Source organism: Coloeus monedula (assembly GCF_965178545.1).
Source record: "Coloeus monedula genome assembly, chromosome: 19".
Taxonomy (NCBI): Eukaryota; Metazoa; Chordata; class Aves; order Passeriformes; family Corvidae; genus Coloeus; species Coloeus monedula.
This window is the reverse complement of record NC_138799.1, coordinates 1,848,363-1,918,052: the sequence shown is the minus strand read 5'-3', so window position 1 is coordinate 1,918,052 and position 69,690 is coordinate 1,848,363. Positions and strand designations below refer to the sequence as shown.

The 69,690-nt window shown below is 52.2% G+C and overlaps 2 protein-coding genes across 6 annotated transcripts in view; one reads left to right on the top strand and one right to left on the bottom strand.

Moving 5' to 3' along the window:
• MAP2K4 (mitogen-activated protein kinase kinase 4) overlaps positions 1–17,958 on the top strand; it is a 75,007-nt gene extending 57,049 nt beyond the window's left edge. The window contains exons 5-11 of the mRNA XM_082294315.1: positions 5,104–5,223; positions 5,964–6,015; positions 6,417–6,544; positions 13,542–13,619; positions 14,565–14,713; positions 15,233–15,278; positions 16,054–17,958. Coding sequence (XP_082150441.1) covers positions 5,104–5,223; positions 5,964–6,015; positions 6,417–6,544; positions 13,542–13,619; positions 14,565–14,713; positions 15,233–15,278; positions 16,054–16,167 — 687 coding nt within the window. The 3' untranslated portion in view covers positions 16,168–17,958. The remainder of the gene's footprint in view (positions 1–5,103; positions 5,224–5,963; positions 6,016–6,416; positions 6,545–13,541; positions 13,620–14,564; positions 14,714–15,232; positions 15,279–16,053) is intronic.
• A 4,836-nt stretch (positions 17,959–22,794) lies between these two features.
• Positions 22,795–59,113, bottom strand: MYOCD (myocardin). Of its 5 annotated transcripts, XM_082294374.1 has the most exons (13): positions 58,809–59,113; positions 49,760–49,825; positions 45,999–46,054; positions 41,451–41,526; positions 39,050–39,211; positions 34,455–34,630; positions 33,026–33,151; positions 32,247–32,509; positions 31,767–31,920; positions 29,721–30,662; positions 27,072–27,185; positions 26,122–26,179; positions 22,795–25,466 (listed from the first exon to the last, which is right to left on the bottom strand). In XM_082294374.1, the coding sequence occupies exons 1-13, from the start codon at positions 58,861–58,863 to the stop codon at positions 24,898–24,900; spliced, it is 2,817 nt and encodes a 938-aa protein (XP_082150500.1). In that variant the 5' UTR covers positions 58,864–59,113; the 3' UTR covers positions 22,795–24,897. The 5 variants fall into 5 exon arrangements, with proteins under 5 accessions (XP_082150500.1, XP_082150496.1, XP_082150497.1 ...); XM_082294370.1 differs by lacking the exon at positions 27,072–27,185; XM_082294371.1 differs by lacking the exon at positions 27,072–27,185 and having other exon boundaries at positions 26,122–26,176.
• Positions 59,114–69,690: the final 10,577 nt, after the last annotated feature.

Sequence of the window (69,690 nt, the reverse complement as noted above, 5' to 3'; positions counted from 1 at the left end):
AGGTGAAGGGCTTCCATGTGAGCCTCTTTACAGGAGTTTTAATACACTGAATAGGCAGCTTGTGCAGTCAGAGGGTTGGCAGGATCCGAGCAGCTCCAGGAGAAGCAGCAGGGCAGCTGGCACGAGGGGAAGGCAGGCAGCCTTCCACAACAGTGAGCGTTTGATGTGGAGAGGCAGAGCTAAGCTCTGGGATCCTGACAGTTTGGGAATGCTAAACCAAATTGGATAAAATTATGCAAGGTCTTACTTTGTAGCCAAACAAGTGTCCCAGCTTGCAGTCAGGGGAGTAGCTGTGAACACAAGTTCCTGCGGCAGCCTCTGTGAATGCCAGAAGTTTGATTTGGAAAGGCAGAAAAAACCACATGAATATTTCTCCCTGCAGCTGTATTTTGTCTTGCTTGTTCCACATTTTGTGATAGGGGAAGTCTTCTCTGGGTCCTGCTTGTCCCTCAGCAGGCAGCACCTGAACCCATATCGTTTGCTGCCTGTTCTTCAGTCAGAAGGGACATTGCTGTTACTGTATGTGTGTGCATGTGATGGGACATGTGACAGTGCAAAAACCTCACGTTGATTACCAGGTACAGGACTTTGAGCTCATTGGCACCCACTAGATGAGATTAAATTGCCTGTTCAATGAAACAGGAACAAAGCTGAAAAAGTAAAAGACAGTGTTTCAGTCTATGCATGGAATCAGGGCCTTCAGAACACCATGCCCAGCACATGGTTGGCTTTTTGGGCTGCAAGCACATGTTACAAGCTCATGGCCAGTTTGTCATCCACCTGTGTCTCCCAGCCCTTCTCCTCAGGGCTGTTCTCAATCCCATCATCATTTATACTGCTGAGTGCCTGACCCAAGTGCAGGGTCTTACACTTGTTGAACTTTATGGGGAGTTCCCACTGGCCCCAAGAGACCAGCTGGTTTTCCTATTCTGCACCTAGGAGAGCCCAGAGTCCTGCTGGTGCACACAGAGCTGTCCCATCAGCTATCAGAGATCTGATTGAAGAGGATCTGGCTACATGTGCTCATGTGTTTCCTCTCAAAGCTGTACTTACTGGATGGGGAAAGAAAAAAAGATGATTGACAGGGGTTCTGCAAACATTTCACTTGAGTCTCTCCTTGTGAGAAAAGAGGAGCTGTGGGCTGAGCCCACAGGGCTGCACTGGGACCCCCAAGAGTTTGGCCCTCAGCATAGCTGTTTTAAGAGGTTTTTAGGTCTGAGAAAAAAAAATGCTCTCTTCTTGCATGTCTGCTACAAGCTTTAGAGCTGCTCTGGTTTGAAACAGTACCTGTAAGGCTGGGAATGTTTGGGTAGTCACCCATGACCACACTAGTGGCTCTTCAAAGTATCTGTTCCAGTTGTTTTTCTTTTTAAGACGGGAAGAGGAAAGAAGCCTTATCTGACTTGGAATCTCAGGAGTGACTCTACACAGTGCAAGTGTAGCTGAGCCAAGTTTAAACCAACAAGTTCAATACTTGATAAAATTATTCAATGAAAAATTCATTGCAAGTTGCAGAACATGCCTAGGAAGCTGGGTGAATCAGCCCGTGGGGAACTTCTGCTGGCAGGACAGAAGAGCTGGGATGGATGTGTTGGTAGCACAGTGCTGGGATGGTGTGAATTGCTGACATAGCCTTGCTCAGTTGTTTGATCTCTTTGCTGTTGATGCACCTCACCCTGTTTCTATGGAAATCCTTGACTATGTTGCCATCCCTCAGCGCATCTGTCCCTGTGGTCAGTCCCTGCTCTGTAGGAAAAGTGTCCTGTGTGCCATGTAAGGATATATGGTGGTGACATTTGTCAGTCTCTCTCACTAGTGTAGCTGGAGCTTGCTGGCTGCCCCTGCAGTGAGCAGATGTGGTAAACCTTCAGCATTTGCATCATAGAGTGATGGGTGTTGGAAGGGACCTCTGAGGTTACCTTTTCCAGCGCCCATGATCAGCTGGGGCCACTTGACCAGGATTGTGTCCAAATAGCTTTGGAATATCTCCAGGGATAGAGTCTCCACAGCCTCCTGGGGCAACCTGTGCCAGTGACTAATCCCCCTCACAAAAAATGTTTCCTCATGTTCTGAGGGCACCTCCTGTGTGTCAGGTTGTGCCATGGCCGTGCTGCTCGGCACCACTGCGAGAGCCTGGCTCCATCCCCTGTGCAGCTTCCCCTCAGGTTGATGAGATTCCCCTCAACCTCTTCTTCAGGCTGAACAGTCCTGGCTTTATCAGCCTTTCTCATGGGAAAGATGCTCCTGTTCCTCAGTCAGCTTAATGGCCCTTTGCTGGAGTCCCTCTTGTACTGGGGAGCCCAGCACTGGTCACAACACTCCAGGAGTGGCCTCACCATTGCTGGATCGAGGGGAAGGATCACCTCCCTCCACCTGCTGGTGATGCTTTGCCTCATGCTGTGATCCTTCAGCCCAGCATTGTTGGCTCATGTTCAGCTTAGTGTCCACCTGGACCCACAGGTCCTTTCCTGGCCAGCTGCACTCCAGATGGATGACATCTTTGTGACACCTGCTCCCTTGTCGATGGGAATTCTCTGCATTGAGAAGCTGAAGCACCTCCATTGCTTGTGAAGCAGCTTTTGTGTCTGTCCTGGGCAGAGATATTTTGAATTAAATGCACAGGGTGTTCCTGGACATTTTTTGGAATGTCTACAAGATGTGCATTAGCATCTGGTAATCTGATACCCAATAAGGACTGAAATACAATCATTGGAAGAATATCTCTAACAGGAAGAGAAAATTAAAGTGCTTCTTTTGTCGTTTTATGGTCGGAAATCAACCTGACCTAAGAGCAAAATTTAAAGTGAAGCTTTCATTAGGGTGGTTTTGTCCTCACAGTTCACAATGGAGTAGGACTGGCCCATGCACATCAGCACTTCTTGGGATTTGGTCAGGAAGGGGGGCTGAGTGCCCATTGCCCAGCCAGTCTTCCTTTTTCTTCCGGTTAAAATTCACCAGTTTGCCGAGGGGTAAGGCTCTCCAACTCCCAGGAAGAGTTAGCCTGTAGAGTTTTGGATCTTGCCACCAGCCTTAAGGAAGCTGCATAGTGGAAAATGCCTGTTACCTTTTTCCACTGATCTTGCTGACATGAATTCCTGTAAGTCAGGTAGGTTTTTACATTACCAGATCAATAAATACCCCCATTCAGGAGTTCTGTGTGGCACTTACTTCAGGAGACAAGTAAACCAAGTCTTTCCTTGGGTGCTTTGGATCATAAAGGGGGCTTTTTTATGCTTAAAAATTACCACTGGACAGCAATTTGTTGTATTTACTTGAGGTTTCAGTCCCACACCCATCCCACCCCATGATGTAGAGTACACGTGAAGCCTCTGTCACGATAATGGCTCTGCTCAAGTTTGTTCACTCAGTTTGTTTTGCTGTCCAGCTGTTGTAACCTGGGCAGTGGAAGCCACTCACAATACTGGTGCAGTGGACATAAATACAAGGCTGCAGGTGGTCAGTGGTATTCTGGCTCTCTAGAACCAGTCTAGTTCCCCCCAGTCTCAGTAGACTAGCCCAGGAATGTAGCCCTGTCCCAATTTTTTTATAAAGCTGATCAAAACAGAAGCAGTTTTTGAATGATCCTGTGGCCAGTAGAACCAGTCCATGAGAGAGAGGCTGTTCTCACTGCAGACAGCTCATAAAGCTCTGGTGGGCTTCCAGTCTCACTTGGTTTATGCACATCACTGGCACTAGAGCCACGTTGCTTGCTCTGAGCCACTCTCCATTGTATGGAAGTGCTTCATCTGCACGTTGCCTTTGTTGCTAGTGCAGAAAAGAGAAATTTTATACATGCATTGCCCAATTTAATTTCTGCAGTTAAATCTGAACAGTTCCTTAGCCAGCTTCCTCCATAGCCAACTACAGTCTCTAGCAGCCCAGGTTCACCTTTTTCCAGGTCATGCCCTCGTCCTGCTGTGCTGCTCTGGCCTCTTTCACTGTGATGTCTCCATGTCTGTCACAGCACTTACTCTATCTGCTGCTTTTTTTTTGGTGAAATGAGAGTTTTCTGGACTCAGGCTTGTAGCAGCCCTTGAGTGGATGACATCAGCCCCTGCTTTGCCTTGAGCTGATGTGAAAAGCTTGGTGCCAAATGAGCAGCAGAAACTGGAGCTGCCCATGGCTGTAAACCAAAGTCTTCTTCCCCAGCCAGACATCCCACTGGCAGCTCAGCCCTTCCTAGGAAAGCAACTCCCCTCTTCTGGGAAGGGGGAGGCTGTCCTTTGGAGTCAGCATCCCTCCTTTGACAGGAGGTAGTGCTGGATTTGCTGTCGCCAGAGCAGCAGCACCTGTGACACTGGTGGTACACAGGGTCCTTCCTGCAGTTCACTGTCAGTGTTGTGCAGAGGGCCTTGCACGTGTGTGAGCAGCCCAAGGCCAAGTTGGGAGGCACTGCTGCCTCTGCCCACACCAGCATGTGGTGTTTGGCAACACCTTTACTGAGCACCTCTGTTCCCCCTAACCCAAACTTCTGGGCTGGAGCAACTTGGCAGGTGCAGCTCATTGGTTTGTGTTTCACAGAAGGTCAATCTGAGTGGCAGAAAAGCCTTTTCTGGCCTTAAAACACGTGGCTCTACAAGCTTTTCCACCAGCTAAATTTAACTGGAGAATTGCTCCTGGCTCTCCTGAGCATGAGAGAATGAGGAGATTGTTTCACACCAAAGTCATTTGGCTGTGCAGGATGGAGCTGGGGCCTTCGCCACTCCTCCAGCAAAATTCCTAGGGTTCTTATTTCCATGTGTTAACGTAGAGTTGGGTTGGTTTGTGTTTTCTTTGGTCAGGAAAAATCTGCCTTCAATAGGGTAACGACTTGGGGAAGTTTCTCCTCTATTTGTTGCTTTTACCACAGGAGTGTGCAGTTTGTCCCAACCAGCATGTCATCCCATGCCTTGAGCCAGATGTGAGCAGGGCAGGTAGATGCCTCTGCTGTGAACGGAGTTGGGAGCAAATTGCTAAAACTAATCAAGCTGAATTCCAGCCTTTCCATCGAATGCATGTTGCTGTTAATGTATTTCATTGGATTCAGCAGGTCTCTGTATGCTCTCTGGATTTGTATTTCTCATTTTTATCTCAACAGTAACACAGATTCTTTTCTCTTTCCAGGGTGACTGTTGGATCTGTATGGAGCTCATGTCTACCTCGTTTGATAAGTTTTACAAATATGTATATAGTGTATTAGATGATGTTATTCCAGAAGAAATCTTAGGCAAAATCACTTTAGCTGTGAGTATTTCATTAAACCTTTTTGTTGAAGATAATTGAAAAGTTCTGATCACCCTCCATGTGAAAAGCTGGTTGGTCTGTGGAGTAGAACTGCTGCTGCTGTTTGCACCACACTGGGAATGGTTCTCCAGGATGCTCATGACTTTTCCACAGTGTGTTGCATGGTGTGAAAGGAGGTCCTGGGGTCAGTAATCAGTTCATAAACAGACCCCAGGACCAGCATCCTGATCTGTCTGCTTGAATGTGGGCACCAGCAGCACAGGCACCAGCCCAGACCAGAGAGGCTTCTGGCAGTCTTGTGCAAAGGCTCCCAAAAGCACTGGAGAACCTGGCTGATGTTTTCTTGATTTAACCTGCAAGTTCTGGCCTAATGAAAAGTCAGGTAATTGAAATGGTTGTGACCTGCTGAAAAAAATACAGCATAGGGCTTGAAATAAATTATTGCTCAGGATAATTAACAACAGAGATTGTTCAGGCTTCACCCCTTGCTTCCCTCTCTCAGAGTGGGATCTTTCCAGGTCACAGGGCATGTGTGTTCACTGAAGTCCATGCTCTCTCTTATATCACCTTCTGTTTGCAGAAAAAGATCAGAGAAAATTGCTTTTATTACGTGGCACATTACAGCATTGATATCTCAATGTATTAAATGCTTTTCCCCCCTGTTCTTGGAGTTCCAAAAATTTAATAGTCACAGGACTCTTACGACATCTGCTTATTTTTCATCTATTTTTCTTTCCTAGACTGTGAAAGCACTAAACCACTTAAAAGAAAACTTGAAAATCATTCACAGAGGTGAGTTCTTCGTGTCTTTTTATTTTAAGTTCATGTCTTTTCTTCTTTTCTGTTAAAATAATCGCAAGCATTGTTAGTGGCCTTTAAAGTGTAAATAGCACCTGCACCGCCGCGGGTCTGAGTGCAGGTTTTGAACTAGAGCCTGTTCTGTTGCCCCTCCAGCCTGTGCTTTTTCCATGTAAGTGTGATTCTCGGGTTGCTTGGGCATCTGCTTCTGCCTTTGGGCACGTGGCATCTCCAGGGCTGGCTCCATCCCCTCGTGCTCCCACGGGATCCTGGGTGCCAGCGCCAAGGGTGACGGCGATGGCGCGGCACTGCCGGCCTCGATCCTCTGCAGCTGCTCTGCTTGAAACCGAAACCTCCAGCCGTGACTTACTGCTTTAAATTTCTTTCCCCTGCAGACATCAAACCTTCCAATATTCTTCTGGACAGAAATGGAAATATTAAACTCTGTGACTTTGGCATTAGCGGACAGCTCGTGGACTCCATTGCCAAAACGCGGGATGCAGGGTGCCGGCCGTACATGGCGGTGAGTGGGATGAGCCCCAGGCTCTGTGGGATCTCACCCCCCCCATCCTCAGCCTGTTTCCTGTGGGATGAACACCCCTCTCCTGGATGAAACTGAGCTCTGGATTGAGTGCTGCTGTGGCAGTGTCATCCAGGCTATGGCAAAGTGACCAAATTCCTGGGTTTTTGCTGGGTTCCTGTGCTGCTGCCAGGGCTGTGGTGCTGGAGTGGAGAGGAGCTCTGTGCCTTCCAGCAGTTCCAAAACACCAGCACCCGGGGGAGCAGGGCTGTCAGAGTGCGGGTTTGTCTTGGTCTGCAATAAATCCATTTGCTCTGGTAAGATTATGTCACAGGAGTTATTGCAGAGCAGAATTATAGTGATTTTTGTAAACCACTTTAATTCCAAAGTGTGCCAGAACTTCATTCCAGGAGAATGTGATTCTGGAGAGCAGCAGTAGCAGAGCAGCTGTGTGGAAATTGCTGGGGCTGAGTTGTGGCTCCTGGGAGTCTGTCCTGCTTGTTTGCTGCCCTCCCCCTCCCGGAGAGAAAAGCTGTAGTGGTGATTTTGGAAGCTGTCTGAGGGTTTTAAACACTTCAGTGCTTCTTCAGGGTGCTTTGAAAATGCATCTCTGCTCTCACATGAGCCAGGGGTACCTTGTGCAGGGAGCTGTATGCCTGCTGCTGTTCATATAACTTCAATTTTAGTGCCTGTATTTAATTTTTGTTGCATATTTGTGGCCCTTTATGCTGAAAAATACTGTTTTCTGAATTCTTTTTATCTACCACCATGTAGAAAAAAGGAAAATACCTCTCTTTTAAGGTAGGGTTCCCATCTGGCCCAAGCCATGGCTCTCAGATGGTTTTTATCTGACTGTGGTGTCCAAGGCAAAACCTGTCTGCCCTGACTCTGATCTTTCTTTGAGCTGTGGGTAGGTGGTCAGCTCTGCTCAGGCTGTTGGTATAGTTACGCTATGACAGTTCCTGACAGGTCTGTAAATAGCTGCAGTGCTTCCTTTCCCCTGGGACGTGGGTGGGCGAGTGCTTCCTTTGGTTTTCCTTCTTCCTGTCTGTCTGTCCATGTGCACTCTGTGATTTGTGCAGCTCCATCAGCAGCTCCAGACTTGGGTGGACTTTTAAGTGAGCAGAAGTGTTGCAGTTCAGTTGGTGTTTTTCAGAGCCTTGGCATGGCACAGGGTTTGTGGGGCAGCCAGCAGCTGGCAAGCGATGTGGGAGATGACTGCCCTCTTCCCTGCTGCCCTCCAGCCTCAGTGACTCCTTTCCAAGTACATGAGCGTTTCCATGTACTGGGAAGCCTGGGAAATGGGGAGATGTCCCCAGTGTGCAGGCACATCTGCCAGCTGTTTCTCCAAGCCAGCAGAGGATGTGCCTGAAGGGATGCTGTGATCAAAGCTGGATATACCTGGGAAGGAGTCAGGCCGCCACACTCCTCTCAAAAGGAAAACAGTATTTTTTTTAAGTGTAAAATAGGCCAAGAGTAGTAGCTCTGTTCAGCCAGGGAGGCTCTGCTAAGGGCTGCTGGATGCTTCTCCCTGATGATAGTGTCTTGTTTTGCAAGGCCCACCAACCCCATGGCACTTGCCCCCTGAAGGAACCTGGTCCCCACATAGCTGTTGGTAAGAATGACACTGGATGTCAGCCAGTCTGGCTGCGAGTGGTCTGAGGAGGCAGCAGAAGCCATGTCCAGCTGCCAAGCAAGTGCTGTGTGCTTGAACCAAAATTGTTGGAGCTGTCACAGTGAGCGGCGCCTCAGCCTTGGCGCTGCAGCACTGGGAGTTTGTTTTGCTTTTGGCTTTCAGTTCCCCTGCAATTGTTACAGTGAGCAAAGGCCTACGTGTTGGTACCTCGTGTTCTCTGAAGGAAAGAAAGGCAGGACCAAGTTCCCAGGCAGCCGCTGACCCCTGGAGCAGCCTGGGCTGTTCTGAGCCCTCCTCACCCGTGCCCTGTGCTGGGGGTTTGCTCCAGGTGGGGTTCCACAGCCTTCACCCAGCAAGGAGCTGAGGTTGCTCCTGGCCAGCCCTGCACCCTCCCTGTGTCCTGCTCCCTGTAGTCCCTGCCTTGCCTCTGGCTAGAAGTGGGCTCTGTGTGCCAGGCTGGAGCTGGTGGCCTTTGTGACATGACTGCTTTTGCATTCTCAATGCTGCGGTGAACCCAGAGAGGAAGGGTGAGACTGAAAGTGCTTGGTTTAGGCAGGGGCAGAGGAGGGGACCCAGCCAGCATGAGGATGGATGTCCTGCCCTGCCCTGCTCCTTCGAGACCTCCAGGAGTAGAGTGTGATGGTGTCACTGTCATCCTTGGTCACTCAGATCCTTTTCCCAGGTCAGCTTGGAGCCTCTGGCTGCAAAACTGTGGCTTCTCACTTCTCCCTGGTGAAGGTGGACAGTCACTGCTGGCATCGGTATCAGGGCCAGCTGGATGTCCTTGTGTTCAGATGTTCAGGCAGAGATCAGGCCATGTAAGGAAAAGGAAAATTTCCCAAGGCAGGTGACAATGGCAGCTCTGACCCCTCTTTCCCAGCCGTGGAGGGGAAGGCTGTAGGGATGCAGGAGTTCTCTGAATCCTCTTCCCAAGCAGAGCCACTACAAAAAAGAGCCTGTTTGAGCTTTGCATTCCTGTCCCAATGCCCAGGTTTTAACCAGGCTCAGTCAGTCAGTTTTCTGCACTGTGGGTTTGAATTCATCCTCTTGGATGCTCCTGAATATTACTGTGTGTTGGACTTTTTATTTTTTCCGCTTGCCTCTGAAACTTGGCACCCAGCCATAGTTTTTTATGACTGAGAAAACAGATTTGGGAGGAGACTGAGAGACATGTGGCACCATCCCTCTGCAAGCAGGGCAGACTGAATGCAGGCTTTGCTGCCTGTGATGAAGCAAATGCTGGGGAGATGCCTGAGCTGTGAGTGCAGCCATCCCCACTCGTGTGCCACTGCTGCCACCCACATGATTTCAGCTTGGAATGTGACCTCTGCTTACTCATTCACTGGCAAAAATCGTCCCTGAGGTTTGCCCTGCGTGGGACTTCTCCTGTTCAGACTTGGCCCCTGAGATCACACGGTGTGGAGCCTGTGCCTGGCAGCCCTGCTGCAGTGCTGAGCCTGGGCTGGAGCCTCAGTGTTCCCACCCTTGTCCTGCCAGGGACACGGCAGGATGGGATTTTCCTCCTTGGCCCTTCAGATGCTTGGCTGCACAGGCAGCTTATAGCAACCTGTGGCAGGAGCCACCTGTGTAAGCCGACTGCTTGCCCAAAGTGTTGCAGGCAGGACATGAGTTCTGTGGAAGAGAGTATTAAAAGCAAGGGAAAAAACCATAATTTTGGCTACTGGGATTTAAGGGGAAGTGCCTGAAAGTCAGGTCTGGGAGATAGCTGCTTTCAGGAGACACTGGGTGTTCAGCTGGAAACAGCTCCTGGCTGCTGCAGATTTGCCGTGCTCAGGGCTTGACTGGCTGTGCTGGGGTGGCCCAGGGTAGCCCCTGCTGCCCTGATAAGCTCCCAGAAGGCTGATTGGAAGCCAGAATGTGACCATCAGGGTGGTGAAGATGCTAAGAGGGATGTGTGTTAAGCTCTAGGGTACTGGATGCTGGCCTTTCAAAATAACACCAGACAAGGAAGATCTCCAAAGTCCTGCATCAAAGATGCCTCTTCAGGTGCTGGAGAATCTGCCACAGTGCCCATAAAGTTGTCCTGGTCATTCATTATGCTCCTAATACCTCCATTTAATATGAGTAACTCTTGTGTTAATGGCTGGCTGTGGGCTATGGTTTCTTCTCCATTTGCAGAGTTAAGGAGCCCTGTTTTTGTCAGAGCCCTTTGCCCCAGCAGGTACTTTCTGCCTCGGATGTAGTCACCTCTTGAGCTTTTCTTTGAGGAGATTAGGGGCTGAGCACCTTATTCCCTTAAGGCAGATCAGCTTGTGTTTTATGGCTGGGCTATAAGCCCTCATTTTTTCAACATCCTTTTGCAAATGTAGACCCTGGAATTGTGCAAACTCCCTGTGTTGGTCTCACCTGTGGTTTACGTCACAAGAGCAGCTGTTCCCACCATGTTGCTCCAGCTACACACTGGTGCTCCCCTGGGATTTCCTGCTCTCCTGTCCTAGGATCCTCTGTCCCTCTTGAGTGTTCCCTGTTCCTTGTCTGCTCCTGTGAGTCAGCAGCCAGCCAGAACCCAGCTTACCAAACTCTCCAGACACACTGGTTTTCCAGGAGCCCTTATGTGTCACACTAGCAGTAGTTTTTATAAAACTCTGCATTTAGCAATGCTAATTTTATATTTTGATGGATATTAGTAGCCATAAGCTAAGGCCACCTTTGAGGCTCCACTGTAAATCCTTCCCACTCAACACACAGCAGTTCCACTCTGAACCCTGTCAGGTGAAGCATTTACTGATGGAAATTATTTGTGCTTGAGTTGGTTGGGGTCCAGACCATGCCCTGCACTAGGCCAGCTTTATTATGGCCACATTTGCCTTTTCTAACAAGACAAATCAGGTTGTTGAGAATATGCTGTACCAAGCCCAATGGGACCTGGTTGCCTTCAATAACGTTGCTGTCAATCTTTCTGTGACTAGCAAGTGTGCTCTGTCCACCAGCCCATCACTTTCCTGCTGTTGGGATCAAGGAATTCAGGTGTGGTTAGGAAAGCCAGCTGGGAGGGGATGGCAGCCCCATGCGAACAGAAAGCAGTGTCTCCACCTGGAAAATGCTGCTGGAGAAGTTTTTAAATGAAAGGTTCTCTCGGAGTAAATATGTAAAGGAAATAGGAGGGGAGGAAAGGCCATTCTCTGGAAATATGATCTCTGCTGATAATCTCTGGGCAGTCATGGGCTTCATGGCTGGCCTGGGCAAGGGGGAGGGACAGGAAATTAAAGAACAGAGGGGATTTTGAAAGGAACATCTGAATTCAACATCCAAGCAGAGATGAATATTTTGGCTGAAGTATTTTTTGATACACTACTCTGCTCTCCTGTGTAGGTGCAGAAGTGATGCACGCAGAACCAGTGTCTCTGCTGCTGTCCTGGCGGTGCAGAGGGGCTGGGCAGCTCTTCACTCATCACATCGCGTGTCCTTTGCTCTGCTGTGTCACTCCCTGGCCAAGGAGCTGGGTCATTTCCCTGGGACCAGGGCAGGCTGTGGCATAGGATGCTGCGTGACCCCTGCAGTGACTGTCACTGCCATATGGACCCAGAGGGAACACAGTGTTCACAGCTTTGTCCTTGGTCACCTGGAGAGGAGGGTATGACCTTAGAAGAGATTTTACCCAGCACAGTGTGACTGTGGTGCCTCAGTTGCTTGTGTGAATGACTCACATCTGTGCTCCTAAACCCAGGCTTTAGCAATGAGCTCAGCTTCTGTGAGTCCTGTGTGCTCAGGAGGAGATCCCAAAGCTTAATAAGCTTCACTGCACATAAGAAGCAAGATCCACATGAAATTAGGTGCTTCACCTCTAGCAGCCCCTTGGCAGCCTGTACCTGTCTCTGATGCATCCATATCCTGTCCCTTCACCCCATGAGCACATCCAGAGATGGCTCTCCACCTCAGCCATTTTCTTTCCTGCTTGCACTTGGCATCAGAAGGACACCTGGCCCGAGCCAGGCTTTGTCTGCAGCCCTCGTCCAGGTCCCCAGAGTGTGACATGGTGACTCTTCCTTCCTTGGTGTTAATTGCTCCCATGTGATCTACATGGAAAATTCTCAGCATTCTTCCTGCTCTGTATTTAGATGGGATTTATTTTGGTCTGTCCTGCTTTCCCTTTAACTGTGCCACCATGGTCTAGGGCCAAATCCCCGGTGCTCTGTTCGGTCACAGGAGCAGGGTGCCCCTCATGGGTGCCTGAGACACCAGCTCTGTCTCACCAGTGCTGCCCATCCCACCAGTCCCTTTGAGCAGTTTGGCCCTGCCCAGAGCAGCTGCTCCCTGTGCAGTCCCCTCCTTCATCTGCAGCCTGGCAGCTGCTCTGCTGTGGCACATCCCTGTGCATTTGTGGTGTGGGGGTCACAGCATCCTCGTAATTTGATGTGTCCAGAGCTGGTCCATCCCTGGCGGCAGCTTCCAGACATCATGATGTGTCCCCAGTAGAGTTCAGGGCTGGGTCAGCTGCTGCTGCACTTTTCTGCTGCATCTGCCATGAAATTGTATTAAAATGTGTCTTACAAAGCAACCAGGGCTTTCAGGATATTGCCTGTACCCCTTAATTTAGAATTTATTGCTCAGGTATCTTTATTATTGTTGTAGTCAAAACTGAATGAGACCCTGTTTCTTTTGACACGTTAATTATTATATTTTTAACTGAAGAAGGAAGACTGAGGTTTCTCATAAAGATGACATGCAAGGCATAAAGATGTTTTTTGCTGGTTCATCTCTGGATAACTTGCTCTTAGGTGTGAATCACCCATGTCTGGCTCAATATTGCTTTCTATGAAAGGCATTTTGGATGTCTTAAAGCCTTGTAACATCATAGTTGCCTTCAAGGGATGACCAAAACCTTGTTAAGAGGAGATTTTCTTAAAGCACATTGTTTTTAATAGTTTCTTAGGTTTGGCAACCAGCACTGGATGGGGAGAAGAGTTCTGGTAGATGCTGCTAAGCCTCACTCCCCAGCGTGGTGGATGAGATGTTGATTCCAGTTCTTATGATCCCTTGGGAACAACTTGGCTGTGAAAACAGAGAAAGTGAGACTTTGTGCTAAAGAGATCCCAAAGTTAAACAAAACTGAATAAATAAGACAGTCACAATTTTTCAAGGTATTTGTGCAAGAAGAAGAAAAACCCGAAGCATTGGACTGTGATAAGTTGCCATTTCTGATCCCTTTTACACCATACCTCCATAAAAATCAGTGCTTTAAGTGATTCCTCGAGATGTTTCTCTGCTGGGGTTGGATGGCTGCCCTGGCCACAAGTTTGCCTCCGGAGCTGTGCCAGGCTCAGAGTTCTTTCTAGGTTTGCAGATGCTTCTTGTTGCTTCCTGCATGGCACAGAGCTTGACTGATCCTTCTTCCTGTTTCAGCCGGAAAGGATAGATCCCAGCGCGTCCAGGCAAGGCTACGACGTGCGCTCAGATGTCTGGAGCTTGGGGATTACGCTGGTGAGTGAGGGGCTCTGCAGCCTGGCTGCCCTGTGCAGCGTGGGGGGTGTCACACGTGGGCAGCGCAGCCCAGCTCCTGTGGGTGTTGTGATTGAAATGAGCACTTCAGCCTCAGGAACAATCTGAATGCTCTCCTGGTAGATGGCTCTCCTGAGCCCCTGCAGCTGTGTTTTGCAGAGAGCAAGATGGGAGCAGGGAAGAGGTGTTGGATTGTAAATGGATTTTGTGTTCAAAATCTGAGATGAGGAGAGGTGCTGAGCGTGGTGGTGCAGAGCACCCAGCCTGTGTGAATAAGCCTCTGACAGCCCTGGCAGCTGCTGTGCTTTGGCTGCACAGAGACTTTGGTTAATCCTGGATTCTGGGATTCTGATTCCTCACTGGCTTAACCACAGCACTGCTACCTGCACACACTGATACAGTGAGAAGCTCTTACTTTCTTCAGGTTGTGAAGCAGAAGAGAAAGCACAAGCAATTAAGTATGAACCAGTAGCTTCTGTTTTCACCACTGATGTTTAAAAAACCTCATTTTAATTATCCTGTGAAGAGCAGGGAGTTGGATTTGGGAATCCTTATGGGTCCTCTCCAACTTGAGATATCCTATGATTGTATTATTCTCATTATCCATTTTCTCTAGTGGTTGTTAGGATGCTTGGGAAGGGACTGGAGGATTTTATTCTCCTACACTGGTTTGTTTTGTAGCCAGTGGAGGAACAGACATGGCCAGCACAAAAGCATGGCCTGGTCAGGGTAAATCTGCCATGTTCCTCACAGAGGCAGCAGAATTTACTGCTGGGTAAATTCTGCTTAGAATCATATAGGAAATAGGATGAAGGATCTCATCTCAGTCTTCCTTCTGGGGGGTTCAAGGTTGTTGCAGGCATTTTCTTGCCCTGACTGAACTTACCTGGTGTAAACCTGCCTGGTGCTGTTGCTGTCTCTCTGCAGTACGAGCTGGCCACGGGGCGATTCCCCTACCCCAAGTGGAACAGTGTATTTGACCAGTTGACACAGGTAGTGAAAGGAGACCCACCACAGCTGAGTAACTCAGAGGAACGGGAGTTTTCCCCAAGTTTCATCAACTTCGTCAACTTGTGGTAAGTGTGTGCTGCTGAAAGCATTTGGAGTTGGCTCGTTTCCTTGGCTGGTGTTTGGCAAGGGTCATGTGTCCAGCACTTCCTGGCTTCTTTTCATGTTCCTGCACCAGCATATGGGTGAAGACCTCTCACATTTTAGTGGTTTGGAGGTGATAGGGGATTTGTCTGGGTTGGGACTGAAGGGCAGACCTTGGAAACTGCTCTTCAGGAAAGGAATTAGGAGAAAACCTCTGAGAGGCTGTGCTAGAGGGAGGCATGGTAAGGAGGGAAGTTTCCATGGCAGGACGTTTGTGTCAGACACAGCCCCAGCCCCTGCCTGCACAGCTGGGATGGCTGAGAGGGAGGAGGGAGGGAGGGAAGTTGCTCCTGTGGTCACTCACAGTGCAAGGATGGGTTTTCCAGAAAACCAGAGGTGGTGAGTCCCACTGCGACAGCATCATGTCCTGTAAAAGTTTGTTTGATGTCTGTAATGTTTTCCCTGATCCCATGTTCTCCTAATTATCTTTATGCTTTCTTCAGCCTTACAAAGGACGAGTCCAAAAGGCCAAAGTACAAAGAGCTTCTGGTGAGTTCTCAGTGCTGCATCTGTCAGTGCCTCCAGCACACAGCTCACACAGGGCTGGGCTCAGGCAGAAGTGAGATCTGAAGGAGCTGAGCCCTGGATTTGGGCAGCAGAAGGGCCTGTCTGTGGTGGGGGTCTAAAGGAGAGAGGGCAGCAATGCTTTTGGCCTGGATCAGTCACATGTGGCAACTGTGCACCTTCAGGGAGCTCTGGGCACCTGGAAGGCACCTCTTCAGAGGCCCTGGTTCCACAATCAGCCCTGGGGTTTCACATCTCCTGATGTGAAAGGGGTTTGCCTGATGTCCTGGTCCAGAACCTCCCTGATGAGATCAGCTGCTCTGATCTTGCCAAGTGCTGCTTGCTGTGGGCAGAGCATAGGGTCAGGGCTCAGGAGAGCAGGGCTTGGGTTTGACCTCTGCAAGCCACTCCCTGTGACTCCTGTCACTCTCCCCACTGTGACAAAGCTGATGATGAAACCTCTCTTGAAAGTATTTCAGTAAATATCAATGCTACAGAGGAGCTGCTGGTCCTGCACCCTCACTACCTCCTGCCTGTCAGCTCCTGACCCTCTGGAGTCCTGTCCCACCTCCATTAACCTCCCACGTTACAGACATGGATTCCCAATGTGGAAAAGCCATGGCCCAGGCCATGTCCTGGTATCCTACAGCCACCACAAAGCCGTGTTCTTGCCCCAGACAACTTTGCCTGCTCAGTTTTTATCTGAGGAGCACATGCCAGGAGGGTGACCGTAACTTTGTTGTTTTTTATCTGATTCCAGAAACATCCCTTCATCCTGATGTATGAGGAACGCACAGTGGATGTTGCATGCTATGTTTGTAAAATCCTGGATCAAATGCCAGCAACTCCCAGCTCTCCAATGTACGTGGATTGATACTGCTGCTACATCAAACTCTAGAAAAAGGGCTGAGAGAAAACAAGCTGTAAAGAATTTTCATCACATATTGCAGTGTTTTTAATGCTCGCCCAGACACCATGTGCAATAATATTGGTGTTATTTCCATCCTGTCTGTATACTGTTGTCACATATAAAGTGCATCCCTGTAATACCTGATCACACAGTGTTAGTGTTGGTCACAGAGAGACCTCATCTTGCTCTTTTGTGGACATACTCATGAAATGTGGAAATAAGTACATTTATTTGTTGACCGTGATTGGATAGCACCTAAAATTCATTTCTAGACTCAAAACTTGGAGACTCCTCAGCAGCTACTGGAAAGATTTTTCTCTCAAACTCTTCCAATTGTTGTTTCAAGTAATAATAAAAAGCAAACAAACAAAAGTTAGGCGTTGTCTGTCTGAACATTAAGAGACTTTGCCTGGAGGGAGAAGAACTTGCTTAACCAACAAGATGCTTTGCCTTCTGGAGCTGGAAAGGCAAAGGAGAATTTTATTCTTCACAAAGTGCAATAGATTTACTGCTATGAAATTCTGTTGCTTTACAGTCGCAGTGTACTTTCTGGGGACAGTGTGCTCAGCTGAACTTCCTGTTAAAGAGAGATCATGTTAAATATAGTGAATATGTCTTTACCAAAAATATGTTGCGTTGAAAGAGGCTAACATTAAACTATTGAGATGGGACATAATGTATTCTTCCTCCTTTTACCAAGCCAGCCACTCTTCACTCTTAACTAGGTGTCCTGTAAATTGTTACCTGGTAAGATAAGACCTTTGACCTGAAGAATTATTAAACTACTTGATTGAATTTAATCTGCTTGTTGACCTGGTTTATAGTGCACAGTGCTCACCACCCACTGGCTTTGCTTTGCCTTCACCCAGTGCCATCCACAGAGGCTGCAGCTGCTTGAACGGGCCACCAGCTGATGGCTGTGAGTGCTGGCCAGTGTTTCTTGTGTTCCTGCTGTCCCCAGCCCTGGTGCTTGTGCCTTTGGCCCAGCCCAGCCCTCCCAGCCCCATGTCCCTCACAACTCCAAACCTCAGCTCTTCCTTCTCGCCAGTGCAGGCAGGATGGAGGGGTGGCCCTGGCTGCCACGGGGCTCTGTGCCCGTCACACCCTGCTGAGCTTGCTGGAGACAGTTCGCCACCACGGGGAGATTGAACCTCTTCTGTGACCTCCACAGCTCTTGGTGCTACACCCAGAGCAAACCTCTCTGAGACTGTTGGGTGCAGAAGGAGATGAGGTGGAGATGAAGGAGCATCTAACTCCTCTCAGCTGGCCCAGCAGGGCCAGGCAAGCTGTCATCTTCTGGTCCATTCTTAAGTGAAACAGCACATCAAGCTTTTCTGGCTGTTCAGTTGACATATTTTTCAAAGATTAATTTTTCCTGAAAACTTTTTTCCCCCCAAATACTGCAGTTTTCAGGTGTTTAGTAGCACACCAGGGATAAAATGGAGGCTGCAGGGTCTCTGCTTTCCATTTTGAGCTGTCTGATTTAGGTGCTTGGTAGGACTTCATCAGTTTTAGAGCAACCTCCCATCAGAGCTCGGCCGCAAGCCCGGACCCAGGACGCAGAGGGAACGGAAACACCGTGGTGCTGGCAGGATCCCAAGGAGGGGCTCCCCACGTCCAACCAAAGCCACCCCGTGCCAACAGCCCAAGCTGAGCGCTGAAGACCAAGCAGCACATCCCAGCAGGGAAGGAGAGCCGGGGCCGTGCCCCAGACACGGCTGGTGCCTATCGGCCGCAAAGGCGACGCGTCCCGCTGGCTGCCAGAGCTGCTCCTGCTGGCACTGAGGCTGGTGTGAGCCTCTGGGATCCCTTGGTCCTGCCCTTCCTGGATCATGTTCCTCTTGGGCTGCGCCTCTGGGATCCCTTGGTCCTGCCCTTCCTGGATCATGTTCCTCTTGGGCTGCGCCTCAGGCAAGGCAGTCAGCAAAGTCTTCCCCAAACAGACAAGGCAGAGGTTTCTGCAGGAACTGCTCCTTCCCGACAGCTCTGGTGCATCCTGCGTAAGGATCAGTTAGACCCAGCATGTCTAAAACAGTCTTTCTGTCCCCATCCCCAGAGCCTCTCTCAGGTAAATCCCTGTGGAGCTGTGACTCCTCTCTCCAGCCTTCAGCCCCCAGAATGAGACTGCAAGTGCTCCAGGCTCAAGGGGTGCTGGCTGTGGGGGCTGAAGAGACCCACACCCAGGAAGGGCAGCCACGTGTGGGGCTTTGTCCCTCCCTTTGGGTATTAAAGTCTGACTCCCTTCTCCCCGGTAACAGGGAGCCCAAAAACCTTTCAGAGGGCCAGCACTGAGATGGATCCTCCCCAAAACCAGACGTGACTGCCTTGCTCTGCCCTGTTGGGGTGGCTGGGTCTGTGCTCTGGTGCTGACCCATCTCTAGCCCAGGACCAGTTTGCTGGGAATGGAAATGCAAAGATTTGGACTGCCAGTGACAGGAGTGAGGTGCTGTTGCCTGAGTGGCTGTACAGGACAGGTTTAGCCTATTCAACATAGATTATTATAAATTATTAAGGGTGCACCATTTATTGCAATGTATCTTTATTAAAAAAAAAAAAGAAAAAAAAGGTGTATAGTGTTCAGAAGCTGTGAAAATAGTGTAAGAACTGTACATTGTGAATTCTGGTTATTATTTTTTTTTCTTGTACCATAGAAAAAAATGTATAAAAATATCAAAAAGCTGATGTTGCAGGGATGTTGCCTTATTGTCTGTAAAATGAAGCTCAGGAACATAACTGCTTCAAAGAGCTTCCGAATATTTTATCCGGTATCCTGGTTTGACTTCCTCCTCTGTTTAAGCTATTATACATGGATCAGAGTGTTTATGTAACAGTTCTATCCTTTTGCCTGCAGGTCAGTTGTAATAAAACTAAGATGCGACTGTGACCTTGTTATTTTCATTTTGTAAGGTCAGACATGAATGGGAAGGTTCACTGAGAGCTGTGGAATACCTGCCTTCCAGGCCTGTCCTCCAGGTGGAAGAGGAAAACAACCTTCAAATCTGCTTGTGCCAAGTGAGAGACGTGTAGGGAGCCCTGGATTTATTTTCTCTCTCTGGAAGATTGCTGGGCCCTCGGTGTGTTCGGGTGCCTCTCAGGCAAGCGCTCTTTGCAGCACGGGGAGGTTCTGGTGGCTCAGGACACCTTGTCCCTGTGAGGAGGGCAGATGGCCATGCCCACATGCCAGGGGAAGGGCAGCTGCTGCTCCCAGCTGTGATGGCTGCTTTAGTTTTGCAAGAGCAGTCAAGGTCTGCAGGACCCACATGATCTGAGAGTCCTGGCTAAGTCCTACTGCCCGGTGCTGGGATGTGTCTCTTCTGCCTGGAAGCTGTGGAGGGCTTGGAATCTGTCCTGTCAAGGGGGCAGAACTGGGCCCCAGCAGCCCCACTGGGAAAAAAAGAGTGTTGGGGGAGAGCCTGTCCTGCTCCAGTGGGCTGGATGGGACGGTCCAAGAGTGCCCAGCCCAGAGAGGGGAGAGCAGAGCATCCTGCAGGGATCCTTGGTCATGGCATAGCTCAGGATCTGGAATAGTTGGGAATGGATGGATCACCTGACACCAGCTCTTGCAGGGTCTCATCACTTGGAGGGTGACAGTTGTGTCGAGAGAAGGGAAGGCAGGGAAGACAAACGGAGCTGAAGAAGGCCTTGCTGTGTAGAGATGCACAGTGTGAAAGGTTCACACAGCTCAAGTCTGTCAGTTTGCCTAAATTCTGTGTTCCCACCACACCAAGCCTTTTTCTGGAGCTCTTTGTTGCCACCACAACACTTTCAAGATTTTTGGGTCACCTGCTATCCTCACTCTTCAGTCAGAATCCAAGATCCCTCATTTGGTGAAGGAAGAAGACAAAATCTGAGCACACACCAGGGAGGGTCCTTCCTGACTGGGCAGCCACCAGAGAACACAGCTCCTCACCTCACAGCCCTGTGTTCTGTGAACTAGGAATGCTCTGGGATTCTGTTCCTTTGGCACTGCCACCTGCCTTTGCATCCTGGGGTTTGCCCTGAGGAAGCTGGCACAGCTGAAGGAGCTCACAGGTGCTGGTGGCTGTATGTGAGTCCATCCCTGCACGGGATGGTCCCATGCTCTGCAGGAGGGAGCGGATCCCTCTCAGCTCTGTTCCCCTGTGACTGGGGCATACTGGAGGGAATGTTATCTGTGGACATTTCAGTCCCTCTCAACTGCTCCTTGTTGAACTCATGCTTCATTCCCTCTCTGGGGTGTTTTCCTGCCTGCAGGCATTTCACTGCCTTCACTGAGGATCCCTCTGTGTCACTGCTGAGGCAGCACAGAAAAACTCCGACCTTATCCCCTGGCCTTCATCCCAGCCCTGTCTGTCCTTTGGGGGCCAGGCAAGTATAAATGAAGGGCTCAGACCTGTGTTCCGGGGGGTTCCCTCTTGTGCTGGCACTGCTGAGGTGCCTCCAGCCTTGGGGACAGTTCTGGGCCCCTCAAGAAAGGCACTGAGGGGCTGGAGCGTGTCCAGGGAAGGGAATGGAGCTGGGGAAGGGGCTGGAGCCCCAGGAGCTGCTGAGGGAGCTGGGAAAGGGGCTCAGGCTGGAGCAAAGGAGGCTCAGGGGGGACCTTGTGGCTCTGCACAAGTCCCTGACAGGAGGGGGCAGCCGGGGGGGTCGGGCTCTGCTGGCAGGGAACAGGGACAGGAGGAGAGGGAACGGCCTCAGGCTGGGCCAGGGCAGGCTCAGGGTGGACAGCAGCAGGAATTTCCCCATGGAAAGGGTGCTCAGACATTGGCAGGGGCTGCCCAGGGAGGTTTGGAGTGCCCATCCCTGGAGGTGGCACTCAGGGCTCTGGGCTGGGGACAAGGTGGGGATCTGGCACAGCTGGGACTGGATGGCCTGGGAGGGCTTTTCCAGCCTCAGTGATTCCATGATTCTGTTAACACATAGGTGCTGCTTTTTAAAGTAACTCCATTTCCCCTTTGAATCCCGATACAAATCACACGTGGCCATTGCTTTGAGCGTGGTAAGGGCCCAGGGAAAGATGGAGTGGCCGCTCTAAGGAACAAGAAAAGGAAACAGCTGTTGTATTTTTGCTTTGTGTTTACAGCTGTGCAAGTGCTTGGAGAACGAGGTGAAGCACAAACTCCCTCTCCTGGAGACACACAGCACCGTTCTTTTGGAAATAGAAGAGCAGGACAGGCTGTGGCTGCTCCGGGGGGCATCTGCCAGACAGCCTTTGTCTTGGCATAACTCCCGTGCCACCCATCAGGAGAACGTGGTGTGTGCAAACAGCAAAGCCCTGCTCAACCGAGCGGGAGAGCTGGGTGCAGGGGTGTCACCCTGCGCGTGTAGCTGTGCCAACAGCCCCAAAAGCACACACAGGCTCCAGAAGGCCAGAGGGGTTTGGTGTGTGTAGGAAGGCAGCTACTCACGCTGAGATTTGCTGGCTTGCAGGACTGTGTGTGGTGAAGCCTGTGGTATCTGTGGGGGTGTCCATGCTGTGCCTGCGGGTGCAGAACAAGAGCTACACTAAAATCCACCAGAGAAGATGCTCTGAGTGACCCAGCACCTCGTTAGACACCACACACCTGCTCTGGCTCTGTGGCCATTGTGTCCAGTTGTCCTGGCCAGAGCACTCCTCTCTCTGAGGCAGAGCACCCTGCCCTTGACTCAGCCTCCCCAGGTGCTCTGCTCCAAACCTTGGCACCTGACAGGCTCCTTCCTGCCCTTCAGAGCTGTGGCTCCCTGTTCCATTCACTCTGCTCTTCGCCTGTCACAGCAGGGACACTCAGCCTCCCCAGCTGCTCTGCTGCGGGGGCACAGGCAGGCTCTCCTCAGCAGGCAGACAGGGCGGGGGAGTGCTCCAGTCCACTGATATTCCTGAAATAATCCTAGGCTGAGCCTTGTCTCCCCATTCTCTGAGTGACCACGACCTGGCCCAGCCCAGGCAGTTATCACAGCACGCCTGGCTTCAGGGTGTGGGCCAATGTCCAATTTAATGTCCAATTAAAAGGTGTTCATAGGAACTGGTTATTTGTTCATTGTTTCAGATTCACTTGAGCAATGTCTCAGGACCATTTCACCTTTAGCCCACCTGGGCAGTCCCTCCTCGCATGCAGGTGGGTAAATACCCAGGGAACCTTTTCTAATCCAAGGAAAGATGTGATGGATCTGGAAACAGACACCAAGGGCTGCTCTGGAGAAGGATGCAAGGTCCCCCGGGGTGAGGGCCCAGCCTGCTCTGCCTGTGGGCAGTGGGAGGTTTGGCTGTGGCAGAGCTCTGCCGGTACCCAGCACCCTGCAGCCACCAGCCCAGTGCTGACAAAAATACCAAGGGGCTTGGGCAAGGGCTCAGCTCTGCCTTTTGAGGGGGACCTGACCCAAGGAGTGGGGCCTGCAGGAAAACAAAGCAAAACCAGAGTCAACAGAAGAAAAAAGACGGGAGACTCTGGCTGGTGTGTTCAGAAATCTTCCAGGAGAAACTGCTGCCATGAATGAAATTCTTCTGGCTTTGAAGGACTGTAACTGTCCCAGAGTGTGGAGCTGGTACCAGGTGGTGGCAGATGGGATAGCTGTGGCTGTCCCACAGTGAAATCAAACAGCAAACCATGAGCAGACAGAGTGGCAAGACAAGGGTTTTAATAATGTAGGTGTTGCTGGTAACATAGGTAAGGAAATGTGCTTGCTTACAGGTTTGAAGCTGACAGCATCCCTTTAAACAAGGAAATACATTTGCTGAGAGGAGAAAGTTACCTGGAAAGCTCTGTACAAGGCCGCAGTGGAGCAGCTAACACTACTCTGGTTCAAGTGCTCTGAATATTCTCCACGGACTGGCTTCAAAAAAATCTCTCACTTAGAAAAAGAAATTCTTTTTAAAAAATGCAACCTGTGATTGTCTATCCTAGCAGTGCCCTGTGACATTTGTACAATAGAAAAGTGGTGCTTTAAATAGTGACTTGAAAGCTACTGCCACGTGCTTTATACAGCATGCAACAACACCAGGGACTGGGGACACCGCCCGGGCTGCAGAGCTGCCTCCAACAGCTCCAGCATCCCTGGGGAAGCGCCACGGGAGCCACGGCCAGGCTGGACCTCCTCCCAGCAGCTTCATCTCCGTGTGCTGTCCTTCCAGTAACACAAATATTAAATACACTCAGTCTGTAAATAGTTTAACAATCTTTGTCAGCAACAATATTTACTTTGGCAAAACCAGAGTTGCAATGAACAGACGTGTCCATCACACAGTCTGCAGCAAGTTCTTTGGTGGAAGCCAAGAAGTGAAGCAAAGGCTCCTTCTTGCTAGAGCCTGAGGAAGAATATTGCACAGAGACTCATAGGAGAAATGCTGGTGATTCCAAACGGGAGCATCACTGCGGGAGAGCTTCCTTCTCTGCCGGCATCGGGAGAACGGGCTCCTCCAGGCTCGGTGATTCACAGCTGTTCTCCGGTAGCCTTGCTCTGGGCTGAGGGAGCAGTGACGCTGCAGTAAACTGGGGGAGGAGGGGATGACGGCTGGGGATTGAGGAGGGGTGGGCAAAAGGGTGGAGGGGAGGATGGCAGAGGAGTGGAGGCAGCACCAGCAGGCGCTCACACGAACCCGCAGCCACACCAGGGCCCGCTGAGCTCTGCCCCAGAGCGCTCGCTGAGTGTCCCTGCCGGGCTCCCTCCGCTCCCGGATCGTGCGAGGGGGTGGAGATCATCCTCACCTGGCTGTGCAGAGAACAGCCCCTCCAAAGCCTGGCTGGTTCTTTCATACGACTTGCTCCTACCTTGGCCGAAACACATCACTCATCTCTTTGTGTGCGCCGTGCTAGCGGGGACACGGCTGCTCCACTGGGATGCCACATCCCCGCCATTCCTGCACCTGCATCCTGAACATCTGCCTCCAATGTCCAGAGCTCTCTGCTCCAAGGTCACTTGCTGCAGCCTGATCCTGTTCAGAATGCAGCCAGGACGGCTCCTGGGCTTTCAGCCCCTCAGGACATGCCAAGGTGCCACCACGAACACGGTGATCTCCAACTCTGATCCACCTGGAGCAGAGCTGTGCACGGATGGGGCAATGCAGCTTTGGGCAGGAGGGAAGCAAGAGCCGGGCTGTGCAGAGAAGGGTGCTTGCTACCTGGCTGGGCACAGCTCCCTGCTCCTCACCCTGGCATGGGCATGGCCAAGGTGAGCACAACAGGTTTGCCTGAAAGACTGGATGAGGAGAGGAGAGGAGAGGAGAGGAGAGGAGAGGAGAGGAGAGGAGAGGAGAGGAGAGGAGAGGAGAGGAGAGGAGAGGAGAGGAGAGGAGAGGAGAGGAGAGGAGAGGAGAGGAGAGGAGAGGAGAGGAGAGGAGAACAGTGGGCTCCCCTCTCCATGATTTCCTGTTGCCACCCAGGTGAGGTCACCTCACCACACAGTCTTGTCATGAGCTGCTCCAGTTCTCACGAGAGTGACTGCTAAAACCAGGGCGGGGGGGAAGACTAAAGAAAGAAAAGTGAAGTTCTTGTCAATCCAAGGATGTGTTGTTTCAGGCACTGGTGTCCTCTGTGGGGTTGTGTCAATGGAGGAAAACCAAAGTACCAGAGTCGTTGTGCTGTCATTTTCAGTGACTGGAAATGCAAACAAGTTTATATGCTGGGAAAATGACTCCAGTTTCCCCTGGATGAGGCACGTTAGCCCTGCATGTTCTCTCGCACGACAGGAACACTGTGCCGCCTGCTGCAGGCTCACAGCATCCTGCCCCAGTGCATCCCTTCACCACTGCTGCAGGTGCAGGTCCATGCTGGTGTTCAGGTTGAGGTCGGCAACATCCAGGAAATCGATGTTGAAGATGCTGGGGCCGGCAGGGGTGAGCGAGCTGAAGCCGGTGGCAGAGCTGGGGGGCGTGAGGTCCAGCCACTCCATTGTTTCCCACGGAGACTCAGTGAAACTCATTTGTAAACCGGAGCCTTCGGCAGGGGAAGGGGAGAGCTGCGTTTCCATGGGCGAGAGGGGAGTCTGTAAAATCTCCTGGGAGTTGAGCAGTTCATCTGCGGCTTTGCCGGAGAACCCCTCCATCATCCCTTCGAAGTGGGGCTCCTCTGTCCCCATCTTCAGCAGGGCCATCTCGCTGACCCTGCCCAGGGGGCTGTGGGCGTTGAGCAGCACCTCGAGGTGGGCGTCGCTGCTGCCCGGGCAGTGCTCGAAGGGCAGCGGCGCCGAGGACCCCGGCTCGAACGGGGCGGAGCCCTTGGGGACGGAGGCACCGGAGTTCCCTGTAGACACCATTATCTGAGGTACTTTCTGGAGGCAGGACCGATCTTCCTTGGCATTGGCTGGAATTTCTGTCAACAAATGAGAGGGATTTGAGGTGCTCTGACAGTGCCCGCCGCTGCTGGGCACAGGGGCACCACCGCAGCCCTCCAGCTGACCTCTTGGGCATCCCCAGGGAGACTTGCTCCCCACTCAATCCCACTGGCACTGCTTGCCCACCCTCCTTGCGGGAAGCCTCGCTCATTCCTGCTTTCTGACCTTGATCCCCTGCGTTTGGCCACAGTCCCTAGGGCACAGGCACTGGCAGCTGTCCCCAGGGGGCTGGGAAAGGGCACAGGCAGCACTTTGCACAGGGGAGGGCACCAGAAGTGCTCTGTGTGGGAGATGGCACTGGCAGCACTGGGAAGGGGGGGGACACCGGGGGCTCTGTGTGGGGAGGGGGCTGGCAGTGCTGTGCACAGGGCTGCTGCCCTGCTGTCCCTTCTCTCTGCACAGGTGACAGCCGAGCCCAGACCACCCCACTGGGTTGGCACATGCAGGAGGAGGCTCCAGGAGGGCCAATATGCTTTTGGGTTCAATCTCAGTGGCTGCTGGCACAGGGAGGACAGGTGAAAGCTGTACTCGACTCAGGCAGCTCTGCTGGGGTGCACAGAATGCACTGAGCCCCACAGACCGAGGCTGGCCTGGAGGGGAAGCCCCGGAGGGGAACAGGGAAGCAGAGCGTACCTCCACTCTCAATCAGCACGTCCAGGAGCTCGTCCATCTGCTGACTTCGTGTCATCTGCTGCAGCAAACGACAAAGAGGAGAGTAGAGGCCATTAGGAGGAGAGTCCCTCCAGCCACAAGCCAGGTAGATGGCTCTAGACCCTAAAAAAGATGGCTCTAGACCCCACAAATGGCTTCCTCCCATGCAGAAGAGAGGCCATACCAACATGGGGCTGGCAGCAGCATTCAGGGCACCGCAGGGTGTGGCTCAATCACGGTGGATCCAGGGAGCAAAGCACCCTTCCCTGCTGCCAACCTTCTGCTCAGTGGCCACTACAGCCTGCCCTGTCCCTGGGCCCTCAGGACACAGCAACATTCTGGCCCCAGCACCTCACGCTGGCATGTGCCTGCCTGCCCTCCCTGCTCCCTGCACTGCCCATCTCCCTCCTCTCCCTGACTGGAACCTGGAGGATCTCCTGAACACACCCAAAAGCCCATTTTCACTCTGCCAGCAGCATCACTCCACTTTCCTAAAGGCACCACCACTCCCAGCACTGAGGCTGCTCCCAGACTCTGGTGGGAAGGAAGAGGGCCAGTCTTCCCCGGGGGCACAGCGCTGCAGGTACGGCTCAGGGGGGCAGATGGCACAGAGCAGGATGAGGTTTCCTGGTGACCTGGGAATGCTCAAGGGTCTGTCTCTCCCAGAGCATCAAGAACCCAAAGAGAGTACACTGGCAGCCTGGGGGACTCGGGGGGTGTCAGGACCCCTGGGTGCCCAGCAGGGTGTCCGACTGCTTTGAGGCAGCTGGTCAGCAACTAACCCTTCAAAAAAGCCCATTCCTCATGGAAACAGACCTGTCCTACCCAGAGACCACGGAACAGGCTGGAACTCCTGCAGCTGAGTCCCACTAACCTCAAAAAGACATCATGGGCAGCCCTAGCCCTGTAGGAAACAAAAACCATGCAGTTACCTGCTTCACTGCATCCTCATAGGCTGGAGGCTGCTTTACCTCTGACAGGGCTGGGCTTGACTTACAAAAACTTGGGGATGAAATAGAAAACTTTTGGCCTGACTGCGCAGCCATCTGCATGGGGAGATACAGGGAAATGGAGTCAATGCACGGCGGGAGGCCCGGCGCTCTCACCCCTGCTGGGGTTGGTGTGGTGCCAGGGAAAATCACGATTTTGTGGGTCAAACAAAAACAAAATGCCTGGGCTGTGAGCAGGATAGAGGCAGGTAAACCAGCTCCCTGACCTGGCTCTGAGATGCAGGGCCAGGCTGGCCTCTGGTCACTGCCAGGGCACAGACAGGGTGTCACAGAATGTCCTGGTGCTCAGTCAGCTGTGGAGGCACAGGACAAAGGGAAGACAGAGATGCTGCTGGTGGTCAGCTGTGCTTGGCCAGCGATGAGGCACTTCCCCAGCCACCCCCCAGGCCCTCCCCATCACCACCTGACTGGGGGCATCTCACAGAGCTCAAGCCAGGGAAGATCACGCAAAAGAGGGAAACCTCTGCCTGTGCCAAACACCTGTGTATCTTTGCCAGCTTTTTGCCAGGCTCCCCTTCCAGGATGGACCACATTTGAAGCACAGTGCCTGCTAGCTGCTGTGCCCATCACCTCTAAGGTCCTTGTGTGTCCTTCCCCACTGCCTGGCCATGGCTTTGTCCCACAAAAACCAGCACCAGGGGATTCACCCTCCAGGTGGGCTGGATCCAGGAGTGGATCCAGGGCAGCAGTGAGGTCACTCTGCCTGGCAATGCACATCCCAGCCACCATTCTGTGGAGGGCAGCTGAAAGGAACACTACCCCTGGCTCATGGGAAACAGCACTGCAGTGCTGGGCAGACAGGAGGAGTTCTTGCTGAAGAAGGACCCTCACTCCTGGGAGTCCCTTGCAGGCAGCAGAGGAATGTCCAGGATGGGTGGTGGTGGAGTTGGGATGAGCTGCAGGACACAATGGAACCATCCCCTCTGTACACCCCCAGCCCTTGGGCAGCGAGGGAGGAGCTGGAGATGCCCCTGCAGAGCCCCTGCTCCCTCCTGACCCTCACTGACCACTGCCCAGCTGCCCAGAGCAGCCCTGCTGCCTCTCTTGGCTATCACCTCACAGCACTGTGTCCCACTGCCCACTGCCCCCACAGCTCTGCTGTGGTGCCCAGTTCACCTCCACAGCCCCAGTCACTCCCTGCATCCCCTGCTCGCTGCTCCCCATTGCCCAGCTCACCCATACCAGTGTTCCCATCACCCTCCTCACCCCTACAGCAGCCCCACTGCCTGCCTCACCCCAACCCCACTGTCCTCCATGCCCCTTCCACTGGCAGCTCTGTCTCTGCCCTCCCCACCCTAAATTGCTGCCCTTTCCCACCTCACTGGCCATGCTGTTTGCCAGATGCCCACAGCACCTACCTCACTGTCCTCTGGACACAGCACTGAGCCCCACTCTGTGCCACTGTGCAGGGCTGCACCCCAGGGCCTGCTCGGGGCTGCCGTGGGTGGGTTGGGAGCAGCCCTGCTCTGGCGTGGGCTGCCCTGCACACCCAGGCTGCCCCTGCCACACCCCCGTGTGCCCACCCTGCACCCCTGGCATGGCACCGACCACTGAAAGGTGCTGCTGCTCCCTGGGGAGCCCTGGGAGGGCCCTGCACGGACTGGGGCTGCCATCAGCAGAACCCTGTGCTGTTTTGTGCTGGCAGCCTGTCCCCCTCCCCAGGCGTTCATACCTGTCCAGGGGGCTGAGTGAGGAGTGGTGGCTGCTGAGGACAACTCTCTGCTGTGCTGGTGGCCAGCTGGGGAGGCACAAGCTCTCTCTGACTGCAGACCTCAACTGCCAGCCCTGCTCCAGCTTCCTGAGAAAAGGCTTCCCCGGGGCAACTGCTCTCCTCCAGCTCAGTGGTGAAAATCCCTCACACACTGCTGGGAGCCACAATGGCTTGGCAAGATGTTGGGAAGCCCTGCAGCCCTGCAGCGGGGTCTCCCAGGGGTGTAGGAACTGTTCCAGGGCTCTCCCAGGAGCTGAGAGATCCATGCTGGTGCCTCCCTGCTGTGTATAGAGCTGTGCCAGGGCTCCATGGGGCATGGGCAGCTGTGCCAGGACTCCCCCAGGGGCAGAGCAAGCTGTGCCAGGACTCCCCCTGAGGGGAGAGGCAGCTGGGTTTGGGCTCTTTTAGGGTAGAAGCTGTGCCAGTGCTCCCTCAGGGAAGTGGGAGCTTGCCAGGACCCCTCCAGGGGCAGAGAGAGCTGTGCCAGGGCTCCCCAGGGCAGAGGGAACTGTGCCAGGGCTCCACATGGCAGAGCATGCTCTGCCAGGACTTTCCCAGGACACGGGGAACTTTGCCAGTGCTCACCTAGGGGCAGAGAGAGCTGGGTTGGGGTCCCCTGGGGAAGAGGGGAGCTGTGCCAGGGCTCCGTGGGGCATGGGAGCTGTGCTGTGGCCGCCCCAGGGCGACTGGCTGTGGTGTTTGGCTCTCCAGAAGATACCCTGCAAAGGACCCTGCAGTGCTATCAGCTTCCAACCCATCGTCCAGCTGGGATACTCTCTGCCCTGCCAGTGGCCCCGGGCCAAGAGGAAAGGCCTCCCCCAGGCAGGTGTGACCCCGTGGGGGCCCGGGCTGGCACTCACCGGCGCTGTGCGGAGGCAGCTGCTGCCCGGCGGGGACCCGCTGCGGCCCTCGGGGGACACGGGCAGCAGGTAGTGGCTGTTGGGGGACGGCGGCAGGCTGATGTGCTGGGGGCTCTTTGCAGCCCCCAGGGGAGAGTGCTGGGGGGAGCACTGCGGGCTCAGGAATGTCGAGGAGGTGATGGCGCTCTGCCCTGCGGGCTCCAAGCAGTGGCTATTTACAATGTGGGGCACCTGCGGCACCCCACAGTTACTCAGCTTATCCGAGCTGCCGGCCTGGCCTTTCAGGGCCATTTGTTTGGATGCAAATGGACAGCTGGACACGGTGTTTTCTTGCTTGATAGGGACACCAAAGAAATGCTGAGCAGGCTGCTGCTTCTCCTCGAGGCCGTTGCTTCTCTTTCGCTTCTGGAGCTGCATCCGCAGCTCTTCCACCTGCCTCTGCTCTTGCTGCAGCTTCCACGTCAGTTCGTTGATGACCTTCTGCTTCTCCACCAGCATCTTGTCTTTCTCTGTGTCTATTCCTTCCAGTTCCAGCTGGATGCTCCCTCCATTCATGCTGCTCATGAGGCTTTCCTCAGTGCTGCCTTGAACTGGAGATGGCTGGAGACCAAACTGTGGAGAAGACATGGGCCCATCGTTGAAGGTGTCTGGCAAAGAGCCGCTCACAGAGAGGTCAGAGGAGGCGGGCGAGATGGGTGGGGTGGAGCTGGTGCTGCCAAAGTGGTAGAAGCCGTTTGATAACATGCTGGTGGAGGACTGTGACTGGTAACTCGACAGGGTGCTTGTTGGAGTGACTGGGAAGGTGACGGTGGTGATCTCACTGAAGTTTGGCACCGTGGTGCTGCTGCACTCCTGGAAGGGCCGCAGCCGCTCCATCAGCGCTGTCTTGGTACCCGACACGGGCAGGCCTCGTATTCGGAGCTGCTGCCTCAGCTCTGACACCTGGAAGGAAGGTCACTCGTGGTCAGTCTCAGGGGAAGATAAGCCCTTTAGAAACGCAGTGCTTCTAACAAGGAGTCTCGGATCACAGGCTCGCAGCTTCCAGCTTTGAAGCTCTGCCCTCCCAGGTGCTCCCTGTCTCACCTGCAGTCACCAGAGCCACCATGCACAGGCCTGACCACTGCACATCCTTGCAGAATCTCAACCCCTCCTAACAGGAAAACCTTCCTCCTTCCTCCAAGAATGTGACTCCTCTCCATAACCAGCAATGGTCCTTGGGTCATGGAAGAAACTCAGCATTCCCTTTCTAGCAGTAGATTTCTCCACGAGCAGAGGACTTTAACACAGACCAGGAGCCAGCTGACAGCTCAGAGAATGTGACACATACTTTGGAGCCACCTGCTCTATGCTCAGGCACACGATTCAGTCACCTGAGCTGGGGCAAGCTCACATTATTTCTACCTCTGGGCTGCCCCCAGATCTCTGCTCCTAGAAGGATTTGGCCTTCCCCATGGCTGAGGGTCCATTAGCAAAGTATAAAAGAACAGCTGATATGAGGGATTCTCCTCTATGCCCTCTCTTACCTACATGAGAGGTGCTCAAAACAGTTCATGTACCAGGAGGTACCTGCTCATGCAGAGAGCTGAGCTGGCCTGGCTGCAGTAACCACTGGGGAGCTGAGACACAGGGGAGGCCCTGCTGCCCTACCACCTTCTGGCTGGTCTGTCAGAGCATCCACAATGTCCACCCTAAAACCACAGAGGGATGGAGCCAGGAACTGCAGGAGCAGCAGCTCAGATGATCCTTTAGCTTGACCTGCAGTCTGCCCAGCCTACACCTGTGGATTGCTGATACCCAGGCCAGAGCAGTGCACCCTCTCATCACCTGCAGAGCAGCAAGCCCTCATGTTCAGAACCTCCACAGTGACCAAGCCCTGCCCCAGGGTGCTGTGCTGTGCTCCTGGGTGGCTCAGAGCACAGGGTTCAGGTGTGCTGATCTGTAACACGGTCCCTCCCAGCCTAGGGCACTCTCCTGACACACTCAGAGGCGGCACAGCACGCTCAGGCTGTGACATTCTGCTCCTGCAGTGACGAAGTTTGCACTCACTTTGAGATCATCCAGGTTGGATGGCAGAGGCCCTGGCTTGATAGATGAGACACAAGTCTGGCCTGAAAAGGTGGTTTTCACTGGAGAAAGAGGGGTGTTGTTGACAGAGGCTGATGAAGAATTTGAACTTTTGACCATTTGCTCGTTTGATTGCCTGAAATAACAAAGGAGATTTGGGGTGAGTTGTCTGTTCCCCCAAGGTCCTTGTGCCCGGCATCCCATCCCTCCACTCCCTTGCTGTCTCCTATATGAGAGTTAAGGATGGCCAAGGAAAACCAGGCTGGGCTGTAGGAGATTGCTCCTACAGGAGCAGGTCACAGGTGCCCCGGCCAGAATGGCTTGGAAGGAGTTTGTGCAGTTCCCAAGCTTTTGTGTTCAGTGGCATGCCTCTATCCCCTTGCTCTGGCACAAATGGATACAGCAGGGGAAGGTCTGGAGAGAGACAGGACTAAGTCCTGCTGCTGGCACAGTGCCACTCACTTTAGCTGTCCTTGGTGCATCCCGGGGTAGCTGAAGTGCTGCTGCTGCTGCTGCTGCTGCTGTTGCTGCTGGCTGAGGATCTGGAGCTGCAGGAAGAGCTGCTGCTGCTGGAGCAGTCTGGCATATGCAGAATCCATGGGTGGAGGGGACTTTTCTGCTTTCTGGTCTGGAGGGATGTACTGGTGGTACTTGAGCTTCTTCACTTTGGGCTTGGTGTCTTTGGGCTTTTTGTGACGGTTCTTGCTATCACTGGATGATTTGGACTGTTGGGCCAAGAAGGAAAGGAATTAGGTGTGAGAAGAGCTCCTGTCATCACCATGGGACCTCAGAGGCCTGGGATAGAACAAAGGCAGCTCCTGCTGGCACCCTGACACCCCAGCTCCAAGAGCTGCTGAGCCTGGATGTGGGGGACTCCCTTGGCACTGTGTCCCATCTCAGCTGTGCTGGAGAGCACATGAAAGGAGGATGATCCTCCCTGCCTGGAAGGTATTCCAGTGCTGCCTTGTGTCTCCTGCTCCCAGCCCCAGGGGATGATTTCAGTGCAGGACTCAAGCAACTGCCTCTAGCAAGGTGTATTGCTGTATCTTGTACCATTACACAATGAATTAAATTAGGTTTTGACACAAGGTTTGTCTGCCTGAATTATTCAAAGCCTTTAAGGCCAGACACCCAGAGCTCCCACACATTTGGGGCGCAGCACATGGGCACTTCAGGCTTGGATTCAGCCGGGTGCCCTGGGCTGGTTCCTCTCCGGGGCAGTCTGGAGGCACCGGCATTACCTTCACGGCAGAGGGCACCGGGAGCGTCGGGCTCTCCTGCCCCGCTGGCTGCTTGGGGCTGTCACACTGGCTGCCCTGCCCCGGGGCAGTGTCCGGAGCGTGGCCATCGGCACTGGGGGGACGATCCTGCAAGGGAGAGGTGAGAGGGGTTGTGGGGCCGGACCCACGGGCTGCCCAGCCTGGACAGGGGCACCTGGTACCCCGTTTCCTCACCCCATGTTGTTCCCACTCCCTACAGATGCCTCAGTGCATCCCAGTCCACTCAAATCTATCCCAGCCACATCCCCAAACTATCCCAGTCCTTTCCCAGTCCTCTGTCTCCACAGTCCTCCTTCCAGCCCTCTCAATTTCACCTGAGCCCCATATCCTTGTTCGCTCCTTCTTCTCACTGCTGGCCACTCAGTGTCCTCAAAACTAGCTCAGTCCTCCCAGCTGACCTGTGGATGCCCACAATCCCTCTGGTCCTCCCCCAACCCAGTTTGCCCCAGTTCCTCCCTTTCCCCCGGTCCATCCCAGCCCCTGCAGCCTGCATCAATCCACTCCAGTTCCCCCTTCCCCCCGTTTCCCCCCAGCCTCCACATTCCCCTCGTTTCCTCCCAGCCCCCCCGGTCCCCCCGTTTCCCCCCAGTCCCCCCAGTCCCCCCAGTCCCCCGCTCCACCCCGGCCCGGCGCTCCCCGGGGCTGCAGTACCCGCATCGGCGGGCAGAGGGCGCGCCGGCCCCGCGGTTCCCCCGCGGGTCACAGACTCGCAGAAAATCACAGAATCACCCAGAACCACAGAATTAACCAGGCTGGAAAAGACCTTTGAGGTCATCGAGTCCAACCTGTGACCCATCACCACCTTGTCACCCAGCCCACCGCACTGAGTGCCACATCCAGGCTTCATTAAACACCTCCAGGGACGGTGACTCCGCCACCTCCCTGGGCAGCCCATCCCAGTGCCCAACCACCCCTTCTGTGAAGAAATTCCTCCTGGTGTCCAACCTAAACCTCCCTTGGCACAGCTCAAGGCTGTGTCCTCCTGTCCTGTTGCTGGCTGCCTGGGAGAAGAGACCGACCCCCACCTGGCTGCCCCCTCCTGCAGGGAGCTGTAGAGAGGGACGAGGTCCCCCCTGAGACTTCTCCTCTGCAGGCTGAGCCCCTCCAGCTCCCTCTGCTGCTCCTCACACCACTTGTGTTCCAGAGCCCTCACCAGCCTTGCTGCCCTTCTCTGGACACTCTCCAGCATCTCCACATCCTTCCTAAATTGAGGGGCCCAGAACTGGACACAGCACTTGAGGTGTGGCCTCACCAGTGCCCAGTACAGGGCAGGAATCACTTCCTCGGCCCCGCGTGTCCCTCCTGTGCTCCCTCCCCTGTGCCATCCCCGTCCCCCCGAGTCTCCCCTGTTCCCTCGCATCCCCCCCGGCCCCAGGACAGCTCTCCCTACCTGGGGGGCCCCGGCAGAGGCGGCGGGAGGCGGCTCCGGGGCCTTGGAGCCGGGGGGCGGCTCGGCGGGGCCCGGGGAGCCGCGGCTGCGGGGCCGCTCCGGGGACAGCCCGTCGTTGCTGCTGTCCTCCTCGAAGGCGAAGGCGTCGGCCGGGCGGGGAAAGCCGCCCTGGGTGCCTGTGGGGGCAGAGGGGCGATGGTCAGAGCCTGCGGGGAGGGACGGGGGGACTGGGTGAGCCTCGTAGGGGCCTCGGCCGCGCCCACCGCCCCCTCGCCGGCCGTGGGTGGGGGGCACACGGGGTGCCCGGAGGCTGCGGGAGGGAGAGCAGCGGGGTCCGAGCCGTGGGCAGGGCAGATTGGGAGAGGGAGAGAGGAGGAGCGTGAGGAACCGCGACCACGGACTGTAATAAATGAGTTGGTTTCAGGGTGTTGGTTATTACAGTTTAGATGAGATATAAAAGAGGGGAGCTGAGGGTGGAATAGATGGACATGTTAATTGAAGGGAAGCTGCGAGACTGTACGGGTGTAATGCTGGGATGTAACCCTGGATGGGGATATAACAAGGACCCAGTGGGTTTAACAGGAGGAACTTTCTGGTGCATTGCTTCGTAGGGTACAAGGGATGGGGACGATGCCCTGGACTGGGACTGGAGAACGAGCCAAGCAATGAAGCGGAGTTGTTTGGAAAGGATTGGTGAGGAATGCACGGAGGTACAGACCGACCAGCGGACAGGGAAGGCACCGATCAGCACGAGGATTGAGAAATGCACCAGTTTGTGGCACCAGAGACTCTAAAAGCCACCAGGTGCTCTGCACCGCGTCCTCCTGCGCACCTGGGGCTCCAAGGGAGCGCCCAGCGGGTCTCACTGTCTTGGTGGTGGATTGTTTTATTCTGGGTTCCCGCTCTCAGCAGGTAATAAATAAACGAGTTGGCTTTTCCTTTCAAAAGTCTCAGCCTCGTTTACAACATGGACTGTATGCCCCGGGAGAGAAGAGGGATCTGAGGAACTGGGACCGTGGGGAGAGGGAGAGAGGAGAGGTTGGAGGAGCTCGGCCCGCCAGCATAGCAGAGCTGGTGCAGACAGCTGGGACTGGTGCAGGAGGAGCTCTGCCATCCTGCCCTTCCACTGGGCTGAGATGGGAGAGGGGCACGAGTCGCTCTCCCTCATCTGAGCACCCCGGCTAAACACCCACGCCATGCATGGGGCCCCGTCCTCAGCAGAAGGACTGAGGGTGAAATGGGCTCAGAGTGTGATCCATCTGCTCATGGCACGAGAGCCAACAAGGGTGGACGTGGCTGCAGGTGCACAGAGGTTCCCACATCCTGTCTCTGTCCACAGGTTTCACCCACAGAACTGGTTCAAACCACGGCTACTGCCTGCCCCAGAGCCCCAGGCTGCTCTGCCTGCACAGCTCCTGCACTGTTATCTGCTAGTCAGATGGGCAAGGGCTCTTGACCCCGAGGTTTTGATGATAAATAAAGTGCTGAGAAAAAAAAAGGGTCTCATGTGAGCCTCGGGAGAGCTGCAGGTGGGGGTAGAGGAAGGAGCAGCGTGGCCACACTCGTAATCTCCTCGTGCTCATGTCTGGCATTTGTCAGGCAGCTTGGCACACTGATAGCGAGGTGACAAATGGGGAAATAGGAAGGGCCTGGGGACAAGCTTCCACCTGTCCCTGCTGCTGGTCTAGCAATGTGCACCTTCTCACCGACACGCACCTCCTGCTCTGACCCCTGCCCCTATCTGAGAGATAAGGGTTATCTCACCTCCCTGCGGCTGCTGGTGCCAGGGTGGGCGAGGACAGAGCCCTGGCCCCCTGCCTGAGCTGCTGCCCAGACATGGGCTGGGGAAATGGGATCAGCGGTGTTCAGCTTGCTATTTTCATATTTCCCTGGAAAGAGGGCCTGTGTCCTCTCCATCCTCTCTATCAGAGGCAGCACCCAAACAGGTCCCTGAGGAGCTGCAGCATTGCATGGTCCACCTGGGCTGCACGGGAGCTGCTTCCTATGCCCTCAGGCCAGCGTGGACAGCCCCTCTTGGGAAAAACGACTCCAAGCAAGGGGGACTTGTGGATCTGCAGGGCTCCTGCTGGGCTGGCAGGGAAGCGTGTGTTGAGAAGTGGTGCCAAAGCTGGGAGCACAGGGGACCTTCAGGACACAGCGACAGCCCAGAGCATGACAGGAATGTGCTGCATCCTGCTGCTTGATACCGCAGGCCTGTGCCAATGGGGAATGCTTCCCTTATCTGTCCTGCTCTCACCCAGCCCAGCCTGAGCATATTGTTTCTTGATCCCGTGTCCCTGCTGTAATCTCAGGCAGGATGGTGTTTGCTCCGGGCTGTTTCTAATGCACTGGGTATTGTCCTCTTGAGCGCATTGGACAAAGTGATGACAAGGACCTGGTAAAAAAAGTTTCTTGTATCACTGCTCAGCTATGCAGGGCACTGGCAGCCTCCTGTCACTGGGACATTTGGGCTTTCGGTTGGGGTCTGGCACTTTCTGCTCACCCTGCCGGAGGTGATTAGAGGAACACGTCAGCTGAACTTTCCACTGTATAAACAGTTGAGATTCCAAGGTTAAAGTAAAATGATTTTAAACCCTGTCATCTTTCTGGTATTGCAAAAACAAAAGGCTTAACGTTCAGAAGTGCCAGTGCTCATCTCTGCCCTCTGTTCAGCCCTTTGCCCCAAACCATGAGTACCACAAGGTGCCTCTGACTCCAAAAATGAACTTGAGGATCCTTCAGCTTGGGTCTTTCTTCTGCAGAAACCTGAGGGCTGGGACAGTATTCCTGCTGCAGCTGTACCACCTTCTTCTCATGGCATCCTATGGTAGCAAGCAACTTCACGTTGGACCCTAATGTGCTGTGTGTTTCACCCTAAATGGGACGAAACTGGCTCACAAGGACACGTTTTTCCCCAGCAATGTGATAGAAGAGCATTGTGAAAGGGAGAAATTTAAAACTGAGCTAATCATTTTTAAGCCAGACTTTTTGTTTTTAACAGTTTGGTGCCGTAAATCTCTGTTTACCACAAGCTCCTGACAAGGCAGCTGGAGAGATGCTCTATCCAAGATTCAAGCTCATTTGCTCAGCCTCCAAACCTCAGCTCCAGGGGATAAAGTCATGCTCAAACTGCCTCAAATGTTTATATAGGGGGAGATTTTTTGAAACTTTTTTTTTTTTCCCCTCTGTTCTCTCCTTCAGTAAGGGACCGGGGAGATCTTACTTGAACTCTCCTTAAAAATTCCTCTTCAGGCAGAGTCCTGGAACATTTCACCTTCAAAGAGGAGAGCTGCAACATGCTGGGAGTGGAGCAGCTCCAGGGCCAGGCTTTAGAAGCTGCTATACATACACAGCCTGCATTTCACAGCCCTCAAACCAAGAGCAGAAACATTTGTGGGGCAGGACAGAGCAGTATCTGAGCCTGGAATATTTCATGTCACTTAAGACGGTTTCTGAAATGAAATGAAAGTCAGAGTGCTTCCTGTTTCAACTCTCATTTTTGGCTTCTCTCCTGTCACTCCAAGACCCTTTCTGTCCCAAAGCCCTGCCATTGTGCCCAGCTTGCTCTGAGCTCCAGAACAGACCCTTCAAATGGGATTATGCCAGTGGAAATGAGCCCATGGATTGAGAAACTGTAGCAACAGAACAAGCAGCTTCCAGGGGCAGAGCAGCTCTCAGTGCCTCATTGGAGACCTGAGCACCAGTTTGGACATGTGGAGATGGCCCCAGGCTTCAAAAATACAGGTTGCTGTCCTGTCACTGCAGGACCCTGATGGCTTTCCTGCTCCCTTCTCTGCTTTCAGACCTCCCTGTCCTGGCACCGAGCCCTGGTGAAATTTGAGTCACCTTTCTGCTCTGTGTTGGCTCCCACTCCAGCTTCCCTGCAGCAGCGTGGGGGAAGTAATTGTGGGTGATTCTTCCTCCCTCCTCTGGTGGGGGGAGGTGATGGAGGAAAACCAAGCTTAGGCACAAGGCAGGTTCTGGGTCCTGGTTGGTAGGAGTGTACCCTGTTTGGGGGTGCAGGCCCCCGCTCATATTCTCCAGCAATTTAGCACCCCGAGGGTGCTCCACAGGCCAGGGACACAGCATCCTGCTCTGCTGGGTCCTGCATACCACTAGCACCAGTGGTAATAGAAAAGAGAACCACAGCTTTGCTGAACTGGGGCCACTTCACCCCCATTTACTGGGATGTGAGAGCTTGGCAGGGCTCAAGTGGGAGAATCTGGGCTGGTCTCACAACCACACCTGTGCATTCAGGTTCTCTCTCATGCTGAAGGAAGGAGTGTCTGTCTCCAACGGTATCACTTCTGTGCTCAAAGCCTTGGGGAGGGAAGGGGTGTAAGAAGGGAGGTTCTTTCTGAGGGAACGTGGCTGAGCAACTGTGCATGTTTCAGTGTCACTGCTCTGAGAGTGCTGTGCTCACAGGCTGTGCTGGACTGGGCTGGTTATTGTGAAAATAATGACATTTAAGCAATAACTGCAGCTCTTACATCCAGGTTGGTCACTTCCTGCTGTCTCTGTGGTATCTCCTCGTCCCCTCGGCAGCCCCTGCCCCACTCCACGCACACACACAGCACACACATTCCTGTCACTACCTTTTATGGCCTCTTTCACAGCCGAGTCAACAGGAATAATGTTCTTCTCCACCAGCTCCAAAGGACCCGGCCTGAGCGCAATCTTTTCATTGAGGTCGTCTGCCAGTCGGGCTCTTTTCAGCTTCATTTGAGTAGACTGGATGGACCCCTCTGCAGCCGAGTCTAAAAGGCCAAACAGAAGCATCAGGACCAGGGGTTCCTGTGGGCACAACACTCAGTGAGAACCTGCTGCCCTTCAGCACAGCCTCTGGGGCCGTGGCCAACGCCTGAGCGTGGCTCAGCACAGCAGGATCTGCTCTGCTACACTGGGTGGGGTTTGGGGCACGGGTCCTTCTCTGAGCCTCAGGCCCAGCTTCTTCATTCCCAAACAAGAGCTTCTGTCTACCAGCCTGGGCTTGCAAACCCAGCCTGCAGCTGGAGCATCCTCTGCAAGGCCCAGGAGTGATCTGTGATGGAAACTTCATCAGCAAGCTGCCACAAACAAGGGCCGAAGGGGCCTCCAGCTCCAGCCTGCCAGGAGCACACTGGCTCCTTGTGGGCTAGTGCAGATGGATCCCTACTTCTGGGAAACAACTGGAGAATAGGACCATTGCAGTGCTTGACAACTGGAGTAAATGGCTTACACTGGAATTAAAAATGCTGAGTCTTGGACTGTGGGCTTTTGGAGGTGACATGACTACAGTGCTCCAGGACTTCAGGGAAGAACGAGCTGGAGAGGAGCAGAGCAAAGGCAGGTAGATCTGGAAGCTACAGCCCTGCCAAAGCCAGCTGAGAAGACCCCAGTCATTGAGGGGTGACAGAAGAATAGCAACTTAAACAGAAAGATTTCCTGAACAAAGCTATCTGGCTCCTCTCTTGGCACAGGTGTGAGTAGTGAGGGAGTGGCATTCTAAATCAGACCATTTCTAAACCCTTGAGGGTCTAAAGTAAGAACAGCTGCGTGTAGGTTGTTCTATCTGCAAAGCCTGGACACTCTCTGGAAGAGACACTGTGGGCAACACAAGCTACAGGGCTTGATACCATGGAAAATTCTCTGCAGGAAGTCAGGAGAGCTGGTCTAGGGCCATTCCTGGCCTCAGGTTATAGAGACAGTGAACACAAATGAGCTCCTTGAGGTGACCAGTAACAGAAGGGGTGCCTGTAAAGCACTTGGATGATGCGAACTGTCTCACCTGGCCACTTTCAATCACCTCTAGGTCCTGTTATGAACAAAATGGGTTTGTAAGTCCACGATATGCCAAGACACAGCTCCATGAAATGCAGAGCAGGGTGGACAGATGTGTGAGCAGAGGCTGCAGGTAAGGGGGGTGTGGGGCAGCACATGCATCTTGCTCAATGCACAGCCAGGCACCCTCTGCTCTCTGCAGTCTCTCTCCCCAGGCTGGCTCTGCCTGTCCCTGTCCATGCCCAGGGACTGCAGCTGCCTCCATGTCTGGTAACAGCCCCCACCTCCAGTCCATCTTGCTTCTATTATTTAACCTAAGGGAAAGACACTCTCCATCTCTTAAACAAGCAACGGTGCTAGCTTATTTTAGGGATGGAAACCCAAGGGAAAAGCAAGGCAGCAACACTGATCCAGCATGTGACGCTGGCTCAGCCCTCCTGCCTGCCTGAGGGGAAAAAGAAGTAGAGATTGCATCCATGCTGAGAGCAGAGGGCAGCATTCACAGCTGCCAGAGAGTGATCTGCTTCTTCCAGGCAAGTGACAGGACTCAAGGAGGGAGGGAGGCTGCACATCCTCTCTGTCTCTAAGGATCTTGTTATCTCTGGAGATAACGAGGGACACTGTGGTGTTCTGCTGTCTGTGATGGGATACAGCCCTGCCAGCTCTCTGGCTGAGAGGGAACACCAGGATGGGAGAGGAGAGAGCTGCTGTGGCTCACGGACTGATAGCAGGGCTTTTCATACAGCTCTGCTTGGGTCACTGACTGCACAGGCTGTCACATAGGATATCCAGAATTATAGCAGCACAAAAGATGTCCAGCTTTGGGAAGGTGTTACAATGACCTGCTACAGGGATTTCAGTGCCCTGAACAACAAATGCTCTGGGTTTGCTCCTCATGATCAGACATTGGCACCAGTGTCTAACAGAGTTCTCTCTCACAGCTGTTCTGTACCTCACTGTTCCCTAGAGCATCTTACACTGCTCCCTGCAGTAAGATGGGAGAAAGATTGGATGGCCTTGGGGCTGTGTCTGTCAGGGAATAAAAGCATGTCCTGCTTCCTGAACATCAGGTCTGGACAGAATTTCATACGTGTCCCACTTGAGTCAGCCCCCCATGAGCAGCTGGGACAAATAATGGCGATGAGATTCCTGAAGGGACACAAGAGGGGCAGGAGAAACACAAGTGCCAGGGCAGGAGACACAAGGAGTATGTGGGAGAAGCTCGGGCAGTCTTACCTTGTAGAATGTGCATATTGACCAGGTCTGAGCGCTCAGGCCTGCTTCTGATCTTGTGCTTGAGATAATCTTCAGTCTGCAGAACACAAACGCGAAGTTACCTGGCTATAGAGCAGCAATAAGGTACTGAGAGCACCTGCCCCTGTGCCATCCCACGATTCTTTTGGATTTATGGCAAGCTGGGTTGAATGAGCTCCTAAATGACATTTTTCATCACTTAAACACTGGCTTGTCCTTAGGCAGAAGCTCTTCAGAAAGGGAACAGCGTGCACGGAGCTGCTGACAGCTCTCTGTACCCACTGCTTTGCAATCACTGTTGGTCTTATGCCTAAAATGTTATGAGAACTCACAGGAAGGGTGAGACTTACTCTCTGGGAGTGGTGGGCCTGCACAGCATGTCACCTCTGAGAGCTGCACCAGGGCAGCTCCGGAGTGTCCTGGTGGCTTCTGTGGGAAGCCCAGCACTCCAGAGTGAGAGATCAGGTGGAACAAGTCATGAAGCCACTCAGACTCTCTACCCAGGTCAGCCACGAGGCTTAACCTTCCTGCAGCCTTGCAGCCCCTGTGCTCTGTGGTTCCTCACCCAAGCTATGATATGGGGTTGGGAAAATCTACTTTGCAGTCACTGCAGCTGAGTTTGCAATGGACACAGTCCTGGAGCTTTGTGCCAACTCCCTCATGGCTTTAGGAACAGAGAGGCACACAGAGGTACAGTAACACCATCCAAAAGGGCCAGAAAGTCAGCCTTGAGGGCAGATGACCTCAAAAATACAAATATAGGCTTATCCCCTGGTGAAGAAAAGCTAGAGCTCAACTTAGACAAGCTCTTAGCTAAGCTGAGCTGCAAGAAGAAATAGTACAAAAATTTTACATAGTTCAAAGAGGTTAAAATCTTAAGGATAAATATAAAGGAATAGTACAAGCAGCTGGAGCAAAATAGGAAATCCACAGTACAAAATGTACAGGATCATGAGAAAAAGATCTTATAAGGACTTCTGCAGCCAGGATCAGGCAATGGAAAGTGCTATCTGTGTTCCATAAACAGGAGAAATAATTGTGCATACTGCTGAGATGGCTACAGGATTTAATGCCTTTTAAAAACCATCCTCACTAAAAAGATAAATGGCTCTTTATCAAACAGGTGGCTCAGCCAAGAACCTTCATCAACAAAAGAGAAGAAGCTCCAGTTGTCAGGGTGGAGAACGGGTTAGAGGGTTCTCAGAGGAGTTAAAAATTCCTGAACAGTTTGAGACACACGAGGCTAGAGTAATAGCAACTATAGCAAAGGAGAGAATAATTTCTAGCTTTAAAAGAGACGGGAAAAAGAAACTAGGAAATTATAAAGCAGACAGCAAGATATTGGACCAAGTAATCAAACAATCTATATAAATGAATTTTGAAGATAGCGAGGAGGTGAGCAACAGCCAGGATGGATTTATCAAGAACAAGTCACATCACACCAACCGAAATTCCTTCTATGGAGAAATGACAGTTTTCTATTGTGGGAATAAACAATGAATGTCATGCAGCTTGACTCGGAGCATGTTTTGACATTATCTCACATGGCTTTCTCACATGCAAGCCAGAGAAATTTGTTCTGGATAAGACTAATATAAAAAAGGAGCATAGCTGTGGATCACCAGAGGAATTGGAAATGGCTCAGAGTAGAAACAGAAGAATTTATCAAATCCTATTACAAAGCAGTTTTTCCTGCTAGCCAATATATTAATTAATGCCTTGAATGATAGAAGACATACTCCTTAATTCTGAATCATTCAAGGCCAACAGATTACAGTGCACCATGATTTGGCACAATTGATGATCTGAAATACATGTGCTACAGTTTCAAGAAGGACATTTGGGAAGGACTGTGTTCAGGTCACAGTTAGCCACAGCTAAGCCAGCTGATTAAGCACTGCAGTGGATGAAGACTCAATGCACCAGAGATGCTCCTGCAGTGGTCCCTGGCCAGGGCCTTAGAAATTAGTTACTCCATGCATAGGAAAAGTCTAAAATGCTCTGGAGACTCCAGTGATCAGCAGCTGACCCACAACCCCAAACCAGCAAGGAAACACAGCACAGGGTGTCAGCTGGGCCCTGTTCTGTGCCCTGCATCTGAAAGGGTCCATGGAAGGGTCTGGGCAACAGCTACAGACATCACCATTGAGCCAGAGATGGCATCATTGAGGGGGCTGAGGGGAGGGGAGGTTGGTTGATCCAGGGGTGAGATGGCTATTGGGACACAGGATGTGAAACAGCTTTAAAAAGTGCTGCAGGAAAAAAGAGACACAGTTCTGCATATCACACAGTGGAGTGCTCAAACTTCAGCAGAACAGCTTGGGCTGGGAATCAGGGACCACGTGCTCACAGCACAGGTCAGAGAGCACCGGAGCAGGTCACTGGCAGTGGGGTGTCTGTCTGTCAGTGCTCACACACCAGAGCAGGCTGTAGGGCAGTGGGGTGTCTGTCTGTCAGTGCTCACACACCAGAGCAGGCTGTAGGGCAGTGGGGTGTCTGTCTGTCAGTGCTCACACACCAGAGCAGGTTGTAGGGCAGTGGGGTGTCTGTCAGTGCTCACACATCAGTCAGGACCGGCCCAGTGGGGTTGTTCTGCTCTGGGGCAGAGGCACGACAGCCACCCCCGCAGCCCCTCCATGCTGAGGGGCCAAGCCCTGCTGAGCCAGACAGCCCCAGGAAAGCCAGCCTGCTCTCTGTCCTCCACCCCAGCAATCTATTATAGGACATCAACTTCAAAGTCTGCTGCGCTGGCCTGATGCCAGCCTCTAACATAGCCAGTGACATGTTTAAACAAATAATAGACATTTTATTTACTAAAGTCTTTACAACGCCTTACCCTTCCCCCATATTTTTTCCCAGCTTATTTCCACCAACACAATCCCATGCTTGGACCGTGTGTAGGTTTGCCTGGTTCTTGTGCCAGGTCAAAGCAAGCTGGTGTCTGCACCTGAGTGCATTTAAACTCATGTAATGCATTTCCAACTAATCCTTAGATCAGGTCCTGACTTGGGCTCAGCTCCAGCTGCTGTCCTACAGCTGCATTGCTGCTGCAACTTCAGTTCCTTTGGACCCTGGCTGTTAAAAAGCTGCATTTGCATCTCTGGGGTGCAAACGATGAAGACTTCAGATGTGAGCTTTCTTAACACCAGTGAGGCAGAAGAGCTTTCAGGACACATGGACAGTTATCTGCTTTCTCTTTGTACAACATCAGCTCGGGGGAATATCAGCTAAACAACAAATGCCTTTGCGTAACTGTCTGGAAACAGCTGCTGATCTTCCTGGTCCCAGGTCTAAGCAGGGCAGCTTTGAAAGGGAATAATGTTTGTTATGGTCTGTGCTCAGTGTCTTCATTACCACTTTCTGAAAACGCCCGTGGTTTGGGATAGACTAGACCATCCTTCCCCTTTCCCCAGGCAACTAGCCAGTGAATGCTTTTGAAGAGAAAGACAGAGAGACACAAATGTATACTTTAACTGTAAAATATATGACACTTCAAGGATACTTTGGATTGCTTGAAATTTTGTAAGCATACTAATTTTTCAGAGTCATACTGTATTTCTTGTGCTCGCCATTTATTACCACGGGAGACTTGGGGCAAGGGATTTGGAGTGTGTTTAAGTTCAGAAGAGCACTTCCCTGTATTTCACAATCACTTTTCCTTGCAAAGGTCCTTTCCCATGTGACTACAGGCACGTTTTGTAGATTAATGGAACAAATTCTCATGTTCAAGCAAAACCTGCATGATTAATTGCTTCCTTTTCTGGGATCATCCCTCCAGCTTGGTCAAGGCTGGATTGTGGGTAATTGGAAAACCAATGTGATTTCCCAAAAAGTGATCAGGTCACAGAGTTTCAATGTGTTCTGGAAATGGCTACTGCCTTTGGCAGTGTTTGGGGAAGCCTGGTAATGGGGTGGGTGGGAGCCTGGCCCATTTCCCCCTTGGATGTTGTGTCCTGATGGCCAAGCTGCACTGCCGAGCTAAAAGCCAGAGCTCCTGCCTGGTGACAAGTGGGAGTTCCCTGGGGGTTTGCTCCAGGTGGCACCTGCATTGCCCCTGCACACTTGCTGACCGTGTTCCCTCAGTCCTGGCTGCTGCTGGCCCTGCTCTGAGCTCGCTGACAGCAGTGCAGAGGAGCAGGCTGTGGATGTGACCCGGAGGGGGAAGCAGCAGTTCCACTGCTTGGACATTTACTGCAAGGACTGACAAAGACATGCTGAGCCGTGCCCTGCCCACAGCCTTTTGTAAAACACGGGGCTGCTGTAAAACCCCACAGCTCAGGGCACTGATGCCCCCTTTGCCATTTTTTTATAGCTTCCCTGCTCGGAGAAGGGTGCTCCAGAGCATTTGTGAGCCCTGGCTTGGCCTCAGCATGTCTGGAAGCAGGGCAGGCACCCTGCCCCTCATCCTTGGCCACCTGGCCTGCATGGAGGGTGCCAGAGGAGGGGACAGTGGTGGAAGGTGCTTTCAAACCTGGTGATCATGCAAAGCAAGCCCATGTGTTCCCTCACTGGGATGGCTGCAGGAGTTACCTTGGCTCGCTCCAGACTTTTTCGCTGTTCATGGAATGCAGATGGGCTTTTCAGTGCTGCAACAGGAAAGAAAGAGGAGCAGTCAGCACAGGAGCGGAAGCAAGCAGCTACCAGGATATTCAGCAACAGCATTTTAATGAGTGCTATAAAAATAGCAACACAAACGAGCTGTTCTCTTTATTGTGCTGACTAAAAATAACTCAGGAAAGCTCTGGGAAATCCCATGCTCTCAGCCAGTCCATGGCAAGAGAGCAGGGGGGCTGGAGAGCATGGGGAGAGCAGGAGGCACGTGGGCAGGGAGGGGTGCAGGCTTTGAAACACAGTGCTCTGTGGGACACCTCAGGGAGCAGATACATCTTTTCCCTGTCCTGTTCCCTGCAGGTCCTGGAAGGCACCACAGCTCCAGAAAACAGATCCGGGAAGAGCAAACACCTGTGAGGGGCCTCACCTGAGAGTAAAACCTGTAGGTGACTAAGGCTGGAGGTCAGCAGGAAAATTAATGCCTGCCTCAGCTCGTGGGGTCTGTGGGGCAGCCTCCAGCGAGGGCATTGCAAGGTATTCCTTTATCCCTCTCCTGTCACTGACCATGACCGGACATTTGTCCTGTCCTCTGCCAGGTGGTCCTTTATCTCTCTCCTGTCACTGACCATGACTGGACATTTGTCCTGTCCCCTGCTCAGAAGGAGCTGTGTTACATGAGACCTCCCTGCACGGAGGCAAGCAGCAGACCATGTCCTCAGCACCTCCTGACTCCAAGGAGGATTAACCCAGAGGTGCTCCCAGAAAAAGGCCAATAATCCCTGGCTCTTGGACCAGTGAACACCAGTCCCATGGAGCAGTCTGTACTGGAGTCATGGAGAACCTTGCACATTTCCTTGTTTACTGTGGTTCGGTAGAAATCGAGACAGAATTTACATGGTGAAGGGGTTAATACTTCTCACATCCTACAAAAATTCTTTTCTGTCTGTGTAAGCAGACAAAACTAACTGTTCCCGTTGGGACAAGGAAGGGGAAGGTGTCCTGACCCACAAAAACAGTCTGCTGCAACTCTTTCTTTGGCAACAAAAATTCTCTTTCCATCTTCTGAATGGGATCCAATAAAGACAGAAACTATTTTCATGCAGGCCTTGTTATCCTCCATCAGTCTAGGGGAGGATGAAAAGAAGACTGGGGAGAAACAGGAAAGGTTTGGGGGTCCTCTGAATTGACTTTTGGTAGTCAACACCCAGGCAACCCCTGGAACATCCAGTGAATCACAGAAAAACCCAGAAGGCACATTCCTACTCCTGACATTTGGAAAGCAGACAAACAGACAAGCTGGTGTTGCTGTGCCATGCTCCAGTGAGCAGCCACCAGCACTGGTGACAGCTGGTTTAATCAGAAGCAAAATCAAATAGTGCACATGAGAAAATGAAGTTAGCAAGAGAGATGAGTTTCCCCGCCCTGCTCATGTGAAGTACTGACATTGGCAGCGTGCTGCAGGCACTGACCAAGTGCCATGCTATTCAAGAGGAAAGTGCTGCGGAGTTTAGTAATTTACCAAGATTTTTGGAGGAATGATGTGGGTGCTGCAGCTTGTATTAGTCTGCAGAACAAATACAGACATTGCTAGCACTGCTAGTTCAGAGGACTTGTCAGGGGATGACATTTCAGCATGAAATGGGTGAGGGCCTGGAGGCACCAGGGCAGAGGTGCTGTGTGTGGCGTTGGTAACCCTGGGACAGTGGCTTTAAGGTTTCAGTGAGAGGACGAGGTGGTGGCTGTGTGTAGCAGGAGGGCCTTCAAGCACAGGTGTTTCTGCAGTCCATCACAGTCAGGGGGACTCACCTGCTGGTCCTCAGAACCAACATGGCATGGGAAGATATGGTTAACAAAGCCTTGTTTTTCATAAGGAATGCCTGCACATGCCCAAGCCATGGGGAAGCTGGCTGGGGCTCCCATGTATTAAATGCTAACATCTGACACTTCCTCCTGATGTCAAATTCAGCAGTTAAATTCTGCATGTTTGTTTTTATAATGGCATAAGTGCCTTTTCTTCTATTACTTTCAGTGAGTGAACCGTGCTCAAGTTTCCCAAAATGGTCTTCTTGGACAGAAACCAGACTGCAAAATGTCAGCCTAGAAGCTGGGAGTGCAAAGAAGCTGTAACTAACAGGAAAATACCCTTCAGTTGCCATCAAATAAATTTGGCTGAATACTTTGCAGTGTGTAAGGTTTGAGATGTTGGGTGCCACGTGTGACAGTGCAGCCTTGCAGAGCAGCCCCAGGTGTGCAAACCTCTCAGGGGACACTGCTGCCCCGTGTGTGTGCAGTGGGGTGTCCTGCACAGTGTCCCAGTGTCCCCACCTTTACTGACTGGACTTTGCAATTTGGGAGATGTTAGACATATTTTTGGCCACTGACTGTGTTCCTAGTTCTTGCATTACTCTAACAAATACCACAGTATTTTGTTTAAAGCTTCAGTTCCTGGAGTCTTGTGATCAGAGTGCAGGCGGCATAAAATCTGAATGTTTAAAGAAATAAACAAACAGGTGAAAAATGGAAAGGGTATGCATTTATCAGCCTTAAAACCCCATTGAGCATTTTGGCAGTCATGATTTTTGTCATCCTGCTCAAGTTTTCCTAATGCTTGATGCTGACAATAGTGTCCTGAGAAGGCGTCTGTTGCTTGGCCCAGTCCTTGGGCGGGCAGGGGATGGACAGGGTGCAGCAAGCAGTGCTAGAGCCATGCTCTTAGAGAGGTGGTGTTCTGCTGCTTAGGCAAGAGCTCCATCACAGTCTTCAAGGGCAACCAGAAAAGACAGAAGTGACACAGCCTCTGGAAAATTGTGACCTTAGCAGTGAACCCAAGGGGTCCTTGATGAGACAGAAAGGATAATCCTCTACCTGGGTCCCAGGTAACCACAGATTTGCACATGGAGCCTGAGCTAGGTCAGGATGGAGTATTCCACTGAGCAGGGCTGAGCTCCCAACATCCTTTCTCCAGTGGTGCTACAGGTTTCATGATGCACCTGCAGGTGCAGAAGGGGATCGTTTTCATTCACTGACTTTTTGGGCTCTAGCAGCTTTCTGCTGCAGAATGATTTTATGACAATGCTCTCCTGGAGCTCGTCCTTCAGGCTCGAATGCCAGGCGAGCAGGGGTGGATGGGGTCAGAGAGGGAACACATTTGTCACTCTGCAGCAAGCAGCCCCTGTGGGGGTTCACTGGCCTCAGGTGTGCACTGACAGCCCTGCCATGTGGGATCAGCATCTGGGTACATCTCAATCCTCCAGGGGCTGCCTGTCTGCACCAGGGCCATGGCAGTTCCCCAGAGCTGCCTTCCTCCCCAGCCTTCTGGAATGAGCCCTCTCATCCTCTTCCTTGTCCTGTCCCAGAGGCTCCTGGCTTTTACAGGAGGTTCTCTGCCCTTGCCTACGTGAACAGCTGTGTGGGTCCTCTGCTTGAGCTGGATATGCTTGTCCTGCTACAGTGATCTCTGGGATGGGGAGCTCTGCAGCTGAAATTTTGGATGGTGTAAGGTAAGAATCTCTCCTTGCTTCAGTTTGAGCAGGGGCATTATGGTCTGTGTGACAAATGCACTGTACAGCACCAGGGATCATCAGATTTCTGCAGGGCAGGAAGGAAAGTCCTCCTGGTAGTACTTTGCTCCGAGCTGTGTGGGTCTGAGCGGGCAGCTGGTGCCAGACAGTGCCCCAGCAATGCCCAGGATGAGCACAGCCCTCTGAGCCAGGATGAGAAAGGAAGAAAAAGATACTCACGTGGCATGATGCCTTGGTCTGCCAGCTGCTCACGGGTCCTTCTCTGCTGGAGCCGCAGCTGTAAAACTGTGAGAGAGAGACTGTCATGGAAAGGGGCAGGATGGTACTGAGGTGCTAATACAGGGACAAAGTGTGTGGGGTCTGCGTGTGGCACAGAGGACTGGCACGGATCCCTGCTGCTGCTGGACCAGCCTTCTGAACAATTTAGCTCATCCCATCACCCAGGTAACCATGCCTAACTTTGAGTTAGTATCATATTCTACACCTTTGCTTTTGCAAATTTGTCTTCAAGAGGACACCCTTATCACAAGGTAAAACACAAAACTCAATTCCGTGCTTTCCTGCTGGAAGCTCAGTACAGCTTGCCATGAGGACAGGCATCTCAGTCACAACATAATTGCAGAATTCCCTGCCCACCAGCACAGCCCCAGGCTGCTTCTCCTGAGCAGCCCTGAACGAGCTGGGGTTGGAAGGAAAAGAAAGGCAGGAACAGCATTTTTGTCCTGGGGTTGGAAGGAAAAGAAAGTCAGGAACAGCATTTTTGTCCGTGGGAGCAACCTGCTGAGCTCTGCCAACAGCTCATGTCTACAGCACAGCTTTCCTGGGATGTGGGATGGAGCTGAAAAATAATCCCTTCCAGAGCAGTCCCCAAAGCATGAGGCTCCCTGAGATGCCATTGCTTGTGACTTTTCCGTGTCCTCTGTACAAACCATGTTTCACATTCAGAGCAAATGTTTAGTGAAGGCCTCATGTGGGACAACGATCTCCTGCCAAATTCCAGCGCTTCTTCGGACACCAAAGATAGATTCTTGCTGCGAGGGAAAAATGTAGCCTTCAGTATGTGGTAAAGTCTGTGTGTGTGCTGTTTGCCTTAAGCCAGGGTGAAGCTGGTGGCTGAAGTCACTGGCAAACCTTGCTGCCAGGAGAGTCTCCTCTGCCCCATGGCACCACCCCCAGTCGGTGCTGGTTCTGCCTGTGGACATGGATTTAGACTCTCACACTCTGGGTGCCTACATTGCACCCCCTTATCTGCACCCCCTTTGCAGAAGTCATCCCCCTTGGGGCCCTCAGAACCAAATGAGGCAGCCCATGCTTTGGGAATGCCCATCTTTCCTCCTGGGCTGTGCAGGCAGGTTAAAGGTAACCAGCTCCTGGCTGGTATCTGACACAGGGTGAGCTGTACCCCAGTTTCTCTGTGTGGAACCTTCTCTGGGAGTGCTCACAATACTGAAGAACTGTGCAGAGCTTGGCACTTTCCCTGAGGAAGAGATGGATCTTTACGAATAGGTGAGCTAAGGGAGGTCAGAGACTGTCCAAGAATAAAACCAATTTGTCGCTCACCCAGGAATGGTTCTCTACTCTCCTAGTCCTGGTCCAGTGCCCCAGGCATTAGAGCATCCTGCCTTCAACTGAGGCAACTTACACACAACATCACATTATTAACAGGAATCAGAGACAGCAAAGCCTTCTGGAGTCACACACACCACCCTGCCAAGGACACAGCAGTGCCCCATCAAGCTGCAAAATATCCCGAGGGAGGATCCTCCATCACTTCCCTTCACAGCTCCCACGTGTGCCGAATTATTTGCGCCATTTCACTCCAACTTCCGACACAGCCAGGCCAAGTGGTGCACCACATCCACATTGGCAAAGGCGATTCGAACAGTCTGTGCATTCAGGGCCCGCATTCCCTGCTGCTTCTGCTTATTTCACAGCCCTTCCTAGCAAACAAACAATTCACCAGCCTCGTGGAGCAGCCAGCTGGTGAGGAGAAAAAGGAGAGGGTACAAATCCCCTTGGAGCATAGCTTGGAAGGTGATGATGATTTCTCGTGTGGTGGGTGTAAGATTCGTCATCTGCCCTGATGCAAGAAGTGATGAGAACGTGTGGGTTTCCCTGCCACAGCTCTCCCACTGCTTGGCTACAGGAGCAGTGCTTGGGAACCCAGATTTCCCAGATCCCACTGCCTTCCAGTGAGCAGGGCACGGTCTGGGGGATCCCACCTCACTGCAGCTGGTCCATGCTCCACCTCACAGCCTCTCCTTTGCCTCCTGCCCTGTGGATAGACTGCCACAGAGGGGATCTGGGACTGTGTAATGATAATTTTGTGCGAGGAGAAAAGGTCTCCAATTTGGTTTTTGTGCTGATGGGTAGAAAGGCCATGACCCAGCAGTGTCACTCACTGCTCTGGTGTGAGAGCTGAACAATTCCACGGGCAGGTCATGGAGCTCATTGTGGGCCGTGCTGAGCTTACAAACATCCTAAGTCTGGCCCATTCTTAAACTACAGGGCAAGGGGAAAAATTTTATCCATCCCTGTCTGTTCAGACCATCCTGTCAAAAAATGTGAGGACAGGCCAGTGCAAGTACCAGCCATTTCCAGGAGCAGCACACACTCAACATTTGAAGCAGTTATTTCAGCCACCAAATATTCATCCCAGTCTGGACCTCCTCATGCAGTAGGATGCATGACTTGACTCTCAAATATCTCTGTGAACTTCTAAAACCTGTTGCAAACCACCTGAAGAAACAAAGTGGACAGTGTCAGACAATAATGCTGAACATGCCTGGACAAGAGGGAAGCAGCCTCTGAGGCAGTGCTGCAGCTTGGCAGATGCCAGCTTAGGGCTTGCACCTTTCCCTTACAACCAAGAGCACTTGAAAACAGGGCTGGAGGAGCCCCTGGCACCATCCAAACCACCACTTAGCTGCTTCTTTCCTTGAAATCTGTTGAAGCTGTCTGACCCCAGCTGCGTTCCTGTCCTCTTCCTTTGCTGCGTGTCTAGAGGCCTGAGCTCTGAGTGCTGTACAGGAATTAAATTGTCATAAATATTCTTATTTTTCAAGGGAACTGCTCTGCTAACTCTTCAGAGGAACATGTATCATACGAAGAGTGATGGCTGGAGCACTGAAGAGATGATCTTGGTCCCACCCTGCCCAGCATCCTTGTTACCTGCCTGCACCAGCTTGGATGGTGAGAAGCGCCAGCCAGGGAGCAGCCATGCACACTGGTCATCCTGTGTGACCACCAGCTGGGAGACAGCCTTTCTTTCAGCAACCCTGCTGCCTCCTGGGGTAGCCCACAATGAGAAATCCTCCTGGGATGGTGAGACACATGGCAGACCTATCCCAGTGAATTTGCTCGTGTACTTTTTCTGTCAGAAATACTCCTCACTTCCATGCTAGCACCAGGTCCCATTCACTGATATTGGCTTCCAGAAATGTCCTGTGCAGTAGGGCTGTGTCAGTGGTGCAGACAAGACCTCCTGGCATCAGTCACAGCTGCCTTTGGTGGCCCAAGCTTTGAGCACTGCCTGTGACTTGCAGTCATGAGTCACCCTCCTCTCTAGGAGCTGAGCTCAGAGCTGTAGAAAGCTCAGAGGACAGCTTGGGCCTTGCCTGGCCTGGTGATGCACAGAAAAGACATGTTCAAATCTTCACCCCAGGAACAGGCAGATCCAGCCATCTGCTTCAGCCTGCCAGGACACTTTGAGGCCAGTGCTCAGCAGACAGTCAGGGTGGGATGGGATTTTATCACCTCCTTCAGAGCATCCCCCCACTGGGGTATGGCCAGAGCACCCCCAGCACCATCCTCTCTTTGGGGAATTGCCTTGAGCAGCACAGGGGGCTGAGCAGCATGAGGCACGTGTCCCATGGAGTGGGGGAAGTGCCCTCCTCACAGGGCTCAGGACTGGGACAGGCAGGCAAAGCCATGGCTGACATGATCTAGGGTTGGGGCCACTCTGTCTCCAGGAAGGAGACCACTGAAAGCAAGTCCCTGCCCCTTCTGCCACCAGCAGCTCGTTCCTGCCCTCCATGGCTCAGAGCTGGGGTTTGGGGAATGTGAGTGCACCTCAGTGGTGCACAGGATGGGGACAGCTCTGCTGGGGTGGGGGGAGTTGGCAACAAATTGGGAGTGGGGAGGGGGGGCTCCTGTTGGCAACAGCAGCAGTTTAGTTGCCCATCAAACAGCAGCTGAGCAAAGGTGAAACACAGGGCAGTCCATGGCCGTGTACCAGAGGAACCTGCTGACCTGCCCCTGCTCACACACTCGCTGGCAGAAAGTGGCCCTGCAATCAGAATTGCAACCAAGTCCAACTCCTGGCCTTATTTCGGACCCAGCCACCTTTGAAAGGCAGGACTGCTGCAGGCTGTGAGACTGGCTTTCCATAAAATGTCCCAGGTATTGTGTGAGCCTGATGGGGGAGAGGAGCTGCCCCCGGGGTCCTTTGACTGTCCCAAGGTCCCAGCAGGGCAGGATCAGGACTGGCACTCTGGCAGGTTCAATCATGTTGTTTGTGGCCTTCTCAGGACTGTGTCTGTTCCTTGCAGCTGCACCAGGAGCAGGAGTCTGTTCTCAAAGCAGGGTGTGGGCAGGACCATGGGGCTCCTTCCCAGCTGAGCAGCAGGCTGGCACCAAACTCCAGCATGGAGTGACTCTGAGCTGGGTGACAAGCCAGCCAGCCTCCTGGGTGCTGACAACAGCAGAGCATCGAAGGACTCGCTTTTCTGGAGCTGCTGTTTTGCAAAAACACCTTGGCCAGACTTTGTCTTGAGCCCCTCCATGGATCTCATGGAGCTCACCTGCTCTGCCCATAGCCACGAGCCACAAAGTGATTTCTCTGTAACATCACATCTCCAGGCCAGTGTTATCCTCTGACAACGTGGCCTTGGTGGGACCTGTGTGAGCAGAGACAAAGCCCAGAGATGAAGCTGGAAATGGCACTGCTCAGCCAGGACAGCCATGGACAGCCCTGGTCAGTCCTATCCCAGGAGGGTGCTGCTTTATCTCTGCCTGTGATGTCACCTCGGAGCTGGGAGCATTTTGCTTCTAACAGACAGATGTGCTACAACTGTGTGTGTTACCTGGGAGACTGCACCGAAAAGTCTCTACATTGGTGAGAACTACATTTCTAACCCCAAGTCCAGGTCTTCAGGTACCTTGGAAGAAATACTAGGCTAGCACAGCTGGCTAGCAAGGAGCCCAGACCACCAAATGGGCACAACCAGCTGTGAAATCCCTCTGAGGGCCGTGTCCTTCATAACAAACCCAACCTCACCGTGGTCCTGAGAAAAGGCTCTCACCTTGGAGTCACCCCTTCAGCATCCCCGTGAGCAGCCCAGACAGGTGTCCCCTGAAGCACAGTGAGGTCCATTTCGATCTGTGCTATAACACATGCTTGGCTGACAAAGAAACCCATGACTGCCCACTAAAACACTGAGGTGTAAGAGGCCAGAAGAACAAAACCAAGCACAAACTGATCTACATCAAGGCAGCGTTTTACAAAAACTTCACAAAACGGTCTCATCAGTTACAGTGAGGCCGTGGTTTGAACACACACACTGACTGTGACCTGTATGAGTTCACAATCTGAGAGGAAACACAGGCGCATGCTTTATCTTTGGACACCACGAATATCAAAATAAAGGTTCTGCCAAAACGCCTGGCCAAACACCCTACCAAGACTTATTCTCTTCTGCCTTTATTGACCTGCTGATTTTGGTCCAAATTGCTCTCGCCACCGGAGGCAGACAGAATAAATTCCTCTCCCATCTCAGTTTCATTCAAGCCTTATGTGTAAGCATGAATGCTTTCCTGCATGGAGCCAGGCAAGTCTTCTCTGCAAACCCACACCCATGTGTCCACAATTAGGTCTTGGTACCCCATGCCAAGCCATGCAGAGCCTGATTTATTGTGTTAAACTTTCACTTCTCACCAATTATCTGAATTACCACTGAAGTTAGGCAGATGTTGGCCTTGTAAGCTCTTTCCATATAGCTGCAAAAAAAGGGTCAGGGTTAAGGTTGGATCTGCATTTGTCAGCTTTGTTTGCTTTGTCCGATGCCAGTGCTTCTCCACTGCTGGAGAACAATTGGTTTGTACTCAGAGCAAGAGATCACATAAATTATCATCTCTGGGAAGAGTTAAATGTGTTTCTGGAACAGCACTTAGATGTCCTGGTTGATGTAGTGCAATCCCATTGACAGCTGGATCGTATGGGATAGCATGGCAGACTTGAAGAATCATCATTCCTGCAAAATTTGTCAGGATGACCTCAGACCAGAATATTTATCTTTGACCAAACAGACAAAATAAAGAGGCACACAGATCCTTGAGGATGGGAAGTGGGACCCTGCAGGACTGCAGCATGGTGGTGATTTTCCCTCTCTCCTCTGGAGCGGATCCTGGTGCCTGGCACTGGGATAGCCACGGTCCCTCCACATGGCACAGCTGTGCTGGTCCTTCATGGGACCACTGGAGAGACAAGGACAGGAGAAACCTCTGTGGCACTCAAGGGGTGCTCGCTGGGCACACTGTGAAAAGGCACTGCCACCAGCACACCAACCTTTCCTGGACAAACACATTTTCCTTGCTACTGATGCTGTCAGATGGAAGTGAGAGACCGGAGAGCTGACCCTGGAGCCACAGCAGTGCCACCATCTCCTAGCTGCCACCTCCTTGCTCTACTTTCTGCCTGGTGCATAACATGGAGATTAAAGGGATTCTGGGATGAGGAAACAACAAGTAATGTATCTCTAGCTCCCCTTAGCACACTCACATAGCTCCTTCAGCTGCTCAGCATCTGCAGGCCGTGGAGAGACAGCAAAAGTTTAGTTATTAAGATTTACTTCAGCCCTCTTTAATATTGGCCTGGAATCCTTCAAAAGGGATTCAGACTCATCATGAGTCATGGAGCACAGCTAATCCTTCCCAAACCTGGGGAGCAAACAGAGCCTCACACCTGCCGGCTCCAGAGCGTTTCCAAAGCGAAGGCGCACGGCTAAGCGTGGCTTGGCATTTCGGGGGCTGATCCCTCCTGCCTCTGTGCAAGCTACACAGCTCTGGAACTGCTGCTGCCCCGTGTCACAGCCCCTGAGCCATGCAGGACGGTGTGGGGCACAGCCATGGGCTGTAGGAGACTTTCAACCCTCTTCCAAGCGAATGGAGGTTGGTAAATCAGAGCTCTGCACCTCCTGCCATCCTTGTGGGGCTTTACAGCTGACAAAACCTGCACACAGAGCAGGCATGCCACAGGAAACTGTCCCATAGAGACTTTGCAAATAAACGAGATTCCATTAAATGTTAGTTCTTTCTTCTCTATTCCCCATGTTATTAAAAATCCAGCACAAACTGAAAGCAGCTTTATTGACTTATTTGGGTTTCTCAGCATCCTGCTCTCCTCCCCTGTCTCACACACTCTGACAACCAGGGTTGTGCTGTGGGCATGTCCCACGTTGCCAGCGGTCACAGCCATGGGGACAGCGAGGTGCAGACACGCATTTGGGATTTTGGTGAGCCCAGCTCCAACAAAATCAATAGGCAGAGAAATCTTGTCAAATGGGAAGCTTGTCTTTCACCAGGCCATAGCAAGGGATAGCGGCTGTGGGAATAAATCATGGACCAAAGAATGCCCCACAAACTGACTGTCCTAGAAATGCTGAAAGGCACTAGAATTTATGGAAGCAAAGACCCGCAAAGTTTACTTTTCTTGGAGAATCATTTGAAAAATATGTTTAGAGAGCCCACTGTTGGTTCCATAGTGAAGCCAGCTTACAAATAAACCAGAAATGAGCCTTGAAAACAATCCTGGTTCATTTGAAAAGAATGCAGGGACAATGCACAGCCCGTCCTCCTCTCCTCAGGGAGGTGGCAGTGTTGCTTTGTACATGCTGGAGGAATTGTTACAGACTGAGATTTTTTTCAAACGAACAGCAGTGTACCATAATATACCAACAAAATTTAAGGAATGACTTAATCTAATGAAATGTAAGATCAGAGAGATATGGAAACCACACCAAAGACCTGGACCCAGGCTTTGTATAATTCAGCCAGGCTAGGACACTTGTGTTTGCACACACACTCTGGGGTTTTCAGCCAATTGCCAACTTTGTATTTGCTGAGAAAACAAAGTTCAAGTTGACCACCCAGCTATCTAAGAGATCCTGATAACACCACTCATGTCTCCCATCAGTACCATAAATCTCCCATTTCATTATCTACAATGAGTAAGGAGGCAAAAACACACACGGCGTGGGTGACATGCCAGACCGGGTGCATGTTCCAACGTGACTGCCCTGTCTGGATTTAAAGCCTCCCATACGGCACACGCAGCTGATTTATCTGCACATCCTCACAGATAATATTCCCAGGGAGAACTTCACCTCTAGGGAGGTCAGAGAAAGCACCTTGACAGCGTTTTTTTGGCATTGCTGTTAAAATTTGCAGTATGTTGTGACCATTAAAAAAACTGCGAGTCAGGATACCCACTCCCAAAGAGAGCATACTTACTATAGATGCAGCCAGTGGCTAAAGGCATGAACGTCCAGCAGAGGGGCTGATCTAGAAGCCACCGTCCCATAGTTCACCTTCACTCACTGAACATCCTCGGAGAAGCCCCTGCCCGGTGCTTCCCCTGACTTATGAGCTGGAGGCATGTTTTACTTGCAAGCCCTCCGCGAGCGGCAATCAATTGTGTGCCTCTGGTTTTATTTCTCTGATGATGTCACTTTAAATACTTTTCATGTTCCATTTGTTATTTTTACTTCTAAAAATGACGCATTTCTTCAAATTCATTTTTCTGCAATTAGTCACAACTTAATGGAACAAGCTCGGCTGCCTGCCTGTCAGAGAGAGTGTCAGGCCCGTCCTCTCCGTGGTTATCCCAGACGGACCTGCAAGAGCACCTGGAATACACGGACGGCGTTAGGCACCTTGTTTATCCCAGATGCCCTTTTGGCTTCCTGCCCAAATCCTTCACAGCAGGGCCAGAGAAGGAGAAGCGGGAACTGCAGTTTTACCAAAATAAACCACAGACATAAATCAAAGACAATGAAAAACCAGGAGGAAAAAAGCTAGAGAGAGGAAGGAAGGAAGGAAGATGCATCTCTCCACTTGTGGAACAGCCTCTGTAAGAGCAAAGCCGTGACAGCTCTACAACCCCTCGAGTCTTTTGCTCACATGCTGCTTCCGAACATTTAATGCAAAACAGTCTGTGGCTGCGGCGTGACAGAGAGAGAAGTTTTAAGAGAAATCTCAAGGTTTTCCCTACCTGATCTGAACTTGCTCCGAATCAGCAAGGAGTGCTCAGACCCCAGGAGTGTCATGGTGACTCAGGGACCAGATCCAGACGCCCCTCACTTAAACCATTAACTTCCTCCACAGGGAAAAGCCGACCAAGCCGTGGCTGGTGCTCAGGATTCATCCAGCTCTCCTGGACTCTCTGGGTGCTTTTACAGCCGGCTGGCAAGGAGCAGCAAGTGGCTTTGTAAGATTTGGTCCCATCCAGCACTGACCCTGCACAGACACCAACTGCTCCCCCTGTGCTGTGTTGAACTAATTAACGTGGAGCCAGCGGGAGCCTCCTCCCGCCCGGAGTTTACTACCAGCAGCTGGGTGTCCTGGCTGATGTCATCGTCTAGCGGGGAGCAGCGACTATCGGAAAGGGTCTTAGCAAAGACAGAAGTTTGATATCTGATACTAATTACTACCGGCCGTACGCAGCCAATCCGGGCGCTCCCCGTCGCAGCCGATTTTGGGAGCCGCTGGAAATATCAACAGAGCCAGGGCTTAACTCTTTGCAGCGTGCTGGGACACGGGCCCCGCACCTCAGCTCCTCAGCGGGGCCGGGGGGTTCAGCTCCCAAAGGCGAGGGGAGGGCTGGGGTCGGGACAAGTGTCCCGGCCAGGGGCCGGCTTTGGGGCGGTCGTTCTGCCGGGAGCGCTGCCTCGGATGCCCTCCCCGTCAGGGGGGCACAGGACGCGGCTGCGCTGCTCTCCGGGGCCAGGGACTGAGCTCGGTGTGCTCAGGTGTGTCACCTGGGCGTCCCAGCTGTGCCCAGAGCTGTGCTGCTCGGCGCACACCTTTGCCAGCGCGGGGCTGGACCGCAGGTTATCCACCTGGGATGCTGCCGTGCGCTGCAGGCACCCGGGCACACGTCCTCTCGTGCTGTGGCACGCTGACACGGGATATACGGGGCAGGGCTAAACCTCGGCTCGAAGTTTCCCGTGCCACAGCGATGCCAAGGAGGCTGAGGACGCTGCTGCTATGGAGGATCCCTCCCCGCCTACCAAAGACGCTCTCAGGGAAGAGAAGCTGACTGCAAGCACACAAAATAAAGAGAAACAGACCCTTTGAGGCTCCCCTTCCCCAAGCTCACATCTGGTTCACGTGAGGTAGTGGATGATCTGCTGGCACCTTTTACCGTGTAGTGTAAATGGTACAAGCCAAACTAAGTCAAGGACAGACCTCAGCTTCCCTGACACATGGGTCTCACCTAGGAAGCTGCCTAAATTCCCTCTACGTCATAAAAGTATTTCAGGACTGGTTTGAGGTTTTGTTTGGGTTGTTTTTTGGTTGTTTTTTTTTTTTAAATTTTACTTTATTTTAATCCCATGGTTTCTGGGAAGTACTCCTAAACTGGGTTGGGGATAGGAATTTTCAGGCTTCTACACTCATGGCCCCAGAGGCTCTGATTCATCAGTGTCCCAATGCTGCAGGCATCTCCTGGCATCTCTCATCCTCATGTCATCCGTGTGACAGAACCATGGAAGCACAGAATCATTTAGGTTGGAAAAGCCCTCTAAGATCATCAAGTCCAGCTGCCAACCCAGCACTGTCAAGCACACCACTGACCATGTCTCTAAGCACCTAATCTACACATTTATTGAACATTTCCAGGGATGGCCATTCCACCACTGCCCTGGGTGGCCTGTTCCAATGCCTGAACACTCTTTCAGTGAAGAAATCTTTCCTAAATCCTGGCACAACTTCAGACCATTTCCTCTTGGCCTATTGCTGGTTACCTGACAGCTGAGGTTAATGAGGCTGTCCAGAACTGAGCTCCCTGGGCTGGATGTGATTTCCTGCTCATGCTACATCTGATGAAGTAGATTTTCCTTAATGACTGGCAGGGGAGAGATGATTTAAATAAATTGTTCTCCAAGCATTGAGCTGAGCTAGTAAACAGAGTTCTACTGTATTGTCTAGCAAGGTGGCCAGAGTCTTGTTCCTTACTAATTTTTCCTAATGTTTAGTCCACTGTACTTGAAATGTCCTCTCTAATGGTTTTAACCGCACAATCACTGCTGTCCTGAAACAAGCTCCACCACCTAGCAGAACTATGCCATGAGCAGCTCAAGGACAAGGCAGGACTCGCTGACACCGTGTGTCTCAAACTTCAGGGTTTTGTACTTTTTTGCTTTGCAAACTCCTGTTTGATTTATTGCTCCTGCTGGCCAAAGCTCCACTCAGGTATCCCTGCTCCCTTTGGAGTTCCTAATGCCTTCTTTCCTTCTTTCCTTCTTTCTTTCCTTCTTTCTTTCCTTCTTTCCTTCTTTCCTTCTTTCCTTCTTTCCTTCCTTCCTTCCTTCCTTCCTTCCGAATTCCTTCCGAATTCCTTCCTTCCTTCCTTCCCCTCAGGGGACACCAGTAGAGGATGGAGGTACATCTCTCTTAGGAGGTGACACAACCTCTAACAAGCTCTATTGACTCATCTCAGCAAATTGCTCAACTGCTAAACTCACAGGCCAGAGCTGGTGTTTCCCTGTGATGGTCATTACGTGAGAGCCAGCCCTGACCACATGTCCTCAGGAAACAGAGGAAAGTTGTCTCTCATAAACCCCAGACGAGGCAAGGACAGGCACTGAGTTCCCACCGCAGATACTGAGCCATTTGCCTGGCTGCTGCCTGCTTTAGGTAGCCCAGAAATAGTTATCCCCCCACAAGGTCCTCATGAGTTTCCAGAGTTGTCAGTGCCCAGCCCTCGAGTCTTGGCTGCGTCTGCACCACAATCACTGTTCAGCTCTGAAAGGGGCCTCACCACCAGCTGCATCACCACCTTTCTCTGGAAGGTGAAACAGGCACAAAGGTCCCAAAGGCTGCAAAGACCACTACTGCTTCCCATTCCCCATTCCCAGCTCTGCTGTAAGCACCTCTGTTGTAAACTGGGTCGTATTGACTGCAGTGAGTGAAAGAGTGAGCCTTAAATACCAGAATAAATTAGTCATGGCAGGGAATTCCTTTGAACTGAGAAGTCACACCCCAGAGCCATAAGGATATCAGCTCTGTGCTGCTCACCAGATCCCAGGAAGCCATCCCTTCTAATCTTCCAACACACCCTATTGTTTATGGGACTGATTTATTTTCAAGCAGATTGTTTGTTCATATGTAGATTTGCAACTATGGGAAAAAGAACCAAATGAGCTGAAGTTTCAGTAAAACCCCTCTGGGGACTTGGAGGGGTCAGTGTGTGACAGTGTCTGTGCCAAAGAAGGGGAATTTCCCCCAACCTGGTATCCTGCCAGTCATGTCTGCTCAGATTGTCCTCTCCTGGAGGAACGAGACTGGTTTGGCTTTGGTTTCTTTTCTCTAGCACCTGGCAGCTCCACTTGGAAAAGACCCCTCCTGCCGTGGCCTTATTTTTTGAATCTTCACAGCATATTCTGGAAAGACAGATCTGATGGTAGGAACTCCCAACCCTGACTCCCCCATCCCGTGAGCAGAGTAGTGATAATTTGCTGCGTGCTTGTGCAGCTGTGGTGTCCAAGGTCCCACAGGGAGGGACAGCTGTACTGGCACAGTACACACACAGTGCTGAATGTCCCCAGCCTGGCATAACTCTGAACCCTGAAGGAGTGGGAAGGCTGGAAAAAGAGTTGCTTTTACAAATATGTTTCTCAGGAGGAGTCCATTCTTCCATTTGTACCCAATACAGCGGTGATAAACTGAGTACAGGGCAGTAGCCAAGGGCAGGTATCACAGGGAAACCAGTAGCCAAGGCTCACAAAGACCTCTGGTCATCCTTTGAAGATGCCTACTGCCAGGATGTCATCATTGTGATAGAGAATGGAAGAAGAAATCTTTCCCCGAGAAATAATTTCTCGGGAGTTCACGGGGCCACGTGAGCTGCCCATGAGCGGATCACTGCAGCTGGCTGAGCTCAGGGCAGATGTGAACCTCCTGCTCTGAGACTGCCCCAGCAAAGCTCCAGCCGTGCTGCTGATCATGGCCTTTAGGAGCCTGAAGAGAAATCAGCTTCTCTTTGCATGCCTGGGATTTACCTGGGAGTGAATTGCACAGAAAAGCGGTCCTGTGCCTTTCACATGGCAAACAGTCAGGATATTCCTCTCCGTGACCTGGGACAGACAGAGGCTTTCTGAGCTGGAGCTAGCAAGGCAGCAGCGTCTCTGCCACTGTGAAGCAGAGGTGGTAGCTCAGAAAGATCCTGGCTGGGTCCTAGCTCAGGACATGCCCAGAGCATGGTATTTCCTTTGGTCAGGGAGCTGTGAGCAGGGATGGTCCAATCCTTCACTTCTGATAGCACCTGGTAAGCACCATCACAGCAACATTCCACTATCCTGAATTTGCCACTGTCTGCCAGATTTTAAGTGGTCTGTCCCCTCCCTATCTCCTCACAGAGCTTGAGGGCCAGAATTTATGGCAGAGATGTCATGAGCTCTTCCCATTCCGACAGCAGACAGCCTCGCTTGAATTGGAGCTGTGAACTATTTATCACAGTGCTGCAAGCATCCAAGCAAGGTCCCTCAATTTATGAAGGTCCAGAAGATATTATGCAATTGACAACATGAACACAAAAATACTTCTGCACTTTCCTAAAGCTACTATTAAGCTGCCTGATGTTTTCATCATAATATTTATTTCTTTGTAAATACACCAAATTCTCCAATCCCGACTCAAAACAGAAAGATCAGAGAATGCAAATAGGGAGATGACATAGCTGTTTAAAGATTATGTAAAACGTTTTTTTGCTAGCATAAATATTTGATTGTGGAACTCTGGCTGTTGTGTTTACCGAGCAGGGATGCGCAGTGAGTGTGGAGAGCTGCCACAGCCGGGCACTGTGCTGGAGGCTGTCCCATGTCCCTGCCTGTCCCTCGCCGTGTGCTCCAGGCTGCAGGCACAGGGCATGCACTGGCACTCATCCCTGACTCCCTGGCTCCGGGCAGATTGTCACTCCTGACACACAGGCTGGTCCTTCAGCAGTGGTGGCGGCAGCCACTCCATCAGCTCCAGGAGCCTCGGGATGGAGGGCAGAGGGGATCAGAGCAGGTGAGGGAAGAGTTAAAGGCTCAAGGTCTGAGGCTGGGGAGGTCAGCGGGAGGGGTGATGCTCTCCATGGGGTCGCTGGCTGGAGCACAGTGCTCAGGTCAAGTGGGCTGTGCTGGCAGGAGCTCAAGGCACTCAGGGACCTCCTCTGTCCCATGCAGAGCAGGGGGAAGGGCCAGGCCAGACACAGCCCAAGCTGTCCAGAGGCATGGGATGTGGGATGGGAGATACCAGTAGCTCCCTCCTGACTCATGACTGTGGTGGGACACCGAGGTCAGGGCACTGGCCACGGTGGGAGGTCCAGCACGGCAGCACTGCGTGCCCTGGTGTGGACTCACAGGCAGTGGAGGGTCTGGTTCCCCTGTCCCTGTGGGGAGGAGAACTGGGGACAGGCTCTGTGAGTTCCCTGCCAGCACAACTGAGGGAGGAGTACAGTGAGTGGGACTGTGAATTTCTGTGTTTCACAGCCGGGGCAGGCAAATTTCTATTTTAATCTACTGGAGATGACATTCTGGGGATGGTTTCCCAGTGGAGCTGGGGACTGGCTCCCTTCAAGGGACTTCGCTCACACCCACGGCTGTTCTGATGTCTCGGGCCACAAGCAGGATGCTCCCAGGTGCTGAGCTCCCCTTGCAGAGGTGCCTGGGGTAAGCCTCAAATGCTGCAGCCCAGCAAAGCAGGAACTTCCTCCCTCCACCTCTCCTCATGCACGGTGCAAACCAAGCCTAGAGCTGGCTGCCTGTGCCCTTCCTCTCGTAGCCAGCCCTACTGCTCATCCCAGCAAGGGTCCAAGCACATCTTCACACCCCCAGGCCATGCTGCTGGATATGCTCTGCGTGCTGTCCAGGCTGCAGGGTGTGCTCCTGCAGGCCTGTCCTGGGGAAAAGACAGGTGCTGTGTGCAGGAACTGCTTGGCTCTCCTGCCTTTACTGCCGGCCAAATGTGCATCCCCTCCAGGCAGCCCTCACCCCCAGGCTCAGGAGCCTCCGCCAGAGCATGAGGAGGGTGAGGCTGGGGCCAGGGTGATGTCCCTGCAAGCAGGACTTCCCAGCCGGCTGGACTGGTGGCAGCAGCTCCCTGACCAGTGCTGAGGGCAATGAAGAACATGCGAGGCCAAGCTGGTGTGTTTTGTAGCAATGGCGAGCCCTTGGCTGCTTTTTGGGTGGCCAGTGCAGGCAGGAGGCATTCTGTGCCTGGTCTGGCTGCTCCAAGCACTGGAGGCTGGCTGGAAATGAGGGAGAGAAGCAATGGCAGTGCCAGTATCACCCCCAGGCCCCCAGATAACCCATTTTGCTGACCTATGTCCCCCCTCACTCTTCACTCTATGGGTGTTTCCAGAGACGCTTGGCAGTGCCAGAGGGGCTGCACGAGTCCCTTTGGTCCGTGGAGCACCTGGCTGCCCAGGCAGTGCAGGCACTGCCAGGCTGTGGAGCCAAGGGGGATGAGTTTGCAGCACACCAAGAGCTGAGGAGGCTCCACAGGGCCTGGCCAGGGGTGACCTGGCTTCTGTTCCCTCCGCAGCGGGACTATGGGCAAGTCACGTCTCAGTTGGGTTTCCTTATCTCTAACTGGCCGTAATGAGGCTAACCCCTCTGTAAAGCTCTTGGAAATCTCCCACCGAGCAGGCCCAGATAAGAGCTGTGTTGCTCTAAGCCCTGCAGCAGCTCCAGAGCTCGAGGCTTCCCTACAGTGCAGCCTGCAGCACCCCATCCCTGCTCCCACCACAGGGGACACGTTGATGCTCCTGCCTGCATCCCTCCCTCCTGCCCACGGAGCCCCCTCGGCACAGCCACTTGTTTGGTGGCTCAGCCCTAAACAAGGAGCGTGTTTTGGGGAGGGGTGTGACGAGCACCAGCCAGGGATACAAAGCAAAGCTGGGCCTGGGTTAGTGGCGAGCAGAGCTAAAGCCCCAGATATACATCGGATGGGCTGAGAGCATTATGTATTCCTGGAATGCCTTCTGGTCTTTATTAAAATGAAACCACAGCCAGCCCAAGAGAGCTCATCGCCCAGGCACAGGGCCAAGTATAAGTTACTTCTACAAATATTTATTTAACCATATCAATGACAAACTCTTTTGTATAAATGTTTTTATTTAATCATAATTTACCAATTATTTTAAATCAATTGTTTGCCTGGTTTCTAAACACTAATCAAGAGGCTTGCATTAGCATTACTCAGGCGGATTAGATGCATTATTTCCCTGAATCTTATGCCATTGCTTGCCTGCCTTGGCCATGGAAGAGGGTGCAGATGGATCCCAAATTTCGCTCAAGCTGTCGGATTCCTGGAGGACTGTGCATGCAGCATTGCCAGCCCGCCCCACCCAGGTGACCTCTGGACTCAGCTGAGTTCCTCAGGGATGCACAGACACTGATCCCACCTAGTGCTCTCAGGACAGAACTTTCTTCTGGTTTCCCTGGGGCCTGTTCTCATGGAGAAGTTTGCCCCATCACTGACACTCTGAGTGCCCTGCCCTTTCCCTGTTTAGCCCTTATACCTGAGCCCAGAACTTTCACTGCTGCTCCTCAGTGTCCCCTCAGCCCAGCTCTGGCAGGAGTACATGAGCATGGCTATGGTGCTTTGGGGCAGAACAGGAGCCAGCCCCCTCACACATGGACCTTCTTTGGCCCAATTCTCCCACCTCTGCTCCTGACATTTGACACTGCTGAAAAACAGAGGATCTGCACTTCTGCAGGGCTCTGCCTGCTTGGGAGGACGGTGAGCTGTGGTGAGGGCACCCAGCAGAGCTGCTGGGGCGATGGATGCTTACAGCACACAGCAGCCCTGGGGAGCAGCTCATCCTGCACAGCCACGCAGACCTGGGGCAGGAACAGAAATCTGCTTGTTGCCATCTGCACGCGCTGTTTATTTATAAAATTTCAGGCTGCTACTGTCCTGCACCTTGGCTCGCTGCTCGGCAGCGCCTGCTGCAAGCTCCGCTCACGCACGGGTCTGTTCAGCATCTGCCTTCCCAGCCCGGGAGCTGCCAGCTTCCCCAGGACCCCATTCCCCCCGCAGCTCTCCACAGGGCACTGGGCTTTTGCTGCCAAAATCCCCCTCACAAGCTTTCCTCCTGGGGTATCTGAGTGTCTTCCTCCACCAGTCACTGTCTGCTCAGTGATGGGAGCTGTGCTGCTGGGAAGTCGGGAGAGCTGGTGCTTGGCCCCACTTCCAGCAGCCTCCCCAAGCCTCCCCTCAGTCTGTGCTGCTCAAGCAGGAGAGAAAGCAGAGACTTTGAAATTCCCCCTGATGGGGAGGGATATGGAGGTGCCAAGCTTTGCAAAACACAGACTTGGAAATGAGTAACCCAGGCACAAACTTTGTCACAGCACTGCAGCAGAGACCCAAAATCACCAGCAAATTTCTTCCAAGATAATTAAACTGCAAACAAACAGAAAGAGGAATTGGGCCAACTTGGATATAACCACGGGACTTACCTACTATTTTAAAGATGACAAAAATAGAAATTAGTGCTCTATATAACCTTCTAATATTTATGTTTGGATTTTTTCCTTACTGATGAGAAGTAGAGGTGCTGCTGGAGCCTGAGCAGTGCAAACATGGCTGTGTGTGCCTGTGGCCAGAGCTCTGCAACCAGAAAACATCACAGCACTGGGGACAGGAGCTGCCTGCTGCTGGCTTGGGAACACACAGGGAAGGTCTTGGGACAGGTCTCTGAAATGTTGTGTAAACACAGGTCTGCTCCTCGAATGCAGATGAAGGGGAAACTCTTGGAAACAAAACCATTTTACACACTTCTCTAAAAAGCCTTTAAGTTCCAAGGGAAAATGAGCCAAATGTGCCTGTTTTATGATCTCTTATTTCTTACTAACTTCTTTTTAGACATTAACTAATTATTTTTCCCTTTTCATTTTCCTCGAAAGTACTAAGGGGTTTTTCAGGGCCTCACATCTCCGGTTAAGAGGGAAGAGACTCTCTGAGAAGTCCACACCTGAGCCGAGCTGGCTGGGGGATGCAGCTCCTCCCTGTGCAGGGGATGCCTTGAGCCCTGCTCTGCTCTGCGCTCTGTGGGAGCTGCACTCGTCCTTCCCCACTGGGCTGCCTGAGAATTGCACGTGGAGTTCAGCTTTTGTCTAAAGTCACGGGCTGCAAGATGTGACAGCTTTTCCTGGCCAAGATCACGGACAAGATAATGTGGAGATCACTGAGGCCCTTGCAACACCCAAGTCTGTTCAGAGTGAAGACCACAGGACCAGGTGGTCCAAAGGAGTGAAAGAGTTTGAAGCCACACTAAGAAAAAGAAACTGCCTGATGATGATCTACAGGACAGGCAAAATCCAGTGAAAACTGTCTTGGTAATGAAATAGCAAATACTTGTTGAGGACAGGGACAACTATAGAAAAGTAGATGTGCTGTAGGACATTTATTCCAACTTATTGTCTCAGTGGAGTGGGCTCCACGCCATGCAGCTTCAGACCCCTAATCCCAAACTGGTCATCCAGACACATCTGGAAATGTTAAATATACTGGGGAGCAAGGAAGGATTCCTGGATTCTGTATTCATTTTAGGCTCAGTATTTACGTAAGATACTTTTCTTATCTTCCTGAACTATTTATAGTTTTGTTTGTATGTTTGGGACACAGACTATCCTACTATGCTTCAATAAATCTGAAATATCTTTGCTGACAAAAAGAAATGTCGTCTGCTGTTCATGGAAAGAGGGAAATCTTTGTATTGAGCTACTTGTGCAGTTAATATTTTAGCAAATGCTCTCTGGGCAGATGATGACTCATATAAATTCTTAATTTTTGTTTCTTTTATGCAAAAAAAAGAAGCTAAAAATTAAATGTTTGAGTTCAAGGCCATCCGTACTATGAAAACCAGCAATAAACTAGACAAAATAAATCTTTCTTCCCCAAGATCTAATATTGTCACTATCACTCCCCACCACACAGATCGAGACAATCGAAAATGACTTTCAAAGGGCTGCCATCACCAGAATGGTGCTGGTGATGTGGTACAAACATGAGGCTCATTCCCACATGGAATTTCAGGTGTTAACCCCCAAAAAAGCCACCTGCCACCGAGCTGGGGACCAGCACCCCAGCCCTGGCACTGGGTAACCTGGGCAAAGGGGTGAGAAAGGGGCAATAGTGAGTGAGGGGAACAGTAATTAAAAAACACGTACTTTTTTGTGAAGTGAGGAAAGTTTTTTTCGATTTTTATACGAGGTAGGGGTTCTGCAAGCGACCGGGACTTTTTATTTTGGGCTCAGCACAGGTAATTTTGTCAGGCTGCCAAGCAGGGTGATTTAAATAACTCCTTCCAAGCCTCTTTTAATAAAACCATCTCTAAACACATCCAGTTTCTCCAGACAAAAGGTACAGAGGGAGCTTCACAGAGTCCTTGGATTAGTGCAAAATGAGATTTATGGATTCCCTGCGAGTGGCAGCTGAGCTGCCTCCATATCTCAGTGGGGGTGGCAGGCACAGCCCCAGAACTTCTCTCCTGGAGTGGTTTCAGGGCTGTTGGTGCAGAGCATGGGGGTGTGGGATGAGGGACAGCAAAGGTGTGCTCAGCCCTGGCCCCGTCCCACGGGCTCAGAGGGGCAGCTCGTGAGCTACCTGACCCCCCTGGCAATGGGAATAGACAGGCTCTGCTCCTTTAATGCGCCGTAAATATTCTGGAAATGAAAGGAGGCAGGTTAGTTTGATTTCATTTACTCTGAGATTTTATTTTAATGTAGGTTTGATAACTAAATGGAAAACAAATGTGGGATATTAAAGGGAGGCGGCCCAGCCCAGCGGCGGGAACGGGACGGGTGCAGGAACATTTTTCTAAAGATCCCTTCTGGAATGTTATTTTGAACTCCTTGAAACGGCAAAGGTTTTTAGACATCGTG

Bases quoted from the DNA above. Each gene is read 5' to 3' on its own strand.
- MYOCD (XM_082294374.1), bottom strand. From the start codon at position 58,863: ATGACACTCCTGGGGTCTGAGCACTCCTTGCTGATTCGGAGCAAGTTC. The intron at 31,921-32,246 runs GTGAGTGGCACT...TTGTTATTTCAG, and splicing joins ATGCACCAAGGACAGCTAAA to GCAATCAAACGAGCAAATGG. The intron at 25,467-26,121 runs GTACGCTCTGCT...ATTTGTTGACAG, and splicing joins CGTGCTGATTGAGAGTGGAG to AAATTCCAGCCAATGCCAAG.